Genomic DNA, 69,421 nt, shown 5'->3' on the forward strand with positions numbered 1-69,421 from the left:
TGGCGTTGCTTGTGAGCTCGACCGAGTTACCTACTTTCTCTTCCGACTCTTCACCTCGAAGGCCCACTCTCTTCGTCCCTCTTCCCCTCACCGGCCTTACCGTCCTTAACTTATTCTCCAACGCACTCTCTGGCGGTATTCCTCCACGATAGCTAATCTGAGAAACCTGAGGGAGCTCAATCTTAGTTATAATCAGTTTTCTGGGGAAATTCCGGACGAGCTCAGCAGTTTGACTCAGCTTACAACTCTCGCACTCAGCTCCAACTCATTTACCGGAAAAATCCCGCCGGAGCTGGGGTCCCTGTCGCAGCTCCGTGTCCTCGACCTTTCTGGTAATGACCTCACCGGAACCGTTCCAGAAAGCATCGGAAACCTGAGCCCTTCAGTTCCTTGATCTCAGCAACAATCTTCTTTCAGGTTCTCTACCCTTGACACTCTTTTCACGGGAACTCTGTCGTCTTTGATTTCCGTTGACGTTTCAAACAATTCTTTTTCTGGTTCTCTACCACCAGCAATCCGTAACTTGAGGAATATCACTGCTCTTTACATTGCCTCTAATAAATTTACGGGTAGATTGCCTCCTGAGTTTGGGGAGCTTTCGCGGCTTCAAGTGCTTTATGCGCCTTCTAGTTCTATAGAAGGTCCACTGCCTGAAGAAATGTCGAACTGAAGTCATTGTCTAATCTTGACCTTTCTTACAACCCCTTGAGGTGTTCGATACCGAAGTTTATTGGGAAGCTTCAGAATTTGAATTGCTCGACCTTTCTTTCGCTCAGCTTACTGGCTCCATACCGTCTGAGCTTGGAAGTTGTAGAAACTTGAGTTCTGTGATGCTTTCTTTCAACTCGCTTTCTGGTCCTTGCCAGAGGAGCTTTCCGAGCTTCCCATGGTGTCATTCATAGCTGAAAGGATCAGCTTCATGGACTCTTGCCTGCTTGGCTTGGAAAGTGGAATCAGATTAGTACTGTTTTGCTTTCGCAGAATAGATTTTCTGGTAAAATTCCTCCTGAGCTTGGGAATTGCTCTTCATTGGAGCACCTCAGTTTGAGAAGCAACTTGCTGACAGGTGCCATACCTCAGGAGCTATGTAATGCTGCTTCACTTTCGGAGATTGACTTTGATGATAACTTCCTTACGGGCACAATTGAGAAAGCATTGTTAGGTGTAAGAACCTTATCCAATTACAACTGATGAAAATCAGATCACTGTTCTATCCCTCAGTACCTTTCAGAGCTTCCTTTGATGGTGCTTGATCTTGACTCAAACAATTTCAGTGGAAGCATACCTTCAAGTCTGTGGAATTCATCAACTCTAATGGAGTTTTCTGCAGCAAATAACCTTCTGCAGGGCTCTCTTCCTGGGGAGATTGGGAACGCAGTTCTTCTAGAGAGGCTTGTCCTTAATAACAATCAACTGACGGGTACTATACCCAAGGAAATTGGAAATCTTACTGGTCTGTCTGTTCTTAATTTGAATGGAAATGTTCTTGAAGGGAATATTCCGTTAGAGCTAGGAGATTGCATTTCATTGACAAACCTTAGACCTTGGAAATAACCGACTGAATGGATCCATTCCAGATAAACTAGTGAACTGAGCCAATTACAATGTCTGGTTCTGTCCCATAATAATCTTTCTGGGTCTATTCCTGCAAGACGATCTTCATATTTTAGCAGAGTTGCCATCCCTGATTTGAGCTTTGTTCAACACCTTGGAGTATTTGATCTGTCCCATAACAAACTGTCTGGGATTATACCTGATGAACTGGGGAGCTGTATGGTCATTGTGGATCTTTTGCTCAGCAACAACATGCTTTCTGGGAGTATCCCAAGCTCGCTCTCTCGCCTGACAAATCTTACAACCCTAGATTTGTCTGGTAACTTCTTGTCAGGTTCCATTCCACCAGAACTTGGAGATTCCCTCAAGCTACAAGGACTATATCTGGGACATAATCAACTTAATGGAACCATTCCTGAAAGTCTTGGGAAAATGGACAGTTTGGTGAAGCTGAATTTAACAGGAAATAAGTTGTCCGGTCCGATTCCAATTAGCTGCGGGAACATGAAAGAGCTGACTCACTTAGATTTGAGCTCTAATGAGCTTAGTGGCCAGCTTCCATCCTCTCTATCGGGCCTTCAAAGCCTTGTTGGTCTTTATGTGCAGCAGAACAAGCTTTCTGGCCAAATAGGGGTGCTCTTCTCTAATACCATGACATGGAGGATTGAGACAATGAATTTGAGCGTTAATTGCTTCACTGGGGATTTGCCAAGTTATTTGGGAAACCTTTCTTTCTTGACAAATTTGGATGTTCATGGAAATATGTTCATGGCAGAGATTCCATCGGAACTTGGGAATCTGGTGCAGCTGGAGTACCTCGATGTTTCTGGGAACAGGTTATATGGAAAGATTCCTGAGAAAATTTGCAGCCTAGGTAATCTGGACTACCTTGATTTGTCTCGAAACAGATTGGAAGGGCCTATACCCAGAAGCGGTATTTGCCAGAACCTATCAAGAGTTAGAATTTCAGGAAACAAAAATCTCTGTGGGCGGATTTTGGGCGTCAATTGCCCAATCAAAGGCATTGGTAGATTTTCATTGTCTAATGCCTGGCAACTTGCTGGGATTGCCATTACAATCACACTGATGACTCTGAGCGTTGCATTTGTTCTACATAGATGGATTGTTAGGAGGCAAAATGATCCAGAAGACCTTGAGGAACACAAGCTAAACAACTACGTGGATCAAAATCTTTATTTCTTGAGCAGTAGCAGATCGAAGGAACCTCTGAGTATAAATGTTGCAATGTTTGAGCAGCCTCTTCTGAAACTAACTTTGGAGGATATCCTTGAAGCTACTGGTAACTTCAGCAAGACTAACATAATTGGAGATGGAGGTTTTGGGACTGTATACAAGGCTACTCTACCCAATGGCAAAACAGTTGCAGTAAAGAAGCTGAGCGAAGCTAAAACGCAGGGCCATCGTGAGTTTATGGCTGAAATGGAAACTTTAGGCAAGGTGAAGCATCAGAATCTTGTTCCACTTCTTGGCTATTGCTCCTTGGGTGAAGAGAAACTCCTTGTTTATGAATACATGGTGAATGGAAGCTTAGATCTTTGGTTGAGAAACAGGACTGGCGGAGCCCTTGAAGTGCTTGACTGGAAAAAAAGGTACAAAATTGCAACTGGTGCAGCCAGAGGGTTAGCTTTCCTTCATCACGGGTTCATCCCCCACATCATTCACAGAGACATTAAAGCTAGCAACATATTGCTTAATGAAGATTTTGAGCCTAAAGTTGCAGACTTTGGACTTGCTAGGCTTATCAGTGCCTGTGAGTCACACATCACCACTGACATTGCTGGAACATTTGGGTATATTCCACCTGAGTATGGACAGAGTGGTAGGTCCACAACAAGAGGAGATGTCTACAGTTTTGGGGTCATTATGCTTGAGCTGGTGACTGGAAAAGAACCAACAGGGCCTGATTTCAAAGACATTGAAGGTGGGAATCTGGTGGGGTGGGTTTTTCTGAAGATCAAGAAGGGACAGGCTGCTGATGTTCTTGATCCAAAGGTTCTGGATGCCGATTCGAAGCAGATGATGCTTCGGATGCTGCAGATTGCTTGTGTGTGCCTCTCTGACAATCCTGCAAACAGGCCCACCATGCTTCAGGTGTTCAAGCTTTTGAAGGGTATCAAAGGAGAGTAGTTTAGAATATCCAAGTCAACAGGGGTGGTAGTATGGTTATTCAGATAGGAAATAATATGTGAACTGATCTAACAAATAGCTGAGTATTATTGTAATCGCATGTGTAGTTAATTTACATCAAAATCTTTTCATCATGTTGACTGATTCCTCCGAAATGTTTCTTACATGATGAGAAGCAATCTTGAAGAACTATATGTGCCCATAATGTCTTATGAAACGATTTACAATATACAAGGATCAAAAGATGAGAATATATCTTGTGAGTAAACTATATGTGCCCATAACTTATAAATAAAACTTTAATGAGTTTACATTTACCCATCTATTTACTATAATATAATATTTCATTGATAGTTTTATAAAATACTACTATTAAATTTTATCGCTCTAAACTTCATCCAACAACAACCATGACAAGTAGGCAAATAGTCATGAAAAAAGTAGGCAGTGAGAATTCATTTCTCATCAGCTTTTTTTTTTTTTAACCAGACATTAGGTGTTAAGTAACAAGCCCCAAAAGGATCATTTTTTTTTTCCCTTACGAAAAGCGTTAAAACTTTAGAATCAACCACGTTCGGGCATTAAAAAAATGCCTGTCTGTCTGGGCCGAAACTGTGGTTTGTTGGGCCGAGCCACCAATTGTAGGTCAAGTGTGGTTTTGGGCCATGTTATATCGGTAACAGTCGGTTGAATTATTTATAATTTATAAATAATAAATACTCCTCCGGTCCTACATATAAGGGTCTTATATTTAGAAAGGGGGGAGTAATATTTTATATTGAATATTGATGAAACCTTTTCAAGGTTTAATTCTCTTGTTTACATGCAAAGCAATTAAGAGAATTCTTGTGAGTAAACTTTCCTAAATTGTCAGATAAGTACATTGAAGAAAGCTTGGCGTACGCAGAGAAGTGATCAACAGCTTGTTCCTATGGTTTTGATATTTAAGATAATTGACCAAAATTACATCCTTTAATTGATCCATTCTTCCACGGCGTAATTTCAGTATCCTTGCTCTTTGCTATTTTCTAGCCGAATAGTTACACTTTTTCTTTATTTATAAGGCATTTTTAAGTACATTCTAACAAAATAAAAAAAAGAATAAATATTATCAACTCTTTTAAATTTTAATATTTGTATTTTCATTTAATATATACATGCCTAAAAAATAATCCATATGACCATAAATTAACAAATGAGAGCTTATATTTAAGACCGAAGATAATATAATAAATATAATAAAGTTACTTCTATTAAGAACAAATAAAATATTTGCAAAAATTATAATGAGGTCCATGAAAAGAAAATAATTATCAATAAATTTGAATAATAACTAAGTAGTTGTTATTTATTATTATGAAATTTGTTATTACATACTATGTTGTTGTTACTGAGATTTTTTAATGATTACATTTATTATTTGAGATTTTATAGAAGTTCTCCTTAAATAGTACTAATAGTAACTTGGTCCCGTGAAGTATAAAAACACTCATTTAAAGTGGTTTTGAATGTGTGTGTTGGGTGTGTGTGGGGGTTTGAACCCGCTCTCTTGTACTTCAAAAAAAAAAAAGTGATTTTGAATAAAACACCTCAAAAAACAAAAAGTGGTTTTGAATAAAGTAATGTAAAGCGAAAGCGACATTTTATAATGAAGTTTCTCATTTCTAAACGCCCTTTTGGAATAAGAAAGCGTAATCAAGGAAGGCCAGGAAGTTTGACTTTTTACGGGGGTGGTGGAGGGTCAATCATTGAACTCTGGAGCCTACTTCCGCCCTCTTTACGCAACCCCTAATACTAATTGTTTAATTAATAATAAATCCTGCTGCGTTTGGCTGCTCCTCCCAAATCAAAGAAAAGGAAAGTACCCGCAGACCCTCTTCTTCTATTTCCCCTGTTCACCCTTTGAAAGCGAAAGCCAACTAAGCCCCTCCTTCATCCATATCATATCCAACTCTATCTACCCCCTTCTTTTATTTTCAGTTTTACAAAAAAAAAAAGAGATGGAAACAATAAACACGGAAGCTTCTTGCTGCTATTGACAGGTGAGCCAACATTCAAATCTCATTCTCTTCTACCTTCACAAAATTAAATAATTAGAGTTATACGATTAATACATCACTCTTTATACGATTAAAAGATTTCAAATAATTTATAAGTAACTATTTAATTGAGAACATAAAATAAGTATGTAAAAAAATTTTATCTCAGCCTACATAAAATATATCTATAAACAATTTTGAACACGATCTCAAATAACCTCATATTATTATCATTGACTTGTTAAACGAAAAATTCCAATGATAATTATTGCAAGGTTCTCAAACCGCTACCTGTCCTCGCCATGATCACCTACCATTTCCTATCCATGGGATGTTAGATGCGTGACCACTATCTGGCTGCTCATTTAATGAACACATCACTCAACCAAAATGTTCGTCTTCAACGTGACTAGTCAATGAAGCAAGAGACATGAAATAAAAAGGGCACATCGCACATGTATTTCACTTACTTGGGGCGACGAATTTAAATAAAAATATGGATCTACATAAAAAGTTCAATTCAATGCAAAAATAGAAAAAACAAAATAGTTAACTACAGAAAGAAGAGAGAGAGAGAGAGGGTATCGTTTTCTAATTTTCTTTCAAAGAAGCAGACTCTTGTGAATGCGCCTCTGAGAAGCTTCTCGGAATCGGTCCCCGCGCACGTGACCCTTGGCTCGTACGTGCGTCTCCGTTTGTGGGGACTCGGATTCTCTGCGCCGTTCCTATTCTAATCTAACCGTATTCCCTCACTGGTGTGTGCTAATTACACACACTATTTGCTCTGTCGCAATGATTGAACCACGGCGTCTCCTGGTTCTCTCGATGGTTCTGACAATCCAACGGCTCAGATTTCACCTCCGCTGGCCCCGGCTGATGCAAGCTTAGCAGTGTGTCCTCCTCCTCCGCTCCCCCGCTCGCTTCCCTCGCTCTCTTCGCACCAATCGCCACCCCAAACAGCTTCGGATTTAACTCTTCCACCGATGGCGGCTCCTCCTCCCCGGAGTTCCGTTTCGATGGCATTAAATCCAACGGTTTCACGGTGTCTTTTCCTTGCAGAGCGCCATCGATTTGGTTGTTGGCGTAGTTAGATAATAGAGAGAAAATATTGTTACAGAGAGATCTCATGTCCGCTAATTCCTTCGACAGCTGCACGTTCTCTTTTCGCAGCCTGTCGTTCTCGTCTATGAGCTCGGCCGGAGCTTTCGAGGACGGCGAACTCGACGAAATCACCTGCTCCTCGTCTGAGGTTGATGGCGAGATGATCGGCATCGCCGTCGGTATAGAAGTCAACGACACCGGCCCCGGCACCGCCACAGTCGCAGTGGCTCCGGCCTTCGCTGCCGGGGACGTCGTTGTCGGCGTCGAAGGCGTTGAAATCTTCCGTCGTTGTATTTCGCACAGAAGTCGTTTCTCGCCTCTGCGGAAACACTCGTTCGAGAATTCCCACCGATCAGGCACAACCTTTCTGAATCCCTGCATATATACAGATAATAAAAATAGAATCAAATGAAAGATTCGACGGATTGGAAAAGAAGAAGACTAAGACGATATATGATAATTACATAGGTGTTGAGTTGGCGAACAAAGCTGGAGAAGTTGTTGTGCTTAAAATATTTAGGAAGCAAATCTCTGGCGAATTCGGTAGGGTTCCAAACGATGAAAGTAGATCCGTCTTGGTTCCAGGAAATCACATCGTCTATGATGTGATCGTCGACGAGCTGATACGTTTTGGAAAGGAACGGCGTTGGGATAGATCTCTGGGTGTCACCGGCCGTGGACTCGCCGTTGTGATCCACCGGCGGCGGAGCCATATAAGACAAGCCAGAAAAGCCCGAAAAATACAACCTTGAGATGAGGTTAACTCGTAAAAATTTACCTGAAAGTGGTGCTTTTGGGAGGGTTCATGATAGGCATCGCTGGAAGGTGAGCCAGGAAGAGAGAGGAGGGAGAAAGTGGAAGGAGGGAAGGGATGGAGGAACGATGAGAGTATTTCTAGAAGGTTCTCGTGAGAATTTATGAAGGAGAGAGAAAATGGAATGAAAGAGGGGAAAAGGGGGGAAGAGAGAGAAAGGAGGAAGGAAAAGGAAAGGAAAACGCTAGAAGGTACTACGTTACGTCTTTTAATCGAGAAACTTCCGTTTATTTGTTTGTTTTCGTTTCCATGCTCTCATGTGAATTAGCATGATAATGTCAACACATGTATCATACATGTCATGACCATGGAAGAAATGGTGGCGCCTATCTTTCCCTGAATAGTTGCTTTTATTCTGCTCTTATTTTAATAATAACTAGCTAATCTCTACACTTATATTTATTATTTGTTTCTCCTCTTATTTTTATTATAAGAATTTCGGTATAACATAATATAATAATATGTTTTGTAAGTATTAATTTTTTTTATATAGGATTTCTAACTAATTATAAAATTTTTTTAACTAATTTATCAAAAAATTTTAACCAAGAATTTTTATTGAGTGTAATTTCAGCATTTTATAATAAATAATATCCTCGTATGCGCTATTTATCAGTAAAGCTTTTGCATCAGCGGTGCAGTAGAATTTCAACCGTGTTCTTGTGAGGCTAGACCACCTTTGCTGGTGTTATCATATGCTATTATGCCCCATCTAATTATGAGATATAAATAACCAATTTACGGAGACTAAAAAAAATAATTGGGAAGATTATTATTTATTATATATATACATATCTATTGATTTTTCCTAAAACGACCACTTAATTATTCATATTGAAAATTTCCTTTATTAATGAAAACTCTTTTTAACATATGTAATTAGTCAGATTATTTAGAAAAATGCAGGGATTTATCGTTTGGTACCTTCCAACACGGCTCTTTGCATGCAAAGAAACTAGTTCACTATTTGGGAGATAAAAAAGTGAGATTTCTTTTTGGTGAAACAAAGCCTAGATGATTTGGGTTCTGAGAGTTATCAGGGTCAAGATACGCTTTTGTAAAAGAGTGAGATTTTATTCAAACTTTAGAGGGAAAAAAATCTCCACATGGAAAGGGACTAGCACTCGGGGGATTGGTCTTTGTTGTGCCCATGTAATGCCCTAAAAAGGGTGTAAACAAGTGAGATGGTGTTCTGATTCTCCCATTAGGAGAGTGGAGAGTAAGGGTGGAAATAGGCCAGGCGGCCTGTCAGGGGCCTGTGGCCTGGCCTGTAAATGGCCTGGCCTGGCCTGGCCTATTTAGATATTAGACCAGGCTCAGGCCTGTAAAAAGGCCTGTTTGCTTTATCAGGCCAGGCTCAGGCCTGACAGTAAGCCTGTGAGGCCTGTCAGGCGGCCTGGGCCTGTTATCTTTTTTTTTTTATGTTAAAATTATAAATTGATAGGAGGGATTTTGTTATTCTAATTGGTTAATTGAGAAAACTCCATCCACATAAACGTGTTATCTAGAGCCTATTGCATGCGACATTTCATTTCTATTCTCTATAATAAAAATAATTGATATATGTATAATGACACATATTTAAACAGAGAAAGAAAACATAAGTGCATTTAAAAAAAAAGCATCATTCATTTATTTGATCCATGCTTATAGAATATATATATATATAGAGAGAGAGAGAGAGAATTGACCTATTATGTTTTAGACCGTGTATATGTATGCTCAATCTAATTCTTATTATAATAGTTACTTAATTAATTTGAATAAATAAATAAATAAATTATAATAACTGTAATATTTTTTAAAAAAAAAACAACCACGTGTAACAACAAGATCAAATATCATTTTGTTAGTAAATTAGTCTGAATAAATGATAAATTTAAAATATAAAAGGGATTAAGGATGTTTCATATTTTAAACTAGATCTAGTCATCAACTAATTTTTATACTAGAGATAGGATGAAGTGATATTTTTATATCAAAATGAAATTATGTTTTCTAATAATTTTTCATATTAGATTTTTTTTTGGACCTAAGGAGACATGTTTTACAAATTGTGTTAATTTGATAATTTCATATTTTTTGTTTGTATTTTAGATCAATTAGGTTGAATTATTATAATTTTGAATTGATTTATGTGTGTTTAAAATTTATTAAAAAAACAGGCCTCTTAACAGGCCACAGGCCAGGCCAGGCCTGATTACAGGCCAGGCTCAGGCCGATTAAAAGGCCTTTCACAGGCCGCAGGCCAGGCTCAGGCCAACAGGCCTCACCACAGGCCAGGCCTGTTTCCACCCCTAGTGGAGAGAGATGGGAAAGGATAGAATTGTAAATAAAGGAATATATGGATGGTTCAATCTGATGGATACAGCATTTGTAATTGCTTGGAGCCTCAACATCTCTGGTTTCCATACGTGCCGTGTGCCAGTCCGCCTATTCAGAATTTGAGATCTGTGGTGTCTTCATAATATCCATTTGGATTATTAATGTACAGACTGTAACGCTTAATACTTGAAAGTGTTCTCGGGATTACTTTTTTTTTTTTATAAACCATCCGGTATCCAACCGCGTCTTTTCTGGGCCCCAGCCTCTTTGGGCCAGTTGTACCCGAGCGATTGACTAGTCCGGATTCGGGCCGGGCGACAAGTAAAGCCCTCTTCGGTACCCTTTTTAACAAGTGAGGATTCGAACCCCCGCCCTCAAAGAGCAGAGACTCGCCTCACTTGTGGCCTAGCCAGTCACCACTAGGCCAGGAGTATTCGGGTGTTCTCGGGATTACTTTGTATTACCTTGAAAGTTTAAAATTTCTGGATTGCATATGAACTTGGCTTGGACTCTATTATTTTGAAGATAAAGGGATTTCAACCATTTGGGCATAGGGTGAAGCAGAAGCCGATGACAAGCAAACTACTGAGTTGGTCCCCTGTTGGGGTGTGAGGTTTTTTGGAGGCCGCCAATTTATGCCAATCCCCTAATCTGCTGATCCAATTCTGGAACCCTCTTCCCATTTTTCATTTCTCATAATCATCCAAACACTCGAAAGCGACCTCTTTCTCCACAATTCATATGTCCCTTTTAAATTTGAACAACAAGGAAACCAGATTTCACAAGCGCCATACACACACAGACCGTTTATTTTCTCCTGTATTTGTTGCTGTTGAATTTTGTTGTCGTTCCTAAAAAAACAAAACAACTTCTTCATCTCACTTTCTCTCCTTATTCCTTTTCAATGGGTCGCACTAAATATCAAATATTTCCGATTCAATGTTTCTTTGGCTTCTTACATTTAATTTTTTTAATTTGTTAATATATCAAATATCAAATATCTCATTTTGATGGTTCGGATTTGATTTTTTATTTATTCAAAATAATTATTTTAATATATATAGAATCTAAAATACTAATGGTCTCTTAACTATCATTCTTTTAAAAATTAGTTTTTTAAAAAATAATTAATTAAATATTTTAAATCTGGATTGTTCAAATCAGATATAAACAGTCCAGATCTAATGAGCTTAGAGTGCTCATCATTTAAATGTGTTTCTCTCTCTCTCTATATATATATATATTGTGGCAAACAAACACAGCCGCGTTGAACCTTGGTTGATAAGTATGTTAATTTAGTCACGTAACTTTTAAGGCATAATTATCATTAATATTAATATTATATACTCCCTCCGGTCCTAAATATAAAATCTATTTTATAGTATAAAATAAGTATGTTAATTTAGTCACATAACTTTTAAGGCATAATCATCATTAATGTTAATATTATATACTCCCTTCAATCCTAAACATAAGATTTATTAATATAATTTACATCACAAAATGTGTTTTATATTTAAAATTCAACGAGTACCAAATGTGGGTTGGCGAATATGATAACAGTTGTAGATAGTTACACTTGAAAAACAAAGGAAGATATAAAATACTATGTTTATACCAACAATATATTAATTAAAATGATAAGAGCTTTCATTTTTATCAAGAGAATAACATAAGTTTAAAAGCCAAGAACCGTACTGATTAGAAGAATTTTAACTTTAATGCTTGCGATTTAATAGAACCTAGTTTGAAATTTAAAATAACTTAAGAATACTCCAAATCACCAAAAAAAAAATGCGCGATCCATACATGGATACGTGCGCGCGCGTGTGATTACATGAGCTAGAAAAATTTCGACCCCAGGCGTAAGGACTCGTGGGTCAGAAATCAGGAAGAGGGCGTCAAGGAAAATGCCCTCCATTAGCAAAATAAGCCTCAAAAAAATTTCTCTGCATGTGCATAGTAAATTCCTTTGGCAAAGCAATTACTTGCGTTCCATTCACAACCAAAACTTTAGAGGGCATCTTACAAAAATATTTTCAATGACTAATTATTAGACAGTGGACGTACACATCCGTCTCGGTTTCTAAATTCTGCTTTGTTGAGATTAGAGTGCGGATCCAAAGTGTCCGTGCGGAATTCAATAAACACCATCATGTTAGAACTAGGGTTCATACTATTCATAGTACCCCAAAAGGACCTAACATTGTGAGCAAACTCTAGCAAAAAGATAATGCTGTAAAAAAAAATAAAAACGAAAAAAAAAAAGAGAAGAAAAGAGAGAAGGATTGTTGCAGGGTGCTGTCATGCAGCAACCAACCTAGTCGACAGTACTTGCTTGGTCTGAATCATCGGTAATATCATGTTGTTGTCCAATTTCAATCTGTGGGACCACCTGCAAGGTACGCACACATGTAAATCACCCGTTCCCATTGCTTCTCCCTCCGTGCCTCTGATTTTTATCTTTCTATTTTCTAAAGCCCACCAACTTCTCCATCTCCTCTTACTCTCCGTTCATATACTCACACGCAGGATATATGCATTTATTTGTCAGACAGACAAAAAAATTTTGATTTTGATTTTGTAAATTTTTTTCCCCAAGAAGGTATATATATTAAATAAAAGTACAAGACAAAACTAATGAAATCGAAAATTTTCCTTGATTTCTTTCTATGAAATATTTTGGTAGCAATTTATTAGAGAAGTCAGCGTGCATATATGAGTGATTTGAAAATTATCTGCGATCCACCTACTGATCTGTTTCTGGCGATAAGCTTACACAATCGCACACACAGCACATGCGAAAAGTTTTCACTGTTCATGGTGTTGGGACCACAAATTTTATGACAAATATCTATACCAATGGGAATATGTAAGTATGTATGTATGGATATATCATGTCAATACATGCAAGGAATACCAACCCAAATTAAAGAATATTAGTGAACACACGCAATAAATAATCTTCATAGCGATATTAAGGTGGGGAGGATACTATTCCAGACCAATTTGTTAATTAACTTCTTCACATATAATGTCTTATTTGGTTTATAAATACTACCTCCGGTCCTTAATATAAGACCCTGTTTGACTTTTATTTTGGTCCTAAATATAAGACCCCAATTTATTTTATCTCTCATATTTACACATTTTTTTCAAAGTAACCCTTCTAACAATGATAGTTTTAGTCAATACACTTGATTAACAATAATATTTTAAGAAAGACAACACCTATTTAAGACAAATAACTAACTCAACTTACTTTCTTAATCTCCTCAAATTAGTCAACTGGGTCTTATAATTAGGACCAGAGGTAGTATAATATAAACATATTTCGGAATATCATTAATTCATTTTCCTTGGTAGGCAGTACACACACAGGTCATTAGCTGGGGACACACAAAAGAAGTAAAAGAACAAACGACTCAATGAATCATGGGTTAGAAGTGACAAATGCCCAAGAGCGTCTACATTATATACATCACATGACTCAATTTCACTTGGCGTCCAACAAGTCCATTATATCCTGCCCACCAAAATATCCATATTCGTAACTACTCATTCAACATCCACACGCAACACTAATCTCATCCTCCCAAACTTCACTGTGTGAGACTATATCACACACACATATTAATTAATCTTTACGTCATCTCGTTGGTCATATTAATTATTGAGATTAATATATGTAGGGCAAAAACTATAATGTTTTGATGTTGGGGAGATACATATAGAGAGGGCTCCGAGTAGGTACGTACCTGATCCTGGAATGATGAATTGCAGGCTTGAGATGATGATCTTCTTCTCATACTTCTTCTCCCTCTCCTTCTCCTTCCTCCGTTAGTACCCGTCAATCCTGCCAACTTTGCACCCTCAATTTTCTACCAACAATATCATACTAACACAAAAGATTTTTAAGAGAAAACAAAAATTAAAAAAAAAAAAACTCAGCCCACTTTTGATTTTGATCAAGGATCAGAGGCATTCGATAGGCTGATCACGCACGTACAAATAATCTTGTAATTTGGATATCAATTTGAGAGCTTTAATTTGTTGGTCATTTATATTAAGATTTTTTCAATAGCTTCTTTTTGTCACTACGCCTATTAGTTTTTTTTTAAACAAAAAAAATTCAAACAAATAACTACAGTAACTGTATCTTCATATTCTGATGTTTATAAATTCAACACAAATAATATAAATAATATGACTCAATGTATAGACGGAATTATTGATCCTGCGCTGAGCTGTGGGTAGCACTTCCCAGGGGAAGACTTAGGGGTGCGCGCGATTAAAAAATAATGTGACTCGATATATAGAGTAAATATATATATATATATATATGTACACATATATATATATTTTAATTGTTTAAAATATATTAAATTAACATGTACTATATATAATTACGAAAGCTGTGTCTAGATTATTATTTATTTTAATTTAAAATTAAGAAGAAATGAGGATGGTAAAGTTCTGTTTGGTTGGGGAGTTGCGTCAAGTCAAAAACCATCCAACGCTTTCCCCGCCACCGACCAGCTATGAAGCACCCGGTGCATCAGAAACAACCACTCCCTCCGCTCCCGGGATAGTTCAAATTTCTTAGAATGCGGAACCAAACGCTGCCTCAAACATCTCCGTTCGGAAGGGACGGAGAGAAAGAAAGAACAAGAAAGGAGAGGGAAGCACGAAGATGATTACCTGAAACCGTATAGTTGACGGAGGCGGTGCGGTGGGGATTCAGATCCGACGTGGACTCGGAGACGTCGACCAGGTGACGGCGGAGGCAGTGGATTGAGCTAGAGCTGTTTCCGAGCATTGCGGTGACGAAAGAGGCTTCTAAAGAGTTGAGAAACTGCAAGTGCTTCTCGTCCGTCCAAAACGAGGCGGTTTCAGCCGCCGCCGTCGGTACTTGCCCCTCCTGGGACTGCATCATCGATGAGGACGAAAACGGAGATCAGCGGTCAAAGCGACTGAATCTGTAGAGCGGGCGAGAGAACGAGAACGGGAACGGGAAACGAGGTACGACTCGTAAGTTGATCCTAAATGACGGTTTTAACTCGTTGATCTGGAACCCGAAGATATTTTCGCATAAGTGATTGATTGATAGATATTTTATCCAGACACATAAAAATATAATCGAGTAATTGTTTTTGACCAGGGTTCATGCTTGGAGTTTTAAACCGTGGAAGGCTTTAGATATTTTCTTTCAGGTAGACGTGGAAGAATATGGGAATAAATAATAAATTTTAAATGAAACAGAAAAGGGAAATTCTTTTTTTTTTTAAAATTAAAGAATTAAAGAACAGGCACCAGCGGGGTTATGAGCCAAATCATCTTACTAATATAAAAGAGCATTTAATTAAAGTAAGAGAGGAGCATTAAATTCGAAATGCATGGAGATGAACAGGAAGGGGATGAGCGTGGGGCCCAGGGGCAAGATGGTAGCCGTGGAATGAGAGAGAAGGGGGTGAAAATATCTTTGGCTTTTTTTTTTTGGACTGAAAAATATCTTTGGCTTTTGGGGAAGAGTGAGTCAGCGACTTTGGTGTTATTGAGGGGTTTCTTTTTTTTTTTGGTAAAGCATGTGGGACCCGCCCTGCGGTTAGATATTTATTTTGTGGCGGTTGCCATGTGAGAATCATTCTTTTTTATTTATTCCTTTTTGGGCAAACAGGAAATGAACCCCACTATTAGCCTCCCACCTCCCTTCCCATCTCTAGAGTCGGCTACCAAAGGGTTGGATTTGGATCATCAATATTTTTAAAAAATCATTAAAAAAATAATTTGTAAATTGTGGTTAAACAAACAGCTCATATAATGTTGAAATCTGAGCAATGAATAGATCCGGGCATCGCTGGTAAAAAAAAATCCAGGCATCCAGCTAAGCGTCGTGAGCGGTTTGGAACATATTCTTTTTTTCTTTTGTCTTTTTTTTATTATTATTAGATTAGCATATTTCCATAGTTTAGATTTTAATTTTTTATAAACTATTTATAAAAAAACTTTAAAATATTTAGTATATTTGCAAACAATTAAGATTAAATTTCAATATAGTTTGTAATTTATTATTTATTTATTTTTATAATTTAATATTTTAATAATAATTTTAAAAGGATTTAAATCTGAACTGTTAAAATATTAATCCAATGGTTAAAAAAGAAAGAAAGGGAAAGAAGATGGGAAGGAAGAGAAGTTCTGAACCGGTTCTAAGCTTTTGCAATGGGAATTTTGTCTGTGTGAGAAGAAAGAAGGATGCCCAGTTGCGCATCTAGTAGTGAGAAGGAGACCCTGTAATACGTGGATACTGTGATTAAAAATTGAAAATATTAATTAAAGATATTTTATCAATATAAAACAAATGCTATTACCCAAAGTTCCCTTCCTTGATAACAATTTTTCTTCTTTTTTCTTTTTTTCAAAAGCTATTGTGCTTAAGGTAACCCAGTTGGCCAAAAAACAACTCAGGTTGTTCAGGCAAGAAAAACACCAGAAAATAGTCCACATTAGCCTCCAGAGGATCAAGAATCTCAAAATTTATCTCAAACACATTTTCAATTAATGGTAGGGAGAGAAGGCGGCTAGAAGCAGAGAAAGTGATAGAGAGTAGAGAGAGCAAGATTTTGAAATGGAATGAGGCAACTCTTAACGATTCTATGTGAATGTTATTAGAGATAATAAGACCTTTTCACGTCTTACTAAATTATAATTAGATCCTTTGGGACTTCGATTGATTCGCAACTCTAGTGTGGTTTTTTTTTTTAAAACTATATTTTATGTTCCATAAGACCTTAGTGCAATTTTCCCCCATATCAATTGTTTGCTTTGGATACGCTGACAATCTCAATCCTTAATTGGCATTTTTTTAATTTCCCGGGGTTTTCAACTGTTGTTCTAAAAAGCTCCAAAATGTCATTTTCTTCCCAAGTCAAAAAGTTAGCTCTTCAGTTTAACGATTAACTCATGCATATATGGGCCAAGGGATTTTCACTTATTTCGGCCGAGCATCACAATCCAAGGGCTGTCAAATTTCCACTTCTTTTTTTTTTTTTGTCTGTATTAAACAAATCAATACTCCTGCCATTTACACCTTATAAGAATCCCAACCCTTTTTCTGCATAAATTTCCTCCGCACACAACTGGTTATGTTTACTAACGGTTTCTTTTAAAATACTTTCTTTTTTTCAGGTATAGCTTTTCAAAAGATATTTATCAAAATCATTATAATCATCTAATAACTCATTTAAAAAAATTTTATATAAACAAAAATTCAATATAACCATTTAATATATTTATTTCTAGTACCATGCTTTCTAGTTCTATATATAAATAAGAAGGCTGAACACTTGCTTTCAATTTTTCAGAATATAATCTGAAATTGCAATAAAAACGTCTTCTATAGTAAGGAGGATGTTCAGCCACCGGCAACAGTAAAAACGACGGGCACATGGTGATGCATAAGAACTAAGTAGATAGAAGAGAATATTAGATATAGCTTTTTAAGTGCTAGTGATACATGAGGATAAAAACAGGATCTAAACCTGCCGTAAAATATTCAGGCACCCCATCTGAATCATTTTAGAGCACAATCTAACACCCACAAACAAATTGCCTAAAAATTCTTGCTTATGAGTTCGCATCAAGACTCATCAACATATTTTCTAGATTACAAGATTGCAAAAGATCGAATTAGTTTAGATGATCAATGATCATTGTGGATGAAGAATGAAAGTCTATAATCATATTGTGCCCAAGATACAATTGAACCGTACAGTTGTTTCGTATCCACACAATAAAAGACCAAAACAGGGGTGAGCTTTATTAGACGATCATCATCCAAAAATCATTAGCTAGGTGCAGGGTCTGAGTTTTTCTTTCCATTAATGTCTATCCCTTCCACACTTGCACTAAGTGATGTTGAGTCATAATTCCCCTTATCACCAAGCTTCATGTTATCTTCATCACTTTCTTCCCCAAGCAAAGAACCCTTTTGCCGCAGCTCTTTGACCTTGAAAAATTCATCATAGTGAGCTTTTCTGTGTTCTTTGAACCTGAGGCTCCGATCTGTTCAAGGTTAGAGTGTTGCATGTAATATGTCAATAGATAAGTACAAAACAAAGCCACTATTACTAATTTCTCCAAACAAGTAAATATGGGTTGTAAAATATTCTAAATTTCACAGCAGCTAACACCAACACACTAATGGATATCATAAATTCATTTTCTGACAGTGAGCAATTATGCAAGTTAGGCAAATGTCATTTCAACCCAATCCATAATTCATTGTTATCTAAAAACCCAAAATATTTGGATTCTATAGGTGGGATCCACATTTTATGTATCAGATGGGATTGCTTGACTTCAGCTCCTGATTTTTTCAAACTTAATTGATGCCGGGTTAAGATTCTATGACATGGGAATCAAACAAGTACTCGTCATAATAGAACTATTTCGGATAAAGATCGACACCTAATAAATGTCTAAATTTTGGTTTGGATGGTTTTTTTTTTTAAATCACATCATACACAAAGCAAAGGAAAACCTTCATCATCTTGTTCCATTGCGTCTGATTCGTCCTCAGAAGACGTCCAGCCACTAGATTGTCCAGTTCTGTTTCTACTACAAGAGGCCCCATCTTCAGCTACCACCGTGATATTGTTATTGTCAATACACGAATCAAAGCTTCCTTGAAGAGTTGGAGAATCTGATAAGTTTAGGAATTAAGGTGATTAGTAACTGCATAAGATCTAGAATGTGAGACCGAAAAAAAAATTACAGATATAAATCTTCTTTCAACTACATAAACAAATAGATCAATATGTTTTAGTATTTAAAAATCAGACCAAGTAAGGGCTAATAAAATTTTATTACTTAACAGAATGACTATTAAGAAAATACTCATTACAAGAACAATCAATGCAACCCCAGATTTAAAAATACTTAGGAACTTGCCAAAATAAAAGATATATATCATTTCTATATGTATATACACAGATGCATACAATTACAAACGGTCGTAATGCAGTATGTGCGAGAGGACGTAGAAGAAGCATGCAGTCTAAGTGTTCTAGTGCCTCACATACGTACCATCGTCATCAATCATAGGGTGATATGGAGTCTTAGGCTCAGTAATTTTCTGCCTCACAGGTTTGTTTGCCTCAATTTCTTCAATGTTAGCCTCATCCCATGTTACACGGCCCCTGTTTTGAGATAACAGGTGCAAGATTCTTAATATTAAGAACATTTTACACATGCTTATAAACAGAAAACAAAAAAAATTAAAAAACGATGCAGGACCCCATTCTCAATAATCTAATCTGGAAAAGTTCATTATGTCTTAAAATTGCTAAAGGACTTGAAGGAAAAGTCTGCTCACTTCTGAAGAGATTTGAATGACAAAGTATAGAGTCTTAGAGTAAGAAAGCCAAGGGTAATTCCACATATATGTCATATAACAATGTGTTCGTAAGTCATCCTGATTTTTTCTTTTTGTTTTTTTTTTTTTGGCTTCACTTCATCCTGGGTTATTTAGATGACACTTTATACCAGCATTCATTCAACTACCAATTCTTTAATCATCTAAAATGTTAGAAGCTGTCTCCAAAAGAGCATCTTCCTGCTATCAAAAACCTCAATGTGCATCCCATACCTCTGACCATAGCATTTACCATACTTCCAACATTCAGTGTGACTAAACACAAAACTGTAAAATATGGGAATGATGATAGTGAATCTCCCTAACAGCATACACAAATAAGCTTATCAATCAATCATAACTTGTCACAGTCCTCATCCATTCTCAGCAGTATGATTTCAAGATAAAAAAACTTTCATTTATTATGATTATTTGACTTCAATAGCTAATTTCATTTTCACAAAATCACAGGGGCAATGGAGCTGCAGTGTTCTCCAACTTACAGAGTAATATGGTCTTGGCAAGTCAAGGCAACTTAGGACCATTCCCTGAATCTTACAGGTCCCTATTACAAATCATGTACCTTTCTTGGACATTTGCAATCTGTTATTTTAGTTTCACAAATATGATGCTGTCTCTTTTTGTTTCAAACAGAAACAAAGTAGGAAGCACCAACGTCGGCACTGCATGATTGTTTTGATATTCATGATATGCACGCTTTAAAACATAAGTTTAACTATTTCTAGGAGCCAACCTTCAACAAGAAAATACCAAAAATAAAAAATAAAAAAATCAGAACATGGGAAGGCACAATTAACCCATCTAATAGATTTAGATTTATCAATTTATTGCTTTACAGTGTATAATTTTCAATAATATGGAGATTTCTGATTTAATTCATATTAAGCACTTTCTTCAGAAAGAGATAAGCACACTAATGAAAAGCAGAATGCTTGTATTACTTCATTTTGCTAGATGGACGAACTCTTCAAACACGATGAGCATGCAAATCAATCTCCAAGCGGCTTGGACAACTGAAAAGGCACAATCACATTTTTTTGTTAAGTCGTGAAACTGCAAAATCACATATTTGGTGGGAAACCAAAGGGCAATAGGAGCCGGTAAATGCTATTAACAAACTCAGAGGTAGAAAATGTGAATTTAGATTTGATGAAGCAACCGTAAAACTCAAAAAAAGCAAACATGGGAAAAGATAGTACTGCCATCTCATACTGATGGGTTGTTAAACAGATATGTCACCATGATAAAGATGATATAAGTTAGTTGATCACGTCATTATTAAGGAAAATGGTTGATAGCTAAAGCACCATTGATTAATGTGACAAACATACAAGAAAAGGAAAGATAAATAATATTTACTATTCCAGTCATCATAATCATAAACAATGCTTCATTTTTTCCACGCTTCTAAATGTATGATCATACAACTAACCCAAAGGATCTCGGGGATTGTGGTCCATTTTGACTGGGATCTGAACCCCTGAACCACGTTTGAATTAATCTAAAGTTTTTCGATAACAATAAATCGATAGTCTGAAGGAAGGCTTTCCTTATTGAAGGGCAGACAGAATATATTATGAATGAATATATTCCACCGCGACCAATATTTGCGGTAGTAGGGACTTCGACAGCATTTTGTAAGCTTTCATTCATGGGCGCAATTCACACTCAAAACCCAAAATTTTAGGAAATAAACATTTCAATGAAAACGACGTTTATGCCACTGAATTGAGAAGGAAAAACACGTGACTCCACAAGCAAGAAGCAAATGCATTATAATTATAACGTTAAAATCGCAAAACACTCAAATCCAGCTTCAAGACTTTTCAGCATCGTCCAACAATAGGAAAATCAACGTAGAACCATAAATCTAAAACCTAGTGAGAGCTTCAAAGGCAAAAAGCAAATTTAATTGGCCGTTGACTTCCTATCAGGATCTTGTAAGGAAATGGAATATTAAATCAAGCAAAATATCCAGATCCCCCATCAAACTATAACGATAATTTGAAAGACATGCGATCAAGTTCATAATATTGGAGTCTATCCCATGATCCAACCCATTTCGAAGGGAGAACCGAAATTCAATTTTTCCTGCAATTTTATCGAGGAACAAGAGGCGAGAAGGAGCGAAGAATTCAAATGGGTCTTTATGAAAAGAAAATGATTGGGACAAACTGAAATAGAATATTTACCAATGACAGAATGAATTGCCGCGAAACGCTGGAGTCGGTCGAACTGCTCTATAAGCAGCAATTTCAAGCGCCTGAAATCTTCGCCGCGGTTCGCAATTTTCTATTTCCAAGACTACCCTTCTCCCGGGTTAAATATCCTATTTTGACATTGATTGGATCCATTGAAACGGCCAACGGGGGATCCACGCTGTCACTGAGACCGTGGTGGTCCCAAAATGAATTTGAAAAGCTGACCCCTTTTTTAATTTATTTATTTTTTAAATCCAAAAGAAATTCTCTTTTAGGTTTTTTCTGATAAAAAAAATTTATGTAGAATCATGTAAGCGGCATATTGAAAATGAGTGAGCTCAATGTATTTTTAAAAAAAAAAAAAATTAAAAGAGCTCAATTCGAATCTAAATTTTGTGTAGTGGCTTTAAAATTTAGGAAAATTTTGATTAAGCATCATAGATGAGAATTAATTTCAAACAGCCCTTAAAAACTTCTGAAATATCACTCAGGACCAAAGGACCAAACTGAAATTAAAATTAGGAATAAGATTACAATAATACATCTCATTTTTAATTTTTTTAAAATAAATATTAATGGTCGTCGAAGTTCCGGCCACCCGAGGTCTAGCCACCAGTGCTCAAGTGGCCGTCGCCGGAGATGGGAACTCCAATAGCCACTACTGTAGCTCCAGTGGCCTGAAGGCTTTTTTTTTTTAAAAAAAAAAAATAAGATAGTTAAGGAAAGGTTTGAATCCATAACCCCTTGGCACACTAAAAATGATGTGACCACCAAGTCAAACAAACCATTTAGTCATGGGATGCAAATAAAAATATATATAACAAAACAAATGCAGGTGTCCAACTATAAGTAAATAAATGAAATGCGACAATTTACAAGTGAAATTTAGCAATTTACAAATAACATAATAGAATTTACAAGCTAAAATGCAAATGTTTAAGTGTAAATAAACATGTGAAATTCGACAATTTACAAGTGAAATTTAGTAATTTACAATAAAAATTTGGCAATTTACAAATAACGTAATAGAATTCACAATTCTAAATGTAAGTGTTTAAGTGTAAATGAGTAAGCGAAATACTTGTTCACTTATATTTAAACACTTGCATTTTGGATTGTGAATTCTATTACGTTATTTGTAAATTGTCAAATTTCACTTGTTTACCTACACTTAAACACTTGTGTTTGCTTTGTTATATATATTTGTATTTGTATCATATGATTAAATGGTTTATTTAGCTTGGTGGTCACATCATTTTTGGTGTGCCAAGGGGTTATGGGTTTAAACATTCCCTTGGCCATCTTATTTTAAAAAAAAAAAAAAACACTTTAGGCTACCAGAGCTACAGTAGCAACCACTGAAGTTCCAACCTCTGGCAGCAGCTACCTGAGTGCCGATGGCCGGAACTCCGGAGGCCATTAATATTTATTTTTTAAAAAATAAAAATGGGGATATTATTATAATCTTACTCTTAATTTTAATTTTAGTTTAGTCCTTTGGTCTTGCAGTGATATTTTAGAATTTTTTGGGGTTGTTTGAAATTAATTTCCATCTGCTGTCCTCAATGAAAATTTTCCCTTAAAATTTTGGTTTTGCTGTAATTTTGATCTCTTAACTTGTTTATTTTCTTAATTTTCTTCTTCATTGCATTCAATTAACATGATGTTTGAATACAAGATATTAGGAACCATTTGAAAAATTAAAATAGTTGCGAAATATTTCAAAATTATTAATAAATTCAAAGAATCAGTGTAATGCAGATTAAATAATAAGTTCAGGCTTTCTGTAAAAGATATAATAAGTACATAAGATAAAATAAAAAAAATCAAACGAAAGAAGAACCTGTCCACTTGTTGACTTTTCAGAGTTATAAAATTCCATGGATCGGACGGCTAATTTGATATTGAAGCAAACGGTCACGATTCTATATTCTTGCCCAAACGATGCGTTGTGAATGACGCCGAATGCCGACGCCTGTAATTGTCACAATCACAGGAGGGTAATATAGGCATTCTATATACAAATCGCGAAGGCCTCATAACACGGCGAGTTCAGAGACCTGAGAACTGTGGTGGGATCGAATCCAGTCTGGCCAAAGATCGGCAATCGAGGAAGTCGAGCTTGTAGGTATGAACCGTGCTATTTCGCTCTTTTGATTTGATGACTTTCTTTAGTCTGGATGATGTCATATTATAATTTTAGATTTCTTTTTTGCAGACTAGACTGCGTATATCAATCATTAATCATTTCTTGGTTATGCATGATTTCTCGTTTGGGCTATCCATATTAAGTTTGGTTTTCGTTGTTCAAAAGCAAATGATTCGTTTTTAAATTCTATACTCTTGGTGTGGGTAGGAAGCTTTTCGGCTGTTCTCACGAAATTGACTCGCGATCAGAGGATCTTTCCACTTACTTTGCTCTTAGATCTGTTTCTGTGGTTTTTTGTGGTTCAATTCGATTTAAAATTTGTTAAATTCATTAAATTTAGATTATTTGGTTCGAATATCTGCCTTAGCATGACTATATGAGCACGGCTATCTGTATCATGAATGTAGGATTCAGCTTGTGCATGGATTGCCACTAAGATCAAGTATAGAATCCTTGATCAACTATTTGCAGAGTGAAATCGTTTGGTTTCAAATAATCTACTTTTTGCGGTAAAGTTGAATCTAGTTGTTGGTGCATTATCAAGCTGTGCATATGAATTTGCTAATATGACACTTAAATGGGGTATTCATAATTAAATGGGGATAAACCGAAGGACCACCTGTTAAGGCATGCTCAAGCAGACTTCCTCCCCTATTTTCATGCATCCACGGGTGACAACCTTGACTTGAACAAGGAAGCTGAACGTTTTACTTTTGTAGTCAAGACAGCAAACTGTTGATAAGAGGAGCTATCATGTAACATGGAATGATCTTCATATACTTATATTCTTGAAGGTTGAGAGAGTCAGAGATAATATACAAAGCAAGCTTATACAAGAAGCAATGTTTACATTGTTTTACGGCCTTTGGAAATATATGTTCAGTAAGATAGAGTTTCATGTGCTTATTCTTGGAATTGACAAGGCTGGAAAAACGGTAATGCAGCCTTGAGTTGTTTTTTTTTTTTTTTTTAATTTCCAAAACTTCTCTGTCATTTATCTGAATTGTGGTATTATTCATAAATTTGTAGACTTTATTGGAGAAGTTGAAATCCACGTACTCTAACTTAGAAGGGCTTCCTCCTGATCGAATTGTTCCAACCGTTGGACTAAACATTGGTCGGATAGAAGCATCAAATTCAAAACTTGTATTCTGGGACCTGGGAGGCCAGGTATGGGCATTAAAGTAGCAAATGTATTCTTTGTGTTTTTCAGATGAAATATCTACTTGAGTTTGCAAAGTAATTATATTTCTTTTTATTCTGGCTTTATTGGTTGCTGAAGGCTCCAATGCTGTTACTTTGTTAAATTTCTTTCTTTCTATGGGTTTTATACTTATAATGACTCACATGGTTCTGTAATGCGTTTTCTATGCTTGTTTGGTAGGCTAAAACAGAAGTACTGGAAAATCAAGAAGATATTTTTATTTCAAGATTTTTGTAGGAAACCTGTCTCCATTATGTGGTTAAAGGCTGAAATGAATCCTCTAAAAGTTGTGATGTGGTTGAGTTGATGAGGTTGTATTTTTTTTTTTTAAAGTTTTTTTTCCTCTTATAAAAAGTAGTAAAAAGGGTCGGCAATGGAAGTTTTGAAGCCTTAAACTCCATTACTCTAGGAGATTCTCAACTTCATAGGATCCCTCTCCGAAGGTTACTCTGAAATTTATTTTTGCTTCATTGCTGTTCTACTTTTATCTTTGCTACATATTCGTTGCGACCTTTTCTTTTCTGGCTATATATTAGAATTTGTTACTTGTTTATTGAATCCTGCAATTTGCGACCTTCCTGGTTTCACCCTTCCCTGTCTGAAGCTCATGTTTGTTAACCTTGTTAAAAGCTAAAGGACTTGTGTCTGTGCAAAGCATGCTTCTTTTTTTTTTTTTTTTTTTTAATATCATTATTTCTTTTATTGATGCCTCTTCCCTTCTTTTGTTTTTTATTTTTCCCGATTATGATTATAATCTCATCAATGCAATAGTTTTGTTCAGCTGGCTTGCTTGCATGTGGCCAGAAGTAGTATGTATCATTTGGTACAAAGCGCATGTACCTTTCATGCTTCTCCGTCTGTTATTTTGTTCTGTTCCTTCTTTATTCTGGGTTATAAGGTACTGATGCAAGGTTTCTATCAGCCTGGACTTAGATCAATATGGGAGAAATATTATGAAGAAGCGCATGCTGTGATATTTGTTATAGATGCTGCATGTCCCTCACGCTTTGAAGATGCCAAGTCTGCACTTGGTTAGTATGATTGATCTTTATATTGTAGTTTATAAATTTACAGTACTCTAAGTCTTAGGTGTTTGCTGGAAAGTGCAATTAATACTGAATCTGTTTTTTTTTTTTTTGGGGGGGGGGGGTGTGGTTACACATTGATGATATAATGACTTTGACTTGTATATCAGAAAAGGTACTTCGGCATGAGGATTTACAAGGAGCACCTCTTTTAATATTAGCAAACAAGCAGGTGAGAGTAATTATTCCCTCTTGCGGTCCTATATAACCGTATAACTTACAATCCATCATAAGCAAGTTCCCTTGGTTCAATATCCCGTTTATTCGATAACGAATATCCTCTGGTGTTTTTTGTTGCCATACATGAATTCCTATAAAGTATAAACTTTGAGGCGCCAGTGCTTATACAGGCAATAGGCACCGTAGGAGCACAAGTTTTTTTCTTTTTGGTTTTCAAGAGGGCAGAATTTGGTGACTGCTTTGTTCCCTTTTTTGATCTTTCCTTCAAGGAAGCATCTCAAGCTCTCTTTTGATCATCTTCCTCGTCCTTCCTTATTGATAAGCTATTGTCATTGTCCTCTTTGTGTATGTGTACCCTCAGTGGGAGCTGCCTTATTCACATTATTGTATTTATAGGATCTTCCTGAAGCGGTATCAGCGGAAGAACTTGGTCGTTACCTAGATCTAAAGAAGCTGGGTGAAAGAGTTTACATGTTTGAAGCTGTGTCAGGCTATGATGGGTAAGTAGGAAGTTTATTTTCCAATACATCTGGATAGTAATGATCCATTTACTCAAACATACGAAACTAATGTTAGTGCGTGCGTGTGTGAAGATAATGAAGTATTCAAGTTGTATAAATGGGTTTTGTTTTGAAATGTTGCAGAATGGGGATAAAGGAAGGTGTAGAGTGGTTGGTGGAAGTGATGGAGAGAAGTAAGAGGACCGAAATGTTGAGAGTTCGGGCTGGTGCTATGGGTTCAGGCCCTGCATAGGAGGATCTTAAAGTCAAATTTAGCTGTTTAACCATTCCTTCATATCTTTTTAAAACCAAATTGGGATGTAAATGACTCCGTCGTTGGGGAAGCAAAAGGAAAGAAAAGGAAAGCTTCTGATTGCAGATCACCCTGATCCTGAGATTTCATACCATGGTCGAAATTGTAATACAGTAGAAGCTTCATCAGGGCGAGCAAAATCAATTTTTAAGTCCTTGAGATGGAGGACTTTTCTGCTTCTATAGTTCTGCCTAGGAATGTGAACTCCGCAGTCTTTGGTTGATGTGAAACTTGTTTAGTGATTAGATAAATCAATCAATTATAAATATATCCCATATCTTTTCTGCCGAAAAGTATTCTTTCGACGTGATTCTACGCACACGCTGCCCTCTATCTGATGAATACATGCCGGACCAGGCTACTCCTATGTATCGGTTGACGTTGGAAAAAATTCATTATGTTCCCGTTTTGGGTGGGCAATATTAGTTGATTTAGTTCAGCTCGTTTGCACGTTTTTATCTTTTTTTTTTTTTGGTTTTTATCAAATATATCAGTATGTATAAAATGTTAGGACAGCACAAAAGGACTCTACAAATATAATACTATTTCTGGTCTTAATTATAAAATTTTATTTGTAGTTTACAGATAAAGTCTTGTAATGAAAACCAGAAATACTACATATAAGACAACAGCTCACGTTTCACAAGACTGAATATAAAAGATTTAGACGTGTTTCTGTCAATTTGACATGGAACGTCCCCATCCCTTCCTTTGCATGAACAGCCAAGTGGCAAGCTTGGAATTCGGGTTGAATCTTTCTACTGACTCGCCCAACGCATTAACGGCTTTTCTTCACTCAACTTTCGTTAGGCTTGCACGCCCTTGAGTCCACCCCAATTGTCCATTCTCGACTTTTAGGAATTAAAAAAAAAATTATTTGTTATAAATAAAGAAAAAGAATAGAGAAGAAAAGAAAATCAATGAGAGAAAGTGTTTCTCATTCCATTCAAGAGTGCTGAATACATTATACATAGTCTCTATTTCTAGACACAGTTTTACATCTTTGATAGAATCTACAGATATAATAATAAAAGATAATTGCAGATAACAGGAATAATGGCAAATGTTGAAGATATTGGGAGATAAGGGAGATAATGATAGATACATGGACATCCATAAAAATATTATATTCATAACATTATACATTTTTTTCTTTATATTGTTTGATCGCTCTAAGATATCAAAATAACTCCCATTTTATGTAGAAGCTATTGATCAAAAGAAACAAGGGAAAAAAAAAATGACTGAGATGTTGGAACGTTATAGATGGGTGATAACATTAGAGTCACATACTCTTTTTGAAAGTAATGTTTATTTTTTTAGGTTTTGTTTTACCTGCGAAAGATTTTTACCGCTTGAATTTTAAAACTTTGTTACCATTAAAATGAATCTGACATGTCAAATCAGTAATTCAAACTCATCTTTTTATTCCTTTAAAACTCGAACAAATACTTACTCAGAGGACTATAATCCCTATCACTCATATCAATAGAAGTTGATAAAGATCTATATATATAACAACTAAGAGCCTGTTTGGTGGGATTATATGAAAAAAGATTACATGTAATCCTAACATGATCCCACATTTTTAATGTTTGGTTGATCCAAGGTAATGTAATAGGTACTACGTAATGGCATCATGATTCCCTTAAATTCAATAATAGGAATTACATTAAAAAAACCTATATAATCCCCATTACCACTACCTGAATCCGCTCTTGACTTTTCTACCCCTCATCCTCATCGTTGTGTGGCTACATCCTTTGAATTATATTGGCAGCAATCTTCACCGGTGTTCTTCTCCTATTTAAATTTAATTAAATTAAAAAATTAAATTCCATTATATAACATACCCAACACACTCATGTAATCCATATTGCATTACATCCCGTTTCCTTCTATTACATTACAATCCATTACGACAAATTCAATGAACCAAATGGGCCATAAGGGATAAACATTGAACATCTATCGAGCCCATGCCAACTATGCCCTTATTTTTTTTGTAAACAAATTCATTAAGGCACCGTTTGGATGCACTTGCAAACCATGGTTTGGAAGCCCAAACCATGGTTTGCACAAAATGCTATCCAAACACCCCCCTCAAAATCAAAACCATGGTTTTGGAAAAAACAAAAATTTTTTGCTTTAGGGAAAAAAGGAAGAGTGTGAGAGCCTATAGGATATGTATCTTGTTATTTTTTTTATAAACATATTTTTTTATAAACATATTTAATCTTATATTTTATAAATATATATACATATTAATTATTTATTAATTATATTATCTTATGTATTACTCCTCCGGTCCTTATTATAAGACCCAATTTGACTTTTTATTTGGTTCTAATTATAAGACCCAATCCATTTTGTCTCTTATATTTATGCATTTTTTCCAAGATAATCCTTCTAATAATGATAGTTTTAGCCAATATACTTAATTAGCAAGGATATTTTGGGAATGATAACACTTATTTATTATAAATAACCAACTTAACTTACTTCCTTAATCTCCTCAAATAAGTCAATTGGGTCTTATAATTAGGATCGGAGGAGTATTAATTATGTTAATAAAAAAATATATTATTAACAATTATATTCCTCTAAATTAAAATATATCATAAAATCTATTTTTTCTGTAATTATCATATTAACTTATTTCTTTTTTTTAGTAATTTGTATATATAAAAAGTGCTTCTGATAACAACTATCCAAACACTCTCACTTCTCAAAATCACTTTTTCATAAAATATTCTTTTCAGAATCTATTCTTCCCAGAATCTATTCTCCAGAATCACTTTTTCAAACCACGGTTTGATTTCATCCAAACACACCCTAAATTGGATACTTACTTTGTTTTGGTCTCTCTTTCATGAATCAAAGTAAGAATCAGATACACAAATCCATTGAACGTTATATCCAAGTAAATAATCCTTGTGATATATGAATTGATGGATACCCAATATTTTATGTTTAGATAAGTGTTCTCATGCATTACATAATACTACTTCTGGTTCTTAATATAAGGCCCTGTTTGACTTTTATTTTGGTCCTAAATATAAGACCCCAATCCATTTTGTTTCTCATATTTACTCAATTTTTTCTAAGATAGTTCTTCTAATAATTATAGTTCTAGTTAATACATTTTATTAGTAAGGATATTTTAGGAAAGATAATATCTATTTAGGACAAATAATTAACTCAACTTACTTTCTTAATCTCCTCAAATTAGTCAACTGACTCTTATAATTAGGACCGGAGGTAGTAATTTTCAACAATTTTGCTGTAAATTTAATCATTTATGTTGATTATTTTTGTGACCCGATCTGTTAATGTTAAAATTGAAAATACTTATTAGTTGTCATTTAGTCAGCGTGTATTTCTAGCACCTTCCCTAGTTTCTTAATTCTCAAGAATAGCCATACATTTTGTTGAATACATCAATAAACTGCAAGTATTTATGATAACTTATTTACCAAATTACAAATATGCTTTTTTATCTCTCAATAAAATCGATTTAATCCAATTAATATAAATTAAATTGCTAGGTCCTCCAATTCACCAAATTATTGTTCATAAATCAGAGCCGTCTTCTCCAAGAAATCCTTTGGTTTCTTTTATTTCTTCATAAATTACAAGCAGTTTGCCCAACGCTGATCACTTTTGAGAACTCCTGAGTATCCGAATGATCCAAACCGGAGGATCTCACTCCCGCCTGCTCACATGGTCTCACCGCCTACTCTTCCTTCTCCTGCTGACGATGTACGTCTCTGGCTCCGTCGTTCCTCACTCAGCTACTTCACCTTCGCCGTTGCCGCCGCCGATGCCTCCTGGTGGCGTCGACTTCGCTATTTTTGTCAAGGCCACAGCCGCCGTATGCGCTGTCATATTCGTCACTGTCTTTTCGGTCTACCTCAATTACTGGACCGCGCTAATGTTCGCCAGCCAGAACCATACGGCCGGTGGCCTCGACGGCGTCAGTTGGCGGTGTTCTTGCTCTCGAGGAATCGACCGGGAAGTCCTGGATACATTCCCGATCCTCGTGTATTCTACCATAAAAAACCACATGATCGGAAAAGGAGAGCTCGAATGCGCAGTGTGCTTGAGCGAGTTCGAAGACCACGAGACTCTCCGGTTGATACCAAACTGCAACCACGTGTTTCACCCGGAGTGTATCGACGCCTGGTTAGCTTCTCATGTGACTTGTCCCCTTTGTCGAGCAAATCTGAAACCAGATTCCGGCGACGTATCCATCGTAATGCCGACTGATCAGTTAAACGAAGGAAGTGAAGGTAATTACGTAAATTGTGATACATATCTTTTGATGAACAATTTGACACATCTAAGAACACGTCATGGTTATGCGAGAAAACTCCCACAAGTTCAGCAATTATAATAACAATGCAAAGAAAATTTCTTTCTACATTCGTAACGCCGCACAGCTAACGTATGGTTCCACGTTTAAGAATCTCAAGATTTGGAATTTAGGGTTTATTAATTCCATAGACATTTTTGGCTTCCTGAAAGGCTTGCCCTTGCCAATCATTTTGACTTGTTAATTTATTTATTTTATTGATTATTGCATTTGACTCCTTTTTTTTTTCAATTTAATCTAATATTTATAATAACAAGGCGGGCTTGAAAAATTTGCAAAGGGATACCTACAATGCAATTTATTATGGTTCTTATATTTCTTGTTCATATTGCTACGTTTTAAAGGAGAATTGATATTGCTGTTTATTGATATTGATAATATTAATTTTTTGATAAAATACAATTTTGTTGTTAATATTAATTAACGTGATATTTATATAAATTTCTTGATAACTATCTCAATTTTTAAAAAATATTTTCAAATATAAAAATAATAATTGATCAGTATGAACATATGTCATAAAATCTACAACAAATAACATTTTTTATCCGTTATAAATATCGCAGCTCATGGGAAACTCTGGACAGATGTATTACATTAATTTAAAAGGTTGAATTTTTAAATCTACAAAGATTTTTTCTGTCTTAAAAAAAATTTTAAACATGTATATTTTTGGTCCAGCAACCATTTAACAACGTAATCATTTGTAGCAAAAAAAATGAAATATTTGCTGAGACTCGAAATCACATAATTTCCTTAAAAAGCACTTGGAAGTTCACGTTGATATATTGATTTTAATTTATGAACTAATGGGTTTGATTCATAGAAATGAAAAGTAATTTTATTTATGTTAATGTCGATGGATACGAAAATTCAGACAGTAGCAGGAGAGGAGTGAGGGAGACACGGCAAGCGCAGGCGCCTAACGATGTCGGTCCGAGCAGTAGCAACTCTTCAGGAACAGAGAGAGCAAACCACATGGACGAGGCCAGAGCTAAGCAAAGTAGAAATCGAAGATCGAGATGGAGAATGTTCGAGAAGCTACCGAGATCCAACTCCACGGGACATTCGCTGCTCGAACAGCCTCTGGCGACGTCGAACGACACGGAGAGGTATACGCTTAGGTTGCCGGAGGAGCTTCGGAGGTATATTCTGATGAATCATGCGGCCATCGGGCGGTCGGTGAGCTACCATGGGGTGACGCGGCCGATGAAAGGGATGGGTTGGAGTGACAGCGATGGAAGCAGCAGAGGGAAGAGGGACACGACGACGCCTCCAAGTGTTCATCGCAAGGATTAACGTTTCTTCATTCGTCTTCATGATCTAAGTATCTTCACTTTTGCGTCTTTCACAGTCTATGCTTTTGAGATTATTAGATATATTTTTAACAGCCTTTGGTGTTCGGTGCACATCCGATGAAGGTTCAGCTCGATTGATAGTTTGTATTATTTAAATTCAATTTAAAATATTACATTTTTGTTTTTAAGTTTTTTTAATTTAAATTATGTTTTAACCATATGATTAATTCTAATTTTCGTGTTATTTTGAGTTTAAATGATCTAAATCCTCTGATTTCATAATTAACTTCTCGCCTTGAGAAAAGAATCAAAAGATACATACTCCAGCTATCAGCAAAAGTTCATTTTTGTAATTATATTTTGGATCAACTTTAGGGCAGCTTAGCGCCTCCTTCACTTTGCCCTTTATCCTTAATGATATTTCACGGAAGCACTTCGGTGAATAAAAATGATGCAGAATAATGCCAATAAGATCAATATGAAGGAACCAAAACTCGCAAGTTACAACCTTGCTTTTCTCGGCACAGCCATTGGAGAAAGAAGAAAAGACCCCAACACCACGACATACAAAGACGACAGGTACAGAATCATTAGTACTTGGTATCTGGTGAAGCTGTGTCAATTTCTTCCTTAGCCCTGCAATAATCCTCAGAACAAACTAAAACATTTGATATTTTAACCGTAAACTGTATACAAAATAGTGTGCTGGAGTTGAAGGGGAGGACCATGCCAGGCAATGCAAATATGGTAATATAGTGCAGAAGTTGAATGAAAAGGTTAAACACCTACTTTACTGTCAAGCTAACAAGAAACTAGTTCAGAACAACAACTACAATGTACACAACAACATGCTCGAAAAACAACCAAATGGGAGGTTAAAGGTCTAGTTGGTTATCTTTTTTTACAAAATACTTCCTAACTGTGCAATCTTGAGTTAGTACAGTTACAAGCTGATTGTTTATCTCTGGCGCCCATTCCTTCTATCTTCGCCACCATATTGGTGCAGTCTGGCTCCAGTAGAATTCCCCATGCCGACACTTCTAGCGTTGGGTAAAGCTGTATCCAGAAACGACTGTTGTTTAAATACAGGATCCTGTGTACCAAGGTATTGGCTGCAATAATAGTCGGTCTGACGCAGATTATTTAAGCTGCCGCCTGAGAAGGCTACTTCACCGAGTCCCTGGTTGTTTGAAGTGCCAAGCTGCTGCTGAAGGCAATTCTCACTATTTGGATCATATTCCACTGGGATATTGCCGGTGAGAGTTTTTACTGCAAATTCTATGCATGGATCCATCCATGAAATACCAAATGGCGATTCAGAAGTACTGCCAGCATGTTCTGCAACAAGGTCCTTTGGTGGTGAAGACGCACTGCATTCTTGCTTCCAGTCACTCACATTCTGCCCTTTGATTTTGCTGTCATCCCCTTTAGCAGAAGCTGAAGTTTCAGAATACTTGCTATCACTCACTTCAGATGAAATCTGAGTGTTTTTGGAGGTTTCAAATGTTCCTTCGGTAAGAGTTTGTATTGCAAATGCAATACATGGGTCTGATAATAGTTCTCCAAGGGGCAAGTCGAGAGAGTAGTCAAACTTTGCTCCACCTTCCAGGTCTTTCACTTGCTCGTTGACTGTAACAGTGTTCCCCGGAGACAAAAATGAATAGCATTCTTGATCTTTTTCACTTTTCGGCTCTTCAAAAGTCTTCTCAGGAAGTTTTTCTGGAGCACATAAACTCCCATAAGAATGCTTACTCTGATTCAACTTTGGTGACTCCATTGTGTTCATTAGGCTTTGAGGTTTACGCTTACTTTCTGATCCACTCTCACGTGCAATAAGCTGCTTGGTTTCTTCATTAGAGAAACTCCCTGAAGATTTATCCTCGTTTGTCAAGGCTACTTCGCCAGAATTTTTAGCTGCATTTCGGCGCCTTGTTACAAGTTCAGGAACAGGATCAACCTGAATTCCAGCAAGACGTTTTGAAGCACGGCGGGGCAAGTTAATCTCTTTCTTGCGCTTGGATTTAACCTGGCCTTTTTGAACCTTTTCAGTTGCATGTTTTGTCTGTAAACTTTCTGGAAGTTGCTTTTCTGGGACAACTCCATCTGCACAACTGGGAATTAAATTACTTTCAGCGAAACTAACCTTCCCTTCTTTTTCATCCGAACATTCAGCTTGTGATGGAACTAAGCCGGTCAATTCAATGCCCATTGCACCTAAATCACCACACGTAACTAAAGCACATTAAATGCAGTGTCTTCGTTGACTTGAGAAAACAAAAATTCATTAATGATCAGAACGGTATGAGGTGTGTTTGCATATACAATGAGGCATGAGCGAGCATGAATCAGAGGTAACAATCATGAAAAATTAATCCTACAGGCACCATCATACGGTCAGCCCCATCCTATCCAAAGATACAAAAATATTTACATTAATTATAATTTGATTCTTGAACAGTTTTTACCAAATTACTTGGACCAAAGGTTGCGAAAAATGTAAAACCTACTTAATTCCATGTTAACAAGAAGACGGAATTATTAATTTTCAACCAGAGTCACACACTACTCAGAATCAAAATGCATCTTATTTTTGAGAAAATATCAACTATTTAGCAAAAAAGGATTTAATCAAATACATATAAAAGGTGCAAATGTGAAGTCCCCAGTTTCAACAAGAGATTTATTAGTGTCATCAGACTCAACCCTGAACATAAGGACAAATAATAAATTGATGAAAGGCAAAGATAATGGCATTCAATTTTATCTGAAGTCAAAATTGTTTACTTCAGAAAAGGAAAAAGGAAGGAAAGAAAGATAAAAGCCAGAACTTTACACTGACAAGAACTGTGTTCAGAAAGAGGCATAGGTTCTCCTGCACATGCAGTTTTTGGAGTCTGTTGGTCATTAACTATCTGGTCCAAATTTGTGCCCCGACTCATGACGGTGCGTCGAGTCACTCTGCCAACTGATAATTTTGGTTTTCTGGCTACACCCGCTGACTGAAAAGGAATTGTAAATAGGATTGTCAAACTAGAAATCTTGGTGGGGGAATTACGTTAAGCAAAAAAAAGATTTCAATCACACTGCAAGCATTATCAAACTCAAAATCTTAGTGGGGAAATTATGTTGAGCAAACAAAGGGGCAAGGCTGAAAATATTTTTCAGCAACGTAAGAGCTTATGAATTCTATTTCAGGCATTAATTCAAGTAACGAGGAGAGTGCTTTAATATTCTATTTTAGAATTCTTTCAAAAAGAAGACATAAGACCAATAAGGTGCTGATATTAATTAATTAGGTATAGGGGCACAGTGACGTTTAAAGTTAAAATGGACAAAAAGGTGAAGTGTGGCCCACGATTTGACTGAACCAGTAAAGAAAACCAACAACATATGTGAGAAATACAATAACGGCACATATACTTAAGAACCTCAAAAATCCGAGTGTACAATTGCATCCATGATAGGAGCAAACGACCCTTGTTGGTTTATTCTAGGAGGGGACGTAACAATTGATAGTCTTTTACTTTAATTATGTTTTATTGCGTCAGTTTTCTATGTTTGGATAAGGTTAGTTTATGTCAGTTTCCAGACTAAGGTAGTTACTATCAGTTGATGTATTAGGCTATTTAATGTACTGTCTTATTCAGTTATGGAAGTCAGAAAAGTATTATTCAGATGTCTTGGTCTCCTTGGAACTAGATTCTGGTTCCCACCTATCTTTTCTCCTTTTCCTCCCTTCTCTTTTCCCCTCTCTTTCTCCCTGTTACTCTCTCTTTTTACCTATCCTAACAATTTGGTATCAGAGCATAACCTTCCTTGGACCCAATGGTTAATACCCGAAGCACTTCAAACACTACCAACCCCTTATTACCAAACCCCATCACAGAAAACTCACAACCTTCATCCATACCCCAGGAAACCAATCCTTCCCTTTCCATGGAACAACTTACCCAACAATTGTCAATTTTGGTTCATAAATTGAACCAGGTGGATGCGGACTTGACTGAATTGAAGAAACAAGGCAATGGGCAGCAAACCTATGCAATACCTCAAGAAGCTACGAGACACTCCCATGTGGAAATTGAAGAAAATGATTCTGACAATCCATGGTGGAGTAAAATTCCCTCTAGGCGCCCCCATTCTAAAGTAGACTTTCCAAAGTTTGAAAATGGGGATCCACGTGGTTGGATTATGAAGGCAGAAAAATACTTTAAGTATTATCAAACTCCAGAAGAATTGAAAGTTGATGTAGCAGCCATGAATTTTGAGGGAGATGCATTGGATGTGTTTTCTTGGATTTCTAACAGGAGAACTATCCGATATTGGGAAGAACTTATCCAGATTTTGCAGGAACATTTTGGGCCTGCTGAATTTCAGAATCCTGATGTTTATTTATGCAGTATTAAACAAACAGGAAGCGTGCAGGATTACAGACAAGAGTTTGTTAAACGTTCCTCCAGAGTGCATGGATGGCCTGAACATTGCCTACTAGGTGTGTTCATTAATGGTTTAAAAGAAGAGTTGCAAGCTGATGTAAAAATGCAGAAACCTCGTACTGTGTACAAAGCTGCTAGTTTGGCGCTTGAGTTTGAGGCCAAATTGCTGACCCAGCAGTCAAACCGTCCTAGTCAGCGTTTTGGGGGTTCACGTGGTTATGAGAATTCTTTTGGAAATAAAGAGAATAAAGTTTTTGGATCCCAGAAGCAGTTATCTATGTCAGTTTCTCCATCATCAAGTAACATGAGGCAGTTACCCACGTCTTATGGAGCCACTAATTCAGCGGTTACTGCTTCTTCAACCATAACTGACACTGAAAAACAAATGAGGAGAGATAAAGGGCAGTGTTTCCGTTGTGGAGATAAATTCTTTCCTGGTCACAAGTGCAAAACTGCTTCTCTAAAACTTATGGAGATTACGGAGGAAATGGGTGGCATGGAACCTGAGAATATGGAAACCCAAAATGATACCCCAAGTGAGTTTGCAGAAATCTCTCTTCATGCTATTCTGGGTGGATCTTCTTCTACCACCATGAAGCTTCAAGGAGTTTTGAAGAGTCAGAACATTCTTATCTTGGTTGATAGTGGATCAACCCACAATTTTATTTCAGAAAAACTTGTCTTTGAATTAAATCTTCCTGTACAACAAGTTACTCCATTCGGTGTTCAGATTGGGAATGGCAATCTGGTATCTTGCAATACTATTTGTCAACAACTCGAGGTACATGTACAGAATTTAATGATAAAAGATGACTTCTTTCCTTTTTCCTTGGGTGGAGCAGACATGATCTTGGGCATCAAATGGCTGGCTTCTCTGAATACTGTGGAAGCTAATTGGCAGAAAATGTTTATGATTTTTTGGGTCAATGGGAAGCGGTACAAATTGCAAGGAATACCCAATAAATCATCTAATATTGCTTCGTTGAATAGCTTTTCTGTGCAGAATGTTGCTGTTCAGTCAGAGAATTCCTTGCAATATTTATTAGACTCTTTTGCAGAGGTGTTTTCTACTCCTACTCAGTTGCCTCCCATGCGTGATCATTTCCATGCTATCCATCTTTATCCAGGCGCAGCACCCCCAAATATCAGGCCTTACAGATATCCCCACAGTCAAAAAAATGAAATAGAGCAACAAATTGAAGAGCTACTGTCCAGGGGCTTTGTTCGTCCAAGTATTAGTCCATTTGCTAGTCCTGTGTTGCTGGTGGCTAAAAAAGACAACACCTGGCGGCTTTGTATTGATTACAGAGAACTAAACCGCATTACTATTCCAGATAAGTATCCTATTCCTAGTATTGATGAGTTGATTGATGAACTACATGGCTCTACTTATTTTTCTAAAATAGACTTGCGATCTGGCTACCACCAAATTCGCATTCACCCTGATGATATTCACAAGACTGCTTTCAGAACTCATTCTGGCCATTATGAGTTTGTTGTGATGCCCTTTGGCCTTACCAATGCTCCTTCAACTTTTCAAGCTGCAATGAATGACATGCTGCGTCCCTACTTACGAAAATTTATACTGGTCTTTTTTGATGACATCTTGATTTACAGCAGAACTTTCCAGGAACATATGACCCATCTCAGAATTATTTTACAGCAATTACAGCAGCATGCTTATTTTGCTAATCCTAAGAAATGCCTCTTTGCTCAGACAGAGATCTCCTTTTTGGGGCATATGATTAGCCATACTGGTGTAGCTGTTGAAGATGAAAAAATTACAGCAATAATGCAGTGGCCAATACCACAGAATGTCTCTGAACTCCGTGGATTCCTAGGGCTTACTGGTTATTACAGACGATTTGTGCGACATTATGGTCAAATTGCCAAGCCACTTAATGATCTGACTAAGAAAGATGGCTTTCACTGGGATTCTACGGCTACCACTGCATTTAATAATCTGAAAGTTGCTCTCACTTCTGTACCAGTGTTGCAACTTCCAGATTTTACCAAGACTTTTGTTGTGGAGTGTGATGCATCTTCTTCTGGGATTGGAGCAGTACTGCAGCAAGAAGGCCATCCAGTTGCTTTTTACAGCAAAGGCTTGAGTTTTTCTAAACGTCACAAGTCTGCATATGATAGAGAACTTTTTGCTTTGGTGTCAGCTTTGCAGAAATGGCGTCATTATTTAATTGGGAGAAAATTTGAAGTCCTTACTGATCATTTCAGTCTCAAATATTTAATGGAGCAGCGTATCTCTACCCCTGAGCAGCAGCGGCTACTTATAAAACTTCTCCCTTTTGATTTTACAATCACCTATAGGGCTGGCTCATCAAACCAAGGCGCTGATGCATTATCTCGTTGTCCCCCAGCTGCAGCCATTTTCCAATTAGCTATTCCACATGTTGATGACTTTGATAAACTTGAGGAAATGCTGCTTCACGACTCCTACACTGCTGACCTTATTCATTCACTCCAAAATGACCCAAATGCAGTTTCCCACTTCTCTTACTCCAATGGCAAGCTCTATCATAAGAATTGCCTTGTTATACCAGCATCTTCTGATTTGAGTACCAAACTCATTGCTGAAGCTCACTCTTCGCCGACAGGAGGTCATGGAGGCCATTTGAAGACATTAAAGCGTCTGCAACAACTTTACTTTTGGAGGAATATGAAACAGGAGGTTAAAGACTTTGTGCAGCATTGTGAGGTTTGTCAAAGGAATAAATATTTACCTTTGTCTCCTTCTGGACTTTTACAGCCTTTACCTATCCCTGCTAATATTTGGGAAGATGTTTCTCTGGACTTCATTACTGCTCTGCCTAAGTCAAATGGAATGGATACTATTCTGGTTGTTGTTGACAGATTCAGCAAATATAGTCACTTTCTTGGTCTCCATCGTCCTGTTAATGCCAAAACTGTTGCCGCTGTCTTCTGCCGTGAAGTTGTTCGTCATCATGGGATTCCTAAGTCCATTGTTTCTGACCGTGACACTATCTTCCTAAGTGCTTTTTGGCAAGAGCTTTTTCGTTTGAGTGGCACTCAATTAAGGATGAGCACGGCATATCATCCTCAAACTGATGGCCAAACTGAAGTGGTCAACAGATGCCTTGAAACTTACCTCCGATGCTTTTCTCAAGAACACCCAAAGACTTGGTTTCAATTTCTCCACTGGGCAGAACTTTCATATAACACTGGGTTTCATACTTCAACTGGTTCTACCCCATTTAAGATAGTGTATGGACGAGATCCTCCTTCTATGCTGCCTTATAAAGAGGGGGATACTAGAATTGCAGACTTGGAGACCTTTTTCTTGGAGAGGGATGCTTTTCTATCTACCATTAAAGACAACCTCAAAGTTGCCCAGGATCGGATGAAACTTCAAGCTGACTCTAAGAGACGAGATGTTTCTTTTGCACCAGGTGATATGGTTTTCCTCAAGTTGCAGCCTTATCGCCAACACTCATTGTCCTCTCGTCGCTTTGATAAATTATCCCCTCGTTTCTTCGGCCCATATCCAGTTCTGAGGAAGATAGGCAATGCTGCTTATGAGTTACAACTGCCTGCTACAGCGAAAATTCACCCAGTTTTCCATGTATCTTTATTGAAGCTAGCACACGGTTGTGATTCCTCTGCTTCCCTGTCTCCTCTACCAATCTCTGATGACTGGGAAATGTTACTTGAACCTGACACGATTCTGGATAGCCGCGTTCGTTTAGTGGAGGGCCAGCAACATCTTGAGCTATTGGTTCAGTGGAAGAACAGACCTTTAGAGGAGAATAGTTGGGAAGCTTATGATGTGATTGCCACTCAATTTCCCCATTTTCGCCTTGAGGACAAGGCTGTTCTCCTAGGGGAGGGTATTGATAGGAGCAAACGACCCTTGTTGGTTTATTCTAGGAGGGGACGTAACAATTGATAGTCTTTTACTTTAATTATGTTTTATTGCGTCAGTTTTCTATGTTTGGATAAGGTTAGTTTATGTCAGTTTCCAGACTAAGGTAGTTACTATCAGTTGATGTATTAGGCTATTTAATGTACTGTCTTATTCAGTTATGGAAGTCAGAAAAGTATTATTCAGATGTCTTGGTCTCCTTGGAACTAGATTCTGGTTCCCACCTATCTTTTCTCCTTTTCCTCCCTTCTCTTTTCCCCTCTCTTTCTCCCTGTTACTCTCTCTTTTTACCTATCCTAACAATCCACCTATGATTGCACACTTTCCAACAGCCAAAGACAACTTAAAGGAAATAGGACATTGTCTTGAGCAGATCTAAACTGTTATTTCCACAGTAAATATTGACTGTCATATTATTACCAAGCATTCATACATTTTTATGTTTCATATGGCTACAGTCAAAGATGGTTTCACTAGGTAATATTAATACTAATACGTCTACGCAAATTGATTGCCAAAAACAAAAAAGAACTATACTGTATTTCCTAATATGGCTGACGTGTCAAGACACATATGATTTATTAGGAAAAATCATTATTTCTTAACATGATTTTTGAGTGTTGAATGTTTATAGTGTTCCAAAGAAGCTCATATTCTTTCTTGAAGGAGACAATCACTACCAGTTTGATAGATTTCAAACGGTAGCCAAATCCAACACAGAATGCCCAGGACAAGCAGATCCTAGTGAAATAGCAACCACCAGTTCCTGAATGAGTACGAGTTTTCAAGGTGCTAGTGACATAGACAAAAGCACATTATAAAAGCCAACCTGAAAAGAGCAAGAGCCTCTACTATATGTGAATCTCCCAGTCCACAGTCAACCAGTTCAACCAATACAAGGTCATTTTGCTGATGAGACAACTTAAACTATCATAAGAATTGTCCGTAGACATTAGAAGAAGAGTTCATTCAAGAAGCAGACCTTCAAACAGCACATGTCAGATTGTTCGATGTTGTTAGATGTCCATTAATATTTATGGGATTTTTGGGGGCTGTCAGGGCGTGGCAATGCACTATGTTGAACTTGTTCCTGTTAATACTTGGTTGTAATCTCATCTATGGAAAGGAAAAACAGAAGAAAAGCCCAAATGAAAAGAAAACAAAGCTAATCACGTAGCAGTTTCAGCTATAGTCCATTGAAGTTTAAAATCGTGTTCGCAAGTGCTGGGCTATTAAATAGTCCCTTTTCCAATTTTGACATGGCTAGTTGAGAGCATTTTGACACACCAGGAAAGCCAAATGATGGATGGAAGGAAGTTAAGGTTTATCTTAAGACACTAAGTAAGCATATAAAGCGGAAGAACTCAAATAATAGCCGCCCTTACAGAGAAAATGTCATCTTTCAATTCTATATCTCTGCCGCTTTTATCTTTTGGTTTGAATGCATTTCTTCCTATCTCCCCAGATTCAAGATAGCGTACAGCATCTTTTATAGATTGGAATACATACCCACTTACAGGATCAATGTAGTATTGCAGATTCAGCATATAATTTGAAGTGAATTAATCCTCAAGACAAATTAACAGCTTAAAATATAAGATATAACTTCCACTTTCAAGAGCTCAAAAGACATAGTAATATGCATCACAATTGGTAGAACTTCAGAAGCTAAAATACAAAATATTAAAAATGCTTACATGAAAACTAATTGGGAAGCATTTTCATTCAATAGAAGGTGGGATAATAATGTTTACCGAATCTCTTCTTACTGTAGAACTCTTTTTTGTGACTCTGGTCTTTTTGATCCATCCTTCTGGTAATCCTTCTGCAACACCTTTCTCAATTACAACCTACATTGCTTAAAGAAGCAAAGTTTTCCCACATTAGTCGATAGGACCAGATAGATGTTTGACAGACAATATATGATCATCAAAAGAGGATTTGTAGACAGACATTTTTTGAACTGCTTGTGACGCTGACATGATTGTTCTGAACTTTGTCAAGATAATGAGAAACCTCTACCATGGAATTAAACCTAAGTCCACTTGAAGGAGAAAAGTAAAACTGCAATAAGTATGAATTTCATAAGATTTAAGCTGAACCATCTTTGAAAATGGTCATTTAGAGATGCCTAAATGTCCTTCTGGCTCTTTTAATTATTAAAATACTGCAAAGCAATGGCTAAAGACAAAAAAGATAAAAGTTTGTTTACTTAGTACTTATTTTGCCATCATTAACCAGGACATATGTTAAAATGGGAGCAAATATGATATGGGATTTTGAAAAAGGATACCTCAGATTGAACATGTCAGTAGATAATTGAACTTAGCACCAGCATAGGTTTCACAGCTGGATGAACACCATTTCAATGAGAAAAAATATTACACGATCACGTGCTCTACATAAAATATCAATATATGTCCAATAAACTTATGTATGTATGCGTGTGTTACAATATGGTGCCGTCAACATAAAGTATGCATGTCTTAATATCTTTTCTTTTCTTTTTTGGGGTAAAAAAAAAAAGGGCATCCTACACAGTGCTATAAGAAATAGAGCACATTGGGCGTGCTAATTAGACTTCTCCACAGCTAGTTTGGCTGGATGGATGGAATGTAATATCATGTAATTGGCATCAAGGTAAAGATGACTCTCTTATCGACGGGCAAAAGATGACACTCTCACTTAAGGTGCAATTCCCTCTGGAAAATAAGCGAACAGGATTCAGAATACATAGTTTCAATGAAAATTACAAACTTCGTAAACAGGAAAATGAAATTTAAAAACTGCTAAGAGCGGTAAAATTCTCAGGAATCAAATATTATACAGAAATGTACAAAATTTCGCATGCATCTGTTGGAATACTGCTTCCAGAAGAAGCACCTCATTCGTCTTAGCCGATTTCATAAACTCAAAACATGTTCACAAACATTCAAAACCCTTTCATAGGTTCTTAACCTAAACAGTCAGAGGAGGGAGGACCTGTAATACTCTTCCTATATTGCTTCCCTCTGACTCCGTAATCACAGAGAAAGAACAGCCACAGACGATTTTGATTTAAAAACTTCAACTGAGGTACAAGAAACAAGGTACAAAATGTCCTTATAGAACATGCAAATAACAGATTTAACCGAAATGTAAGCAACATAGAAATTTCGTTTTCCGATTAACCGCGCAAACTGCAGCCACTTATAGCTTGAAAACCAAGACTCTGGCTTGAAAATTTCTGAAAAACCAGCGAAAACCTAGCTCGCCACCACAATATACCCTTGAGCAAATATGAGACAGAAAAAACATCCCAACTCCTCAAATGTTGTCCATGTTGAGGCAACGAAGTCCCGAATCTCACTCCGGCCAAACAGAAGAAGCTCATGGCAACCAGAGGTAAGAGATCTCACATTTCTAAAGATATACCCTCGTAACAAAAGCAAGCAGGCGAACTTCAATTACCTTGTCTTTCTTACCGTTCTTCCTCACTTTCACTTCCACAGTCCAACCCGGAGGCAGCCGGTCCTCGGAGTTAGAGTCGGCCATTCCCCTGTTGGTCCGTCTGCCGGCGGAAACAGCCCGGGAATGGAGATTCTGTCGAGAGCTTGCTTGCGAGGCAGTATGTCTCGTGATTGGTGTTTGTGCTTGAAGTGTCGGAGTCTTGAGTGCGCCTGCCTCCGAGTCAGGCCCTCAAAAAAGGCGAACTTGCAACACCCACGTGGTGCCAAACTTCCCCTGGGAATTGGGCATCTTTGTTTATTTTTATATAAATATAATATATATATATATATATATTTATATATATATCTCTCTCTCTCTCTCTTCTTCATTCTCCCGTTAAAGTGTTTTCTTTAGCCATGTTCTGCAACTGCTCTTTCTTGTACTTCAATGGATCTTCAATTTATCCATTCATATATGCCTTTTTAGTCTTTTACCCGGTGATTTGGGCCGTTATTATTATTATTTTATTTGCATTTTCAAGATTGGGACTTGTTTCTTTGTTGGAAGCTCAACTATTGACCTTTCTAAGGCCACATAATCATGGGTATCTTAAGAGTAAGCCTAATCATGCACTTTTATATTCCCTTTTGTAATAAAAATATTTTTTTAATCAAAATTTCCAGTCAAACCATAGTTTTATTTTATTTTTTATTTTTAAATAAGAACAAGATTAGTGTATGACTTTGAAAACAAAATGAGTACTCTTATATTCATGATTCGCTTGATATCAATTTAAGGAAATGAGTTTAGTTTCACGGCATGCACTGGAAAATATATATACTCTATATTTTCCATGTCCTTGTGATTAAATCTAAAAATAATAATTATAAAACGTAATAAATTAAATATATTAATAAATTGATTCAAAAACTGATTTGGCATTCAGTTAATACTCTTGTAGCAAACGGATATATTAAAAGCCATACATATCCCATTTTGAGGATATGATCATCCTGTCCAATTTTATTACATTTCTGGACTCATTTACCGGGACATAAATTAATGGGGTTAAATATAATTTTACCAATTCTAAGGCACAGTACTGACATCACTAATAGAAATGGTTAGTTTCTTATAACGTGGTGAATCAGGATTTAAACTTTTGTTAGGAAATATGCTTATATTTAATATCTGACAGATTCTCGAATATTATTACTTCTAATAGGAAAATACGTTTGTTTAGCAAATATATATATATATATATATATAAAAGAGTTAGGTAACCCATTTATATTGATTAATAAAATTAATTAAGTTAACTATTTATTAACAATATGTGTTGATTTTCTTGGAATACCCTATTTAATTATTTATATTAAAAATTATCTTTTGATGAAAACATACTTATATATATTTTTGTTTTCCCGACACTTGATATGAATAATTAATAAGAAGAATTCAGAAAAATAATTTAGAAGATAAAATCAACTCGAATATTATATTTAGAAAAAAAATTCTTATATTCTTATATTTAGGGTGGAGCCAGTAAAATTGAGAGGAAAGAAGTTAAGGGAAGAGTTGAAGGGAAGGCGCATATGGGAGTAAAGGTGAGGTGGCGACTGGCGAAGCAGGGGAGCATTGCTCAGAGTCAGTGCTCACGTGCTCAGTTTTCGACATCATAACGCTCAGTCGCTCCTCCCTTTATTATTTAGCTCCTTCCTCCACTCCGTCTGTCCTACTCCTTCCTCACACTCCTCTTTTACCTAAACCCCTTTTACTTTCTCGTATTTGTATTTAAGGGTTTTCATATATGGCCCCGCTCTCTCTCAATTCCCCCTAAATCGCCCCTCCCTTCCTTTGTACTGGACTTGGGCCTCCCGTTATGAGTCTCCAAGCCTCATTCTAAGCACACGGGAGCCTCCACTTTAATGGCATTCAAGAGAATCAAAATATTAAGTATGAATTAACTTTAAAATTAAAAATACGACCAGTTCAATTTTACATGAATTGTGAGAATTCTCCTCTTAAGTAGATAATTATTGAAAGTTTAATTTCTAACATTTCATATGAAACAAATCTATTTAGAAAAAAATATTTTTTTCTTTTATATATATTGAGAGAGATTAGTTCCAACTGATAAAGATACTCCTATTTTTAAAAATTAAAATAATTATTATTAAAGCACAAAAATCTTGTGAGAAAAAAATAATTTCACCCATGAATTACAATAAAATATTATTTTTTTTGTTAATTCACCTTTACCCCTCATCATTTTAATTAATACTACTATAAAATTAGTATGTTGAACTTCAATGAAAACAATAAACTCCCATCTGCCCCTTGAATGGGCAGTAATCAAATACGTAGAGTGTCAAGCTTGACTGCTTGACTTTGTTTTCGGCGTGCGGAGCTTCAATGTCTTATTATACCGTTTTTCAACCTTTTAGAAGAATTACATCTAAATTTCAATGACTTGGCCCATACTTCCTCTACTTCTAAATAATATAGGACATATTGTACCAATTATTATTACTTCAAAAATATAGGAAGTTCTTATAACAAGACATCAAAGATAATTAAAATAAATTGGAAGGTTATATGAGAAAATAGTACTATTACTTTTTTTTATACCATTTTTAGTAATATAAACCACTTTTAACTGCTTTTTCATAATTACTATGAAGTAGTTAATAGAAGGTGTTCCGTATTTTGTTAAACCCGGGGGAGAGTATTTCGCCTTTGTCTTTTTTCAGAGCTCAAATCAGTTAATCCGTGCTTATGACTAACTTTTTAACTTATAAATTGGTAATTAGTCCTTTTCTATCATAATATATTATAATGGAGTTCCTAACGGAAAGAAGCACCCACCAGAGAGAACCATTTACAGGAAACTGCTGAAACTAGAATGAACACCAACCTGTTTCAGAACTCTCACCAGAAGAAATCTGAAAGAATTTTACTTTGAAACAACACACCCACAGAAGTATAACATAGAATCAGAGTACTGAACAATATATATATATATATATATATATATAAATAAAAAATACTCAACTGCTCTCCAGCTTTAATTTTTCTAGTCTGATCCATTAATATACGTAGAGTGTCAAGCTTGACTGCTGACTTTGTTTTTGGCGTGTGGAGCTTCAATTCTTACTATACATTTTTTTCAACCTCTACTAGAAGAATTACATGTTAATTTCAATGAGTTTATCATATAGCTTCAATATAGGACATCGTTTACCAACTATTATTAGTCCAAAATATACGAAACTCTGTAAACTGTCAATACCATTAAATTCTTCTCATAATGCGATATGAGAAAATAGTACTATTTTTTTAATCATTTTTAATAATATAAATAATTTTTAACTACTTTTTCATAGTTACTATGAAATAGTTAATAAAGATGTTTCTTTTTAAAAAAAAAAAAACCGAGGGAGTATTTCGCCTTTAAGTTTCAAAGCTCAGATCAACTAATCCGTGCTTATGACTAACTTTTAATTTATAAATTAGTAATTAGTCCCTATCATAATATATTATAATGGAGCTCCTAACAGAAAGAAGCACCCACCGGAGAGAACCATTTACAGGAAACCGAAACTAGAATGACCATTGATCTGTTACAGAACTCTCACCAGAAGAAACCTAAAAGGATTTTAATTTGAAAAAACACACCCACAGAAGTATAACATAGATTCAGAGTACTGAAGTGAACTATATATACACACTCACACACACGACATACTCAGCTGCTTAAATAAGCTTTAATCTTCTAGTCTGATCCATTACATTATCATACATACAGATATACATATATATATATATATATATATCTTCGATCATAGGCAAAGCGATCAATTATGAAGAGGGTTGGTCCAGAAGGGACGAGCCTGTGAGAAACATGACGCATATGAATCTGCTTCGACTTATAATCGTTCTTCTTCTTCTTCAAGGGGCGAAGGAGGAGAGAATAGCAGAATACCTCTTGATGAACATTGATGAAGAATCCGGCTTTGTTTCTGAACCTCCACGGCTGATGATGACGACGGAACGAGAGGTTGAAGTTGAACGCTGCGTTTCAGACAAAACGACAAGGACAAGAAGAAAGAGGGTGAGGGAATATCTTGGAGCTCGCATCATAGCTACTGGTCTGCTCGTATATCAACGGAGGAGGGAGGAGAGAGGAAGAAGTAGAGTAGAAGAAGAAGAAGCTATGAGAAGGATTAGAAGAAATGAGGAATAACACTATTACTGAGAATTGAAATGAGAGGAAGTATAATTAATAGATGGATGTAGGTGGGAGAAATCTAACATTAGTATGTAATGTTGAAAATTTCTAAGTGTTGACGTATACGTGATTTGTCTGAAGCAGAATGTATGTGCCACATGTGTCCTACAAAGAAGTCAAAAGTTGACTCTCACTAACTTGTCTATCTTGTTCAAGTAAGATGGCTCCTATATATGTATATTCTCTATTTATATAATTTAATTATAAATCTGAATATTCCAGTTTTGATATGTGTATATACATATATCCAGGCATTATTGTTGTGGGGTTACAGGTTTTATATGAGGAAATAGGTGTCTCACCTCATCTCTCTCTCTCTCTCTCTCTCTACCCTTGATATTTTCATATTTTGAGTGAATTAAAGAAGAAAATAATGTCAAACAATGTACATGAAAATTGTAATGCATGCTGACAATTTTTTTTGTCAGAGGCATACTGACAAATTAATTAATAGTAGTTATATAATCTGATTTTCTGTGATAAGATATCAATTAAGAGTGTGCTGGCAGGCATGTTACATATTAATTAATGAACAAGAAAAGGACACTAAATGATATTAATTTTTGGATAAGATTTCAATTTCTTCCTCTTAACGTGTATTTCTAGCTAGCCATATTGACTAGTACAAGTCCACACGCTATTTACTTGTCCAAATCAATCTCCCATTGGAAAAATATATAAAAACAAGCTACACAACGCTCTTCTCTGCAATTTCGCTTAATTTAAAGGTTAGATTAACATAATCTCGTTATATTTTTTTGTCTTTAAACATAATGTAAATAGTTTGGGTTCTCAATAATTAGTATCCTTAATCTCATATCATTTTCTTTTGGGAAAAGAAGATATTTTAAATTATACACATTTCTTGGTGAATTTCATCAAGTTTGACGAATGAGCGCAAGATGTTTATATAGTTCAGTTTGCAAGGTGTTTTTTTTTTTTTTGGGTTTGACTATGCTCTTTTTTTAATTTTTATTTCTGTTTCTTAAATCTGACGTTGCTTTATTTCAATAATTTTAGGTTTTTCGCACTTTTTGTATTTTTTATATAAATATATTACATCCAGTATTATATAAAATCATATTTGGATGTTATTAGACTCAACTGAAGGCGACTCTTTCAATATAATTTTTTTTCCTGCAGAGTTTGAACTCTCAATCTTGTTTAGGGGAAAAAAATAAAAGAAAAGAAAGGATTAATACAATCTTTGGTTCCTCCAATTTGCACGAATTTTAATTTTGATTTTTTAAGTTTCAAATCATGGGTTTTAGTTTCTTAAAAGACAAAATAGTTCAAATTTTTATTAAATTAGAGACTAATATTTTAGTCTAAACAAAAATTAAGATATCAAAACCTATAATTTAAAACTTGAAGAGATCAAAATCAAAATAAAAAAAACTTATGAGACAAAAAATTGCATTAACCCAAAAAGAAAAAAAATTGAGTTTCTTTGACTTGACTTAAACCATCGTTACTTAATTGAGGACAATTTAACATTCAACTTTGTTACTCAGATTTATGATTAGCATTCAAAGACGAAAATGAAATAAATTAAGAGAGAATAATAACACTAGAATTGAGCAGAGTCAAAAACTATATGTATAATCCAAAGCCAAATGAAATTTAACTAACTACGGAGACTATAAAATAAAGTTAAAAAACAATAAAATCGAATTGAAATAAGTTATGATGGGATTAAAATAAAATCTCAGATGTACAACGCTCCTCAAATTCTACCACAATAATTTAATGTAATGATAGTTAAAAGTTAATTAACTATGGCTATATAGATAACTTCAACCGAATAAACAAGAACATACAAGCTCTGGGACTATTTTCAAAGAACTGGCTTAGCAACATACAAGTTCTTCGTTCCCACTATATATATATATATATATCCTGAAGCTATAATATAATTAAGTACAAGCAATCTTCCTATTCAACAATTAAAATTAAAACTTCTAATTATAGTTACTTCAATTTGTTCCATGCCTGTTCATGTTGATCAGGCCATATATATATATATATATATATATATATATATATCAGACTTGTATATATATATCTCTATATGCCTTCTGTAATCAGATTAGGGCTTCACTATCAGAAACTTGAAGAAACGTACAGTACCTATATTAATAATCTGAACTCGTCAGTTAATTATGAAGAGGGTTTGGTCCTCCTGGAGTTGCAGCAAGTGAAACTTTGTGACTTCCATTAATATCCACACTTCCGCGTCGCAATTCTGCAGCATAAAACTTTGTGAATGGAAAAGACAAGCCCCTCTTTGTTGCTGGCCTTTCTTCTTCCATCTTCGTCTTCGAGATTTGCCTGCAACTAGAACAGTATAGAGTTGCTAATACACAAAGAAGGAACAAAATATACAGAAGTGAAGATTTCTGAAGAACTCTCATAATTATCGGCTTCAAGAACACTAGACAGAGATCAGGTTAATAATAATTTGGAGAGACCTCGGAGGACATCACAGGACTTAAGAAATATGTACAACTAGAGAGTTATTGTGAGTGGTTAGCAGATATGATTGATGTATTAGGTATTCTCTCCCACAACATCTATCTATGTGGGGTCATTTTATAAAGTTTGAAAATTTAATATGAATTAATTACCCTGTTTAATTATGAACTGACATGTAATAATTGATGTGTTTTATGTTCAGACTCTGTTGAATTACTCCCTCATATATGTGTACTGGAATCAATCGTCAATCAGCATTCTAAGTCACGGTGAAAAGTTTAAACACTTGGGAACAAAGTTCATGTCCTAATCAAAATAAAGCCAACCTGGATGATATTGCTGTTTATTAATTGCTTGATTATTAAGTTAATTGCAGGGATTAATCACAAAGTTTAGCAGCGTGTGGCTCACGTGGAAAACAAACAAATTATGTGTCCTAATCTCACACATTACGTTTAATTAGTTTTGGAGAATAATTAGTATATAGTAGAGTGCAGTTGTAGAGGGTCCGACACATTTTAACATAAAGTAACTCTGATTTAATTTGGTGCTCGGAGCATACCAGTGCTTTGGTTCAGATTGTTATTAATTCTTACATGGTAAGTTTAAATTTAAATGCACTTCCTGTAATGAACCAATATATGGTTCTAAATTTTATGGTTGAAAAAACAAAATCATGAGCTTTTTGCGACGCGGAGATAGGTAGAAATTAATGTTATGTTTAAAACTTTTAGAGAAAAATTCTTGATTTTCTCATAGATTATAAAGTCTTGTTTTGTGTGGATCTATTTCTGACAAAACTATTTTGATGTCAAGAGGTAATTGAGTAGTGTAACTGGATAAAATTGCGTCATGTGGTTTAAGCCAATCAATTATCTTCTAATTAAGTTATGTCTGTGTTGATATTCTCATAATTTCAATCGTATCCTAGGTGATATAAAAGAATTTGCTAATAAAAAAATTATTAATGATTCGGCTTTAAGACTTAAGAGACTCCCTCCGATCTTTTCTGTAAGACAGTTGTAGAAAATATCCAATCCTCTTTTTATTCAAACATGTGTTTAATATGGGTATAGTTATGTTTTTTAATTTTTAAATAGAGTTAATGAATTAACTATCTCTTCTTAATTTTGATTAAAAAAAAATTATACTCCCTCATATTATTTATAATATGAGGGAGTATAATTTTATAATGTAGCAAAAATTTAATATAAGGAGAATTAATTAATTACTCTAAAATTTATTGACAGCTAAGAGATTATAATGACAAATTTGAGAGTAGAGAATGACAAGAAGTTTGTGCTAATCAGTTGTCCTTTGGTTTTTTTAATAATTAATTTTTCTTTTTGGACCTGATGATAATTCTCGCTTTAATATATATATATATATATATATATATATATATTACATGTCATGTTGATTTGCATGGAAGAAGGGGAAGAAGAGATTATGATAAATGAAGTTGAATAGAAGGGACAAGCAGAGTAAGCAGAGTTCCTAATTTGAAATGGGAAGGGTCCGATTGACTTGCCAACAACAACTATGTGAAGGACAACCCCACTAATTTGAGCTTTAATTGTTTGCCTGTATTCTGGGTCTAGGCAATTGAATAGTGCCACCCATCCAAATCACCAATGAAATCACCATATATAAATTACAAAAAAAAATTATCAAATAATACTAATATAGTAGAGTACATGTTACTTGGGTCAAATGAAACGATTTGATTCTCTTTAAATAAAATAATACATAGATATGAGGTAGCAAAAGGTAGACAAAATCAATATCACTGATATACATAATATAAAATTTATTAGATCAAATTTCTTATATCCATTATATTAAGTTTTCTAATAATATATTATATTTTTTCATATGAATTTATAATTAAATAATAATATTCTAAAAATAGGATATGTTATCACAAGTGACTGAAGAACTTGACATAACTAATATAAAAAACTTGACATAAACATTGTTCTAAAATTTACAGGGTATTGTATAATTCGTAAGCGAATAATGATTTACTAAATTTTACTCAAACATTACATAATGAGTGATGACAAAGATAAATATGTAATCACATGTTATTCACCATTTCCTAAATAAAAAAAATTACTACTACTACTACAATCATAGCAAATAATTTTATTTTATTTTTGGTCAGAGAAATAATTTTATTTAATATCAGTCATAATCGCATAATCGTGTAAATTTAATGGAAACAGAATTTGATTGAACCCACCATAAGACTGAATAAATTTAGGGGGTGTTTGGATAGAAACCAAACCATGATTTCAGAAGTGTTTTTACGGATTACGAAGTAAATATGTGGAGGAGGTTACCTCGTTTTGTGGAAAAGTGATTCTGAAACCTTGGTTTTGGTTTTGCCAAACACTCTCTTATTCTCACGTGCTCAGTGATTCTTTCTTTCGTCTTTCTTCTTGTGCCTTTTCTCTCTGACCAAAAACATGCTCAATGATTCACACAGGAGGGATTATTGGGATCCTCGTACAATAATGGAGCAACAGAGAAGCTGAGACTAAGAAATAGAATAAAGTGTGGTGTCGGTCTTAATTTATCTTCTTTTTTTTCCCTTACAAAATTTTATACAAATAAAGTTTCTTCTGATCCAGCTGAATATAAGAGTCAGTGCACTCATTTACATATGTTGATAGAAATTACCCATTATATCTTCTATTGGAGGTTCAAACTCAGAAGCTTATACTTAATTTAAAAAAAACTTTAAAAGAGATGTTTTTGGTATCAATTGAATCACAAGACCCTGATTAAAAAAAAAGTAATTAATTTCATGGTAGAAAACTAGAAGAAAGAATCCTGATTAAATCTAGTTAAAATATCAAAATTTAAATTAAGACTAATACTTTTAACAAATTTTTAATTAGGCCAAGAGGTCTTATTAGGGATTTTTAAATATTATTAAAAGACTAAAATGTTTTTTTATAATTTAAAATAATATTATTTTGAAAAAATATTTAAACCATGAAAACTTGACAGAGTATTTATTTATACAAAATATTTTACATAAAAAAATTTGAAAATACTAAGAGTCAAAAATTGACAATGCATAATATGATATTTTATACTAATTCTCATATATTGATAAGAAATTTAAGCGAACAGGGACTTTTTTTTGGGTAATGGGAATAGGACCTTTTAATTATTTGATTCCAGCACCATTAAATTAATAATTTTTCAAAGGAAATTTTTTTCCTTATAGTTGAAAAATTAGAATCTTAATGTATTAGTATATTTCAGCATCAAATTTGTCATTTTCTTAAGTGCTATGTTATATATGCCATATAGATGTTCTCATCATGTTATATCTTATAATCTTATTGCTAAAATTCTTCCTAATAATTAATATGAGTTGGTATTAGAAATGTAAATGACTTTTTTAACATTTCATGGGACGAATGGAGTAATATGAACTTCTTAATATAAATATATTAAAAAAATACATGTTACTCTTTTAACAACATATGGAGTAAGAACACATAAAGTCGATGGTTCATCTAACAGCATCTCAAGAAAAAAAAATTTAGGTCATAAATTGATTGGACCAATTACCAATTTACTACTTAAAATGGGTATTTTAGTTTTTTAATAACATTTAAAAAATCCTTAATAAGACATTTTGGCCTGATTAGAAATTTGTTAAAAGTGTAGGTTTTAATTTGAATTTTAATATTTCAACTAGATTTAATTAGAGTTCTCCCAAAATAGAACTCCAAACAGAGAGTGACGCATCAATATAATAATGGGTTTGAGGAAAAAGGAAGGGGGTCTGTAAATATGATTTGAACAAGAAGGCAAATCTCTCCGGTCAAAAAAAAAACAAGAAGGCAAATCCATAATCCCAAACAGTGCCCCTTGTTTTGTGTATTTGGTAATGTCTCCGCAAAATTTTCAACCGCATGTGAATGATGCCCGACTCCCACCGCATTGTGGGCACGCCGACAACATCAATGTCACCGCAATTCAATTCCTTGTCTCCCACCTATTTTTACTGTTATCCTCTATCCGTGTTACCAAGAATTGATTTTACACCAAATAAATATACGAAGGAATATAAATTTGTTTTGAAAGTTTTTATTCAAAAATATTAGTACTTAAAAGTTTTTTTAGGTACAAATTTACTCTTAAAAATTTAAAATCATAGTAATTTTGCTTATTACTATTAAAAAATTAATATTGACAATTAAAATAATGATAGTGACCGTTAATATTTTTAATAGTAAGAGAAAAAATTATCATGATTTTAAAATTCAAAGACAAATTTACACAAGAAAAAAAATTTTATTTTAGTTACCTAATGCTAATGTTCATGAGTAAAAACTTTTAAGATAATTTTGCACCATAGTTCATATATAACTATATGACAGAAGTTTTATTTTGTACAGCATAAAAATGCTTTTTTTAAAAAAATGATCCAAACAACTTTCTAAGTATAATTTATATGACTTTTTCCTAAAAGCAAAAGGTGTGTTCTTTCTTTTCCATTCTATTCATACAAAAGAGCATTCGGATGCCTATGGAACACAACCACCCAAAAAACCAAAAAAATAGCAGCAGATTGAAACTCGTAAAACTGAGGTTTACCACTCAAGACTCATTATTTAATTTATTCAACAAACGTTCGTCCCATTACAATAAGTTGCCTATGCTAAATGAAAATCTGTATGGAGGGTTCTAATACACATTCGCGGAGAGGGCCAATCTCGAGTCTTCTTCTCAGCAGCTCCTACAGAGTTTGATTACCTGACAAGCAAAGATGGTTGCAGCAATGACAATTCAACTTAACCCGACCGTTTTATTCGACTTTTGATGGGGCTTCATCGCTTTTAACGGTCGAAATTTCTGAAGGGCCATCTCCGATAGGCTTAGCAGCCACCTCGGCACCATCACCGGTAGTGGATCCCGACGGTTCGCCATTTGTTTCAGCTTCAGTTACTGGAACAGGCCTTTTGACAGTTCCAACCTTGACGTACTTGCTCATAAACTTGTATTCCCAATCCTGCAAGGCTCCAAGCTCATATGAGCCGAGACCAGAGATATCCCCAGTGAGATCTTTCTCGTCAAAGGACATTTTTGCTAAAGCTCTGCTAGCATCTTTGCCAGCAAATAGAGCGTATGGTCCCCCAGGTCCATAAAACATCCTGGAAAACAAATTTACACTTGTTCAGATAAGAAGTGGTACTGAAGTTTAACTCATTACCAATAAGAAACATCTTCCATGCAACATGAAGGGTCAAAACAATACTTGGGGATGACGTGGGGTGGTCCTTTCGTTGAGGTTAAGGAAGTTTATCCTCAAGTTTCACCAAAGACTTGAAATATGTATGATCATGGTCAGCCACGGCCGACCATCCAGTCACCATGGCAATGACAACAAGTTACTGACTTTTTTGATGGTTGGTTTGTGGAGTAAAGAAAGGAAAAAGAAAAAAGATTAGTTTTTTTAGTTTTGAGGCAGTCAGGTCGCAATGAAGGTTCCTAAAGAAAAGAATTGTTTCTACAAGCTGCAAACAGTGAGGAGTTTGTCTGTAAACTAGAAATGGAAGCTTCTGCTCAAAATTTTGCTATATCTATCATCAGACGCTTTCTCCTCTTTAATTAAGAACACCTATCTCACACGATGCACAAAACTTTTTGTTCAATGAAGTGCCGCATACTCCCAAAGTTTACAACTTGACAGATCGACTTCTCCAATAGGCAGGAAAATGACATGAAGAAATAATTCCCAGCTAGTACTACACCGAAATACGTTTATTCAGGCTTTGGAAGAACTACTACATTTAGAAAGAAAGATGCCATTTGAGATAAAAACGACCGAATGGGACCTATTTCAATCAAATTTAGCCCTATTCGATAACAAGAACCCGGTACTAGTATTTGGTTGAAACCGTCTTTCACATGCATCAAATGAAAACGGACAAAATCATCTGGGGCAAAAGAAGCAAAAGAAAGTTACCTAATTTCTTATCTGTGATAGCAAAAGAACAAAGCACCAGTAACAGAGCAACAATATAGACATAAGGATACCGAGAAGAATCATAAGAACTTGTAATATATGCTAGGAAAACATTCAAAATCAGACGAAGCTTTGGAGACGATTCCCCGCATAAAAAGAGAGAACCAAAAGCTCTGGAAAAGCCCAGATGAAGTATAATATCATTTACAACATAAAAAGGAAAAGCAATGAAGTATAACGCTTTTTTATAAGCCGAAATGCTTAACTACCGCCAGGAATTGCCAGCAAACAGAATCGACAACAACAGTTGACCATCAAAATAAGTTCAGAAAACTCAAAATCAACCAAAAAAATTCGATAGAAAGGTAAAAACTCAGAAGTAAAAGACCGATTATACCTGCTCTGAGACACGTCATAGATCTGACCCTTGATAGCCATAAGCAAAGGCTTCTTGGGATCGGAGCCATCATAGACTTTGAGCTCCTCCTCGGAAATCTCACCAACCTGAACCGGCGGAGGCAGAGGCTGCACCATCTCCTCCAAATTCCTCGGCCTAGGGGGAGGGTCAGTCGGCCCAAAAAGACCCGAAACGGCATAGTAAGCGGCGAAGAACAAGGCGAGGATGGTGAAGAAGGTGGCCGGAGAGAAGCCAGTGTAAGCCACGATGGCTTCCTTCAGAGTCTCCCATAGTTGCAGAGCCATGGCTTCACAGCTAGTTGGCAGGTAGAGAGAGAAGATGAACAAAGGCACGGCCCAAGGAGATAGGAATAGTTGAATGTCTTTATATAATATCAGCCCAACGAGGAAGGAAAGGGAGGGTAGAGCAGGGGTAGAGGATGAGAAGGGTAGAGAAGAGGATCCTTTTCCGGTAGTTGATCGTCTTATATGGTATCAGCTCAGCTTGCTGAGACTTCAGGGTTTGGTCGTGGTTTTGACTCTTGATACGTACGTTTGAGTATTTAATTTTAACCCAACATATCGGCAATTAAATTGGATATATTAAAGTAATTAAATATGAAATTGCTTAAAGATTCAATACTCAATATTATTAAATAAATTATTTTTGTGAGTGTAATCACTTCTGGTATTTATTCCAAGCTAGACAAATGAGATATTCAAATCGCCTGCAGCATACTTCTGGTATTTATTCCAATCTAGACAAATGAGATATTCAAATCGCCTCGAGCATACTTCCCATTACAGTCAACTTAAGCAGCTATTTTAAAATATTATTAGTCCATTGATTTCCCTCTCATAATGTTACGGCAGAGAATTTTTTTCGATTTATGCTCTCATAAAATTATCTTGTTAATTTAGGACCTGTTTGGGTAATATGGGAAACCAAAGTTTTGGGACCCAGATTTGCCAAATTGGGGGAGAAATTAACAAACTACAATTTAAGACCAAAACCATGGTTTTGGGTTCAAAATTATGGTTTCAGAAGAAATGAATCTATTCTGCTTTTGGCTCAAATTGGAGAGTATGATTATACCTGTTATAGTAGATCTTAACAATAATATGACTTTAACACCCCTCAATTATTTTTTTATAAGTATATTTAATCTTATATTTTATAAATATATATACACATATCAATTATTTATTAATTACATTATCTTATGTATTATTAATTATGTTGGTAAAAAATACATTATTAACAATTTTATTCATTCAAATTAAAATATATTATAAAATCTATTTTTTATATAATTATCATATTAATTTATGCTTTTTTAGTAATTTGTACATATAAAAAATACTTCTAATAACAATTATCCAAACACTTTCATTTTATCAGAATCACTTTTTTATAAAATCAATTCTTCACAAAATCTATCCTCCTAAAAATTTATTTTCCAGAAACTGTTTTCCAAACCATGGTTTAGTTTTGTCTAAACACTTTTTAAGTCTTTCATGGGATTATATATTTATTTCGGTCTTCGTGCACATATTTTTTTTTTTCAATTTAGGTTCACATAAAAACATTAAGCAACCATATTTTTTGTTAGCTTATTGGATCGCATTGAACATGTCTTGTTAATGAGAGATTGAATTGAAAAACCAAAAAAAAAAAAAAAGAAGGCACAGTGCACGGAACCCAATCCCTTCATGAGGGATAAAAATAGGGCTTTGATACGGGAAAAAACATACACGAACTACCTTTTTTTTTTTGGTTGGAAAAAAGAAAGGCAATATGAATAAATACACATTTAAGCATTTAACACCAAATATATTATTCAAATAAGAAATATAAAAGCAATTTTTTCCTCATGTTTTGCACTGCACTATGGACATCTTTTAAATGAATAGATCCAGGCAAGGTTACTTCAATACATTCTTTCCTGGTTCAGGAGAAATCTCAACCCAATTAGCCATAAAAGCCGATCTCAGGAACTTGAAAATTTTGTAAAGGAGAGTCAACATATGAAGTATGAACTACATTCAAAGCAGAGAACATGGCTAACTTCTATGTACACTTACAAAATTTAACATCCCATCTTCTCAGGGGCACAAGTAACAACACATTTCAATTGTTATAATCCAACAATCTTTATTTGGATGAACTATTTGAAGGTAGAAGAACAAGTCAAAGAACAGGAGAAAAGGTAACATAAGCAGCAATACCTAAAATTCACTACTATACCACTTCCTGTTTCCTCAGACTTCATCAGAGTGAGAGTGACCTAACCTCATCTGTTTTCCACAGGCCTTCCTCATACTTGTACCACCTCACAAGCCCTTCATCGGTTCTTGTCCGCTGGCACATGATGCATGAGTCTTGCATGCATGTGAGAAATTCGCGTAACCGAGAAGCTTTCTCATGGATAGCCGGATCGATCTCTCTAATGATTCTTTTATGCTGAGGAGGCGGAGCGGTTTCCATCAGAATGCAATGTGATATATTGAGCACCTCAAGGTGCTGTAAGTTATCTAAGATCAGAATGAGAACATCCTTGAATAGCGTTGAACATCGAAGACTCAACACTCTTAACTTTGGAAGATAGGTAGCAATGGACGAAGCGAAGAACATATCACAGGGACCCATAATCTTGAGTTCACTGAAGTTCTCACAATTCGCTGCGATTTCCTCCAGAAGATACGGCGGATTTGCTATGGTAGGCATTGTCAAGGACTCCAGATGTTTCCAGCCACGGATGGCCTTGATCATTCCTGTTTTCTTGATTCTGTTCCATGCTGGCAGAACGAGTCGTCTGAGTTCAGGGCACCTGCAACAAGGAATGACAGAAGACAGTTATTGAACAAAGTAACCACAGCCACTTATAGCTCAACTGCTTTCAGATATTCTCCAGCAACTCTATGTAAAGATGACAGAATTAAGAGAATACCAAGCAGAACCTCAATCATACATACAATGCAAAAGTTCAAGTTAATCCCTCTAAGTAATCAAGCAATGTTAGCACCAGACAAGAAAGTTTGTCAACAAATCAGCAATCAAGAGAATATTATCTGTTCCTTATGGCATTCAATGTGAAACCTGAAATTACCTTTCAGCAGTGTATGTCAATTGATCATCGCTTATGTATAGGTTGAAATGAAAGATCAATGTCATTATGTTCCCCCTGCTTAGACTCAAAGAAATCTTCAGCAAACGGGTCAAAGTGGTATCCGATCGCCCATCAACGTAGACAAATGGCTCTAATGGAATCTTGATGAAATTGGATTTTAGCATTGACAAATCAAGTGTTTTCCAAAGAAGCGGATCACAGCAAGCCATACGCCATGTGCTACAAACATGAGCAATGCCAGAAGTTAACTGGAAGATGTCAAGCAACTCGAAAATCTTCACCAAAATGTCTATGTCCAGATCCTCCCATCTCCTTACAGTAGAGTAGCTGTCTTCCATTTTACCAGTTTTCCAAAATTCTGAGTGAACTACAGTGAATCAGTAGATTCAAAACTCCTGCAGAAAAAAAAATTGAAAACCAGTAATGAGTTTCAACCATCAAAATGAAAACTATGATAGCAGAACCTTTTTCCTTAAATGTTTTATGCGACTATGGAGGATCTGGACATGGGAAGAGTTTCAATCATCAAAGTGCGCTGACACCCGACATGCTAACAAGTAAGAACTGTTCCTATTGCCTGCAATAACAAATTCTAAAGTGACAATGGGTGCACAACTTATCTTCCAACATTTCTTGAATCCTAAAAGCAAGAATTTTGAGTGGCAAGAACTCATAAACAAGGGAAAACAATACAATCCATATCACTACCAGGCTTTTCGCACCACTAGACCCAACAAGAATGAGACTTTAAGTAAATTATGTCTCGTGGAATCTCTATTGTTAACTCCGAATTATTAAGACGGAACGATTGTATCAGTACTTATCGAAAATTCAAAATTTAACAGAAACAATTAGCCTTAACAAATGAAAGATAGCAAAGACACAGAGCACTTTGGTTAAGGCTCGGGGGTTTCAAAAAAACATCAGAACTTGATCATTACAATTGAAAATTGAAATCTCAAGCGAGTAAGGAAGGAAGGAGAATCAACCAGATTAACAAAAAACAGAGAACCCCTTTGTATAACCCCACCCGCTAACACCCGAAGCCTCTCAAACAAAATTGTGATTCTACATCACAAGATCTTAGAAATGCCCGATCAAAAAGAAACAAGCATCCCGATCAACCAAATTCTTTCAACCCAAGAAATGAGGGGGAAAAAAAAGAGAGGCAAAGAAAAAAGAGAGAAAAATTCGAGCCGAAGCAATAAAGAGTTCGTCATTTCGGACAAAGATCTATCAACCAGGATCCAATTTACACATAAAAAATAAAGATGCAAGAAAAAACGAGGAGAAAAAAGGTGTAACAGTACTGGTAAGAGAAAAGAGGGATTAACCTTAAAGACAGAAGATGTCAGCATTTTTGTGGTCGGGAAGGGCGTGAGAGTTGAGTGAAGCAGTTTATGAAGAAGGAGAAAAGAGCGAAAGGTTTATGATTTGTCGATGGTTTTTCCCAAAACGCGGAACAGAGGACGCGGAGTCCTAGGGGATTGAGGAATTTACCGAAACAGCCTTTTCTTCCCAATTTGAAACGAACTCGCCCCAATCCACAGAGCTCCCGGACATGTGACTCGAAGGTCGAAACGCCTCGCTCAGTTATATTTTTTCAACCCTAGAAGGATTACCCAGTTAAAGGTCACAAGGGACACGGATGCAACTCAGGTTACTAACCTTGGACAAAAGTACAACCGCCATTGGACCCCAAATTCGACAGGGTGGACATGGATATGAGCTGACGTGGACGACAACCCAAGTTCCTTTGAATGTGATCTAGCATAGCTTGAAATCCAGAGAAGGGCACGTCTGAAACTATCGAGGTAAAAAAGTGAAGATTCCAGGGATCTTTGCTTGCAAAGGAATCTGTGTAGCGGTTTCAGATTCATGTGGTACAAGAACAGAGCCTCTTTTTTTTTTTTTTTAATAATAATCCTCTTCATCCTTATTGTCCAAGTCGTAATATGGTTAATCTGATCTGCGTGTGTGCGCTTTGCGGATGAGCAAGAATTTAGAGACTTGTCCTCTAAATTCCTCAATGATTTGCTTTGGAGATCATTTGACACCTTGGCGAACAATTCCCACAAGAGAATTAAGATATTTTCAAGCATATTTAATATTATTTTCCCTTTTTATTAGAAAAGCTAGTTTGACTTTTAATTTGATCATAAGTATAACATCCCAATCCATTTTATCTCTTATGTTTATCTTTTTTTTCTTTTCAAAATAATCCTTATAATAGTTGCACATATTAAAAATTCTGTTATTCAATTGTAGTTATAACAAATACACATGACTAATAAGAGTATTATAGGAAATATAACACATTTTTACTATAAATAACTAATTTAACACACTTTCTTAATTTATTCAAATTAGTTAACTAACTCTTATATTAAGGATTAGAGGTAATATAATTTGTGGTCCCTTAAATTTTTATTCATTTTGGTTTTAATCCTTCAAATTTTAAATTACAGGTTTTGACACTTCAAGTTTTTTTTTAAATTTAAAACATCGGTCCTGTACTTCAATAAAAATCTAAAACATTTTGCCATTCGAGGAATCAGAACCTCTAGTTTGAAACTTAAAGGATTAAAATCAAAATAAGAACAAACTTGAAAGACAAAAAATTATATTAACCATTTTTAAAAATAAAATGTAATTTAATTATTTTTTATTTTATTTAGAGTGATGCAACAAAATTAGTTTAAGTGTGTTAAATAAGAGCCACGTCATCATTAATTATTAATACTACCTCTGACACTTAATATAAAACCTAACTGGCTAATTTGAAGAGATTAAAAAAATTAGTTAAGTTAGTTATTTATACTCCTCCGGTTCTTAATATAAAACCTTTTTAATTAATTTGATTAGATTAAGAAAGTTAGATAAATTAGTTAATTATAAGAAATATGATATGATTTTCCTAAAACGTTATAATCATCTTTCTTAATATCTTTTCTTCCTCACTTATTCACTTATGGTTGAAGAAGTATCCATATAAGTAATTTAGAAAAAATTAATAAATATGATAAATAGGTCTTATATTTAGGAGCAAAATTAACTTAACAATTAAGTCATATAATAAGAACCGGAAAAGTAACAAATAAATGTTATCTTTCTCAAAATGCCCTTACTAATTAAGTATATTAACTAAAACTATTATTTAATGAAACTTTTAACATGTATAATTAATATAAGGACTACTTTGAAACAAATGGATAAATATAAAAGATAAAAATAGATTAAGATCTTATATTTAGAATCAAATTAAAAGTTAAATAAGCTTTTAGGAGGGGACCTTACAAATTACCTCTCCGGTCCTTAATATAAGACATATTTAACTAATTTGATTATATTAAGGAAGTTAGGTAATTTATTTAATTATAAGAAACGTGATACTTTTTTTTTTCTAAAATACCGTAATCATCTTTCTAAATACCTGATTTCTTCTTGCACTTGATTATGGTTAAGAGAGTATTCATATGAGTAATTTAGAAAAAATTGATAAATATGACAAATGGGTCTTATATTTAAGACCAAAACTAATTCAATAATTAGGTCTTAATGTGATCGGAGGAGTAATATTTATAATATATGCATACTATAAAAGGAAAAATCTGCTCATTTCAGCATATCTGTGATTTGACAAGAAAACGACGTCGCTTGCAGCTGGTCGTCCTCGACTCGCGAGGGGGAGCCTGGTTCCGACTTTCGAATTCGAAGCCTGCCCCTGCAACTTCAAACTCCAGGTTCTTTCATCTCTATCGGTCCATCCTCTCATAGATAGTCTTACATCGTCTGGCTCTCTCTCTCACTCGCTTTTCCTCATGGGTGTGAAGCATTTGTGGGATATACTCGAATCCTGCAAGAAAACAGTTCCACTTCACCATCTCCAGTAATCAATTCCCTTACTTTCCTTTACTTTCTCTCTCATGTTCTTTTTTTTAAATTCTATATGACTTCATGTGCTTGTGCTGGAATTGGATTCTAGGAACAAGAGGATATGCATTGATCTCTCATGTTGGATAGTTCAACTTCAGAATGTGGGCAAATCAATCTCATGTGTGAAGGAGAAAGTCCACCTCAGGGGTCTCTTCCACCGCATTAGAGCGCTCATTGCTTTGAATTGTAGCCTAATTTTTGTTACAGGTGTGTTCCTACGTATTTTGTTGTTTTCTTTGTTGCTTTACTCTTCCAGTTATCACCTATTACAGTTGTGTTATAGTAGGTTTGAAAAATATGTTAAAAAAGTTTTCAATTTTAGTGCATAAGAGTGACGTTCTAAAGTCTAAACGTTCATCATAGTAGCCAAGAAAACTGAAACCAGAAAATCTCTGCTGGTAGAACTAGAACGTATTTGTGCAACCTTAAATTTTGCGTCCATGTGGGATTTTCACGAAAGCAGGCCTTAGCATTTGCACACTCGAATGTGGGGTGGTACGCATAATATCCTTATCTAACCCAAGGGCCGTCCCGTAACAAAACTCACTGCGGCTCTTTAAATGAAGGACTTATTCTGAAAATTCCACTGACACTTAGAATCATGAACTTCTTTGGTCGCATCTAAGGCCCACGTCCTGTTGCTGATCCGACTTATCTTAGTATTGGAAAATTCCAGTATATGAATCAGTTTCATGCACACCTGTTATGAGGCTTTGGACTTCAGATTTATCGTCCATGTACATGTTCCTTTTCTTTACTTAATTACAACGTCTCTTTTACTGGTCATTCTGCGCTTTTTAAATCTTGTTGTCTTGACAGTATCCAGCCATATCCGTTCACATATTCTGATCTTTGCTATTTCTCAGATGGATCAATTCCTGCTATTAAATTATCAACTTATAGGCAACGATTAAACTCTGGAAAAGATGTAAGTAGCATTTACTTCCTATATGTTCATTTTTCTTATATGTTGCCTTTTTGTTTTCTCACTTTCCAATTTTACGAACTTTAGTCAATAATGATGTAGGTAACACAAAATGGAAGCAACTTACAGAAAATGTCTTCTTTACCGAGGAACAGGGGATCTGAGTTTTCATGCATGATAAAAGAGGCTCGCATCTTGGGAATGGCCCTCGGCATTCCTTGTTTGAATGGGTAATTACCATTTAAAGTTAGGTTCAATATCTTGTTTTTAATGATGATAAATATAATAGCTTGATATTGATGACTCCAAAATTGCTTAAGTATCCAGGTTGGATTAGTTTTCATTTGTATATTGTTGTGCGCGGGAGTGCACTGATTTGTTATATTGTAAGAGACGAAAGGAGCAAACCTATTGAGTATGATATCCTTGTTTAATGACATGGTCCAATAGTTGGACTGCATGCTACTAATAAAAAATAAAAATTAAATTATTCTAAGTCGTAGCAATATATTGGAGGAATCAGAGTTTATCAATGATCAATATATTGCTTATGAAAGCACCACCAACTCTTAGGACTAAGGAGTAGCTACTTCTTGTCAGACAGTGAACATAAAAGTGTTACTGCACTAATGCAAACTACTAACATTATTAGTCTTTTGCTAATCCAGGATTGAAGAAGGTGAAGCTCAATGTGCTTTGTTGAACTCCGAATTATTGTGTGTAAGAAGAATCAATTGCCTGCAAATTATTCTTTGCTCTCAATTTGGAAATTATTGTTATTTGTGGAGTGTTTATACTAATGGCTAGGCTAACCCATTATCAATGTTGGTTCATTCATTAAGAATTGTGGTTACTTTTAGGATGGATGTTTCAGTTCAGATTCAGATATATTTCTTTTTGGTGCAAGGACAGTGTATAGGGATATCTGCCTTGGTGAGTAGATCTGTTTTGAATCATGTCTACGTTTGTTTTGTTTTGATTTTATTAACACTAACTAATGCAAGGAACCATTTACTGATGAATTAGGAGATGGGGGGTATGTTGTTTGCTATGAGATGGAAGACATTGAAAGAAAACTTGGATTTGGAAGGGATTCATTGGTAACTTTCTGTTGTCTTTTTAAATACATGGCATTTTCTTTTTAGGCATATATAGATGATCTTTCATTGTTCAGTCAGTATGTTATCTAATCTTATATTCAGTTAGGTTTGTGCGTGTCAAGGTTGTGGAGTAGTTAGGTCTACGAAGGTCTGCCAATGTTAGCTTCTCGGTTCATAATATCCTGGCACTGGAAAGAAATCAGTTAAAACAGAAGTTACCCTATTGTGCAACCATTTTGTGTAGTTTAGTTATACCAAGGAACTTATTTTCAATGGTTTCCTCTATTGTTTGAATTGATTTTCCTTGTAGAAACTTAAGCTGAATCCAGTATCATGCATGTATCCATGTATGCATATGATTGTTCTTCTTTTAGTAAATTTGTAGTCCTAAATTCTTAAAGTATTTTATATCTTTTGTATCTTCTTTTACTAAAATCAGTAGTGTTTCCATCTTATGAAGAGTCGTACTATCTTGAATTGTACAATCAGTCCATGTTCCCATTCTGTAAATAATTCAATTTTAGGGGATTGGGTTTACTTTTGGGCAAAATAACCATTGGTAATGTGACCTTGAATCTTCAGATTGCTCTTGCCTTACTTCTTGGGAGTGATTATAATCAAGGAGTCTATGGTCTAGGTCCGGTAAGCATGAATCCTACCATTGTTCATGGTCACACAGTACCTTTCTGTCTATTCCCTCTGTTCCGTTTGTTGCTTATGACCTTGCGATAATTTGATTACGGATTGTAGGAGTCAGCTTGTCAGATAGTTAGATCTATTGGTGACAAACATGTGCTCCAAAAATTTGCTTCTGAAGGAATTGAATGTCTGAAAAGACTGAAAGGTGCAAAGAAGCAGGGACAAGTCTTGAAGGACAACAACAAAGAAAATATGTTGGACCATGATATGGCATTGAGTCATGGTAAAGCATTTATATTGCTACTAATCCATGGCCTGCAATTTGCACAAATGTAATTTTCTTCAAGATTTCTGCCAACAGATTTATCCATATTCAGTTTCATGTCAACAAATACTTGAATTAGAGGTAAACCTCTAATTTTGGATAGTTTGTAACAAAACAAAGTGTCGAAAGTATATCTTCCGCATATACTTTTTGGTAAAGGTCTCTTTTTCTCCAAAAATTTATGTCGTAGCTGGTCAGAGCTTACAAACATATTAATAGTTTGTCCCATTCATTGACACACTTTTTTCTTAAGCATTATTAGAATGAACATGTTTTATATATTGATTTGCCGTTAATGAAATTTTCTTTAATCGTGTGGAAGCTTGTCAGGTTCAAATCTCTGTTTCTATCTTTTTTGTACATGCAGGAGGCGGGAACAATTCGCAGAGAGATTATAACTTCTTGCAAGTTATCAATGCTTATGTAAAGCCGAAATGCCACCCTGTGGATTCTGATATTGTGATGAGGTAATTTTACATTAGTTTAGTGTACTGAGACTTATGTTGCCTGGTTCATTATAATATAACATGACCTCCGGTCCTAAATGAACTTCATCAAAAGTGGCTATATAGTGACGTGTATCAATTGAATGTGGAATCTATCAATAAAATTATATATTTAGCGGATGAATGACTCTCTCTGTAGGGTTCTTGCTCAGTATCCATTTCAACGTAGTAAACTCCAGCAGATATGTGCTGAATTCTTTCAGTGGCCTCCGGAGAAAACAGGTTCTTCAACTGCTCTTGCATGCTTCATCCTGTCATTTTTTATTTAGATAGTACCTCTGAACGGCTGACTCTCATATTGTTGTTTAGAGTTTTAGAATTATATTAAATCCCTCTTTCGATCAAAATTCTTGGTAACTTAAATATCAACAATGGCAATACCAGCTCAGTAATTTTTGGAAGTAATTTCAACTTGTGATTTTATTGATGGTTATTGTTATAGATGAGTATGTCCTTCCAAAGATAGCTGAAAGGGATTTACGGCGATTTGCCAATATGCGCTTAACGTCATCAGAAGTAGGACTGAATCTTCCTTTGAATGAGGTACTGCTAGCCCTTGCCACTAATCATCATCTACTTCGGCTGGCAATATAACTGCCTTTTAACTTTTTCATTATATGCAACAATGACTCTTTGATTACTGCCTTCTCTGTTTACACTACCTGCAATATGCCCTATCACAGATCCCTGTAAAGTGTCCGGTCTCGGAAATCATTAAGTGCCGAAAAGTTCAAGGAAGAGAATGCTACGAGGTGTCATGGAATGAAATGGATGGACTTGGAACTTCAATAATACCGGCAGATCTTTTAAAAAGGTTAGTTTTCTAACTGAAATATAAAACTGTATGAATTTCCAGTAATTACATGGAAAGTGTATTGCTTATTGTGTTAATAACTTTCTATCATGACTCATCTCCAGTGCTTGTCCTGAGAAGATTTTGGAGTTTGACGAGAAAAAAGGTCTGCTCAAGAAACAAAATGCTCAAAAAAGAAGACCAAAGAAAACTGAAACTGCATCTTCTATGGCTGAACTTGACCTGCAACTTACGAATCTATCACTGAATATCGAGCTGGGAGACCACGCCAATCACAATGCCTCCGATTCATCAGAACAGGTCTTTCAAGATGCATCTGCCGTGGATGAAGCTTATCTGAATAACAGAGACTTGTCAAGTTCATTACTTGATGAACAGATCGAATGGAATCAAAATGTGAGCA

The 69,421-nt window shown here is 35.5% G+C and overlaps 9 protein-coding genes, 1 long non-coding RNA gene and 1 pseudogene across 18 annotated transcripts; 4 read left to right on the forward strand and 7 right to left on the reverse strand.

Annotated features, from left to right (window-relative positions):
- The first annotated feature begins 61 nt into the window (after positions 1-61).
- LOC114761226 (leucine-rich repeat receptor protein kinase EMS1-like) lies at positions 62-3,881 on the forward strand (annotated as a pseudogene).
- A 2,293-nt stretch (positions 3,882-6,174) lies between these two features.
- On the reverse strand, positions 6,175-8,000 carry LOC114761235 (heat stress transcription factor B-2b-like). The gene is made up of 2 exons (XM_028950567.1): positions 7,307-8,000; positions 6,175-7,217 (listed from the first exon to the last, which is right to left on the reverse strand). Exons 1-2 carry the CDS (start codon positions 7,553-7,555, stop codon positions 6,504-6,506), a joined length of 963 nt encoding a protein of 320 aa, XP_028806400.1. The 5' UTR covers positions 7,556-8,000; the 3' UTR covers positions 6,175-6,503.
- Positions 8,001-11,948: 3,948 nt separating this feature from the next.
- Positions 11,949-15,091, reverse strand: LOC114761261 (uncharacterized). Its single transcript, XM_028950593.1, has 3 exons — positions 14,683-15,091; positions 13,740-13,837; positions 11,949-12,376 (listed from the first exon to the last, which is right to left on the reverse strand). The coding sequence occupies exons 1-3, from the start codon at positions 14,915-14,917 to the stop codon at positions 12,302-12,304; spliced, it is 408 nt and encodes a 135-aa protein (XP_028806426.1). The 5' UTR covers positions 14,918-15,091; the 3' UTR covers positions 11,949-12,301.
- A 2,423-nt stretch (positions 15,092-17,514) lies between these two features.
- On the reverse strand, positions 17,515-21,691 carry LOC114761246 (protein phosphatase inhibitor 2-like). Of its 2 annotated transcripts, none has more exons than XM_028950576.1 (5): positions 21,610-21,691; positions 20,359-20,430; positions 19,069-19,181; positions 18,524-18,685; positions 17,515-18,045 (listed from the first exon to the last, which is right to left on the reverse strand). In XM_028950576.1, exons 2-5 carry the CDS (start codon positions 20,361-20,363, stop codon positions 17,828-17,830), a joined length of 498 nt encoding a protein of 165 aa, XP_028806409.1. In that variant the 5' UTR covers positions 20,364-20,430; positions 21,610-21,691; the 3' UTR covers positions 17,515-17,827. The 2 variants fall into 2 exon arrangements, with proteins under 2 accessions (XP_028806409.1, XP_028806415.1); XM_028950582.1 differs by lacking the exon at positions 21,610-21,691 and adding an exon at positions 21,497-21,536.
- Positions 19,264-19,893, reverse strand: LOC114761272 (uncharacterized). Its single transcript, XR_003742125.1, has 2 exons — positions 19,681-19,893; positions 19,264-19,335 (listed from the first exon to the last, which is right to left on the reverse strand). It is a non-coding gene; the product is annotated as an uncharacterized LOC114761272 (long non-coding RNA).
- A 1,973-nt stretch (positions 21,692-23,664) lies between the features above and the next one.
- On the forward strand, positions 23,665-27,342 carry LOC114761194 (ADP-ribosylation factor-related protein 1). Of its 4 annotated transcripts, none has more exons than XM_028950542.1 (8): positions 23,673-23,746; positions 24,175-24,298; positions 24,562-24,702; positions 24,797-24,937; positions 25,894-26,002; positions 26,167-26,228; positions 26,633-26,736; positions 26,881-27,342. In XM_028950542.1, exons 3-8 carry the CDS (start codon positions 24,610-24,612, stop codon positions 26,987-26,989), a joined length of 618 nt encoding a protein of 205 aa, XP_028806375.1. In that variant the 5' UTR covers positions 23,673-23,746; positions 24,175-24,298; positions 24,562-24,609; the 3' UTR covers positions 26,990-27,342. The 4 variants fall into 4 exon arrangements, with proteins under 4 accessions (XP_028806368.1, XP_028806375.1, XP_028806363.1 ...); XM_028950530.1 differs by having other exon boundaries at positions 24,175-24,276; XM_028950535.1 differs by lacking the exon at positions 24,175-24,298 and having other exon boundaries at positions 23,665-23,746.
- A 3,467-nt stretch (positions 27,343-30,809) lies between these two features.
- Positions 30,810-32,856, forward strand: LOC114761276 (E3 ubiquitin-protein ligase ATL31-like). The gene is made up of 2 exons (XM_028950613.1): positions 30,810-31,341; positions 32,302-32,856. Exons 1-2 carry the CDS (start codon positions 30,810-30,812, stop codon positions 32,721-32,723), a joined length of 954 nt encoding a protein of 317 aa, XP_028806446.1. The 3' UTR covers positions 32,724-32,856.
- Positions 32,857-33,378: 522 nt separating this feature from the next.
- LOC114761307 (methyl-CpG-binding domain-containing protein 13-like) lies at positions 33,379-44,622 on the reverse strand. 5 transcript variants are annotated; one of them, XM_028950646.1, is made up of 5 exons: positions 44,507-44,622; positions 43,010-43,120; positions 42,811-42,906; positions 35,556-35,721; positions 33,379-34,936 (listed from the first exon to the last, which is right to left on the reverse strand). In XM_028950646.1, the coding sequence occupies exons 1-5, from the start codon at positions 44,588-44,590 to the stop codon at positions 33,681-33,683; spliced, it is 1,713 nt and encodes a 570-aa protein (XP_028806479.1). In that variant the 5' UTR covers positions 44,591-44,622; the 3' UTR covers positions 33,379-33,680. The 5 variants fall into 5 exon arrangements, 4 of the variants coding, with proteins under 4 accessions (XP_028806479.1, XP_028806496.1, XP_028806504.1 ...); XM_028950663.1 differs by having other exon boundaries at positions 43,010-43,758; positions 44,507-44,582; XM_028950671.1 differs by having other exon boundaries at positions 43,010-43,091; positions 44,507-44,549.
- Positions 44,623-55,848: 11,226 nt separating this feature from the next.
- On the reverse strand, positions 55,849-58,095 carry LOC114761296 (membrane steroid-binding protein 1-like). The gene is made up of 2 exons (XM_028950634.1): positions 57,644-58,095; positions 55,849-56,431 (listed from the first exon to the last, which is right to left on the reverse strand). Exons 1-2 carry the CDS (start codon positions 57,946-57,948, stop codon positions 56,086-56,088), a joined length of 651 nt encoding a protein of 216 aa, XP_028806467.1. The 5' UTR covers positions 57,949-58,095; the 3' UTR covers positions 55,849-56,085.
- Positions 58,096-59,614: 1,519 nt separating this feature from the next.
- On the reverse strand, positions 59,615-62,239 carry LOC114761220 (F-box/LRR-repeat protein At3g48880-like). Its single transcript, XM_028950551.1, has 3 exons — positions 62,108-62,239; positions 60,753-61,168; positions 59,615-60,473 (listed from the first exon to the last, which is right to left on the reverse strand). The coding sequence occupies exons 2-3, from the start codon at positions 61,109-61,111 to the stop codon at positions 59,915-59,917; spliced, it is 918 nt and encodes a 305-aa protein (XP_028806384.1). The 5' UTR covers positions 61,112-61,168; positions 62,108-62,239; the 3' UTR covers positions 59,615-59,914.
- A 2,176-nt stretch (positions 62,240-64,415) lies between these two features.
- LOC114761285 (flap endonuclease GEN-like 2) lies at positions 64,416-69,417 on the forward strand (the record flags this gene model as incomplete). Its single annotated transcript, XM_028950623.1, has 15 exons — positions 64,416-64,516; positions 64,607-64,662; positions 64,759-64,916; positions 65,576-65,637; positions 65,737-65,864; positions 66,303-66,354; positions 66,495-66,567; positions 66,661-66,734; positions 67,317-67,376; positions 67,485-67,656; positions 68,066-68,165; positions 68,344-68,426; positions 68,647-68,747; positions 68,888-69,018; positions 69,123-69,417. Coding segments are annotated over exons 5-15 (1,239 nt in total), but the record flags the coding sequence as incomplete, so codon positions are not given.
- Positions 69,418-69,421: the final 4 nt, after the last annotated feature.

The sequence above is a fragment of the Neltuma alba genome, unplaced genomic scaffold, assembly GCF_004799145.2.
Source record: "Neltuma alba isolate B1F8T4 unplaced genomic scaffold, ASM479914v2 tig00001670_pilon, whole genome shotgun sequence".
NCBI classification, from domain to species: Eukaryota; Viridiplantae; Streptophyta; class Magnoliopsida; order Fabales; family Fabaceae; genus Neltuma; species Neltuma alba.

What these genes read in the sequence shown, in the direction of transcription:
- LOC114761307 (XM_028950646.1), bottom strand. Translation starts at nt 44,590, where the DNA reads ATGGCCGACTCTAACTCCGAGGACCGGCTGCCTCCGGGTTGGACTGTG. An exon ending in TCACAAGCAGTTCAAAAAAT is followed by an intron (nt 42,907 to 43,009) that starts GTCTGTCTACAA and finishes TAAGCAATGTAG; the next exon opens with GTTGTAATTGAGAAAGGTGT. An exon ending in TGAACACAGTTCTTGTCAGT is followed by an intron (nt 34,937 to 35,555) that starts GTAAAGTTCTGG and finishes GTGGTGATTTAG; the next exon opens with GTGCAATGGGCATTGAATTG.
- LOC114761194 (XM_028950535.1), top strand. Translation starts at nt 24,610, where the DNA reads ATGTTTACATTGTTTTACGGCCTTTGGAAATATATGTTCAGTAAGATA. An exon ending in TCTGGGACCTGGGAGGCCAG is followed by an intron (nt 24,938 to 25,893) that starts GTATGGGCATTA and finishes GGTTTCTATCAG; the next exon opens with CCTGGACTTAGATCAATATG. An exon ending in GCTGTGTCAGGCTATGATGG is followed by an intron (nt 26,737 to 26,880) that starts GTAAGTAGGAAG and finishes GAAATGTTGCAG; the next exon opens with AATGGGGATAAAGGAAGGTG.
- LOC114761235 (XM_028950567.1), bottom strand. Translation starts at nt 7,555, where the DNA reads ATGGCTCCGCCGCCGGTGGATCACAACGGCGAGTCCACGGCCGGTGAC. An exon ending in TTCGCCAACTCAACACCTAT is followed by an intron (nt 7,218 to 7,306) that starts GTAATTATCATA and finishes GTATATATGCAG; the next exon opens with GGATTCAGAAAGGTTGTGCC.
- LOC114761246 (XM_028950576.1), bottom strand. An exon ending in CCCTATGATTGATGACGATG is followed by an intron (nt 18,686 to 19,068) that starts GTACGTATGTGA and finishes TAAACTTATCAG; the next exon opens with ATTCTCCAACTCTTCAAGGA. An exon ending in AATGGAACAAGATGATGAAG is followed by an intron (nt 18,046 to 18,523) that starts GTTTTCCTTTGC and finishes AACCTTGAACAG; the next exon opens with ATCGGAGCCTCAGGTTCAAA.
- LOC114761220 (XM_028950551.1), bottom strand. Translation starts at nt 61,111, where the DNA reads ATGGAAGACAGCTACTCTACTGTAAGGAGATGGGAGGATCTGGACATA. An exon ending in TTGACATACACTGCTGAAAG is followed by an intron (nt 60,474 to 60,752) that starts GTAATTTCAGGT and finishes TCCTTGTTGCAG; the next exon opens with GTGCCCTGAACTCAGACGAC.
- LOC114761261 (XM_028950593.1), bottom strand. Translation starts at nt 14,917, where the DNA reads ATGATGCAGTCCCAGGAGGGGCAAGTACCGACGGCGGCGGCTGAAACC. An exon ending in CGTCAACTATACGGTTTCAG is followed by an intron (nt 13,838 to 14,682) that starts GTAATCATCTTC and finishes CAAAGTTGGCAG; the next exon opens with GATTGACGGGTACTAACGGA. An exon ending in ATTCATCATTCCAGGATCAG is followed by an intron (nt 12,377 to 13,739) that starts GTACGTACCTAC and finishes CGTACCTTGCAG; the next exon opens with GTGGTCCCACAGATTGAAAT.
- LOC114761296 (XM_028950634.1), bottom strand. Translation starts at nt 57,948, where the DNA reads ATGGCTCTGCAACTATGGGAGACTCTGAAGGAAGCCATCGTGGCTTAC. An exon ending in TATGACGTGTCTCAGAGCAG is followed by an intron (nt 56,432 to 57,643) that starts GTATAATCGGTC and finishes TTTGTTTTCCAG; the next exon opens with GATGTTTTATGGACCTGGGG.
- LOC114761276 (XM_028950613.1), top strand. Translation starts at nt 30,810, where the DNA reads ATGTACGTCTCTGGCTCCGTCGTTCCTCACTCAGCTACTTCACCTTCG. An exon ending in GTTAAACGAAGGAAGTGAAG is followed by an intron (nt 31,342 to 32,301) that starts GTAATTACGTAA and finishes ACGAAAATTCAG; the next exon opens with ACAGTAGCAGGAGAGGAGTG.